Source organism: Panthera onca, chromosome C1 (genome assembly GCF_046562875.1).
Source record: "Panthera onca isolate mPanOnc1 chromosome C1, mPanOnc1 haplotype 2, whole genome shotgun sequence".
NCBI classification, from domain to species: Eukaryota; Metazoa; Chordata; class Mammalia; order Carnivora; family Felidae; genus Panthera; species Panthera onca.
Window position 1 is genome coordinate 74,681,405 of NC_138346.1, and position 69,264 is coordinate 74,750,668.

The following is a 69,264-nucleotide window of genomic DNA, read 5'->3' on the forward strand; positions in this document are numbered from 1 at the left end:
GAAGAACAAAGCTCATCAAGCAACTGAAATTGAATGGTTGGGATATCGGAAACCTAGCCAAGTCGATGTGTTGCATTCTAAACATGAGGAGGAGCAAGAGGTTTGGGATGAAGAAATTAATAACGATGATGATGATGGTTGCAATGATGACGAAGATGAAGTTCGAGTGATAGAATTTCAGAAAAAAAGTGTTGAAGATTCCCAATTAAAAGAGGAAGGAAATGCAAATGAGGACTCCCCACTGAGCAGCCCTAGTTCCCAACCTGTGACACCTGATGAGCAGCCAACCTTTGAGAAGAAGAGTGATATCTCCAGAAATGCTTATTCAAGATACAATACAATATCCTATCGGAAAATCAGGAAGGGGAACACCAAACAAAGAATTGATGAATTCGAGTCAATGATGCATTTATAAACTAAATGGAACTGAGAAGTTCTTGTGCCCACTAAAGCAAAAGCTAATTCTGTTTTCCTGAGATGCGTCTTTGCCTGCCTTATTTGAGTCATCCCCTTTAAAGATGTCAGAGGTTAACCCCTGCTTCACTGTAGAATAATATGGAAATAACCCTAGACAAAATTTAGTCTGGTAACCTCAAATCAAAACGCTTTAGATTCATTCTTGGGCATTTGCTTTTTAAAACTTTACTAATATAGCTTCGTGTGGTAAGCACTAGATAGCAAACAGCAAGCACTCTTGGAGACTGTGGCATGATTCGGCTTTAAAAGTAGCAACACTGGAAAACACAGTCTTCAAATGAAAGAGGACTCTTAGAAATGACCTGTATTTCTTTTGGTATCTTTCTTCCTGTACATTGAGGGTGCTGGAAAGACTGGTTCATTTCTCTTTCTTTTAAATATGCTTTTATAGACTCTGGCAATAAGCTTTCCAAAATACTTTGCCTTTCTTATTATCTTCAGAAAAGATTTTAAGTGGTTTTCCTTGGCATCTACAGAGTGAAAACTCTGTATAGGCCTCCTTCGTAGGTGTTATCATTCACTGAATTTTCTCACTAGAGGGGCTGAGCAATTGTCAGTCAGGACAATTGTGTTGACTAAATGTTGGCTTTATGTTCTCAGGATGAATGAAATTCATTGTAAGGTTGGTACAAGGAGGGGCTAGAAGATGGGTGGGCAATAGATTAAAGAGTCAGATAGTTTATTTCTGTGACGGAAAATAAAATCTCATCTGGCATAGTTAAATTCACAAAAAATGAAAATGACAGCTTCGGTGAAATTTTAAGAGGATATCCTTCTCTATTACTATACTTGCTCTTATTAACAGTATCTCAGAAGAATTTTCTTTCCTTAGAAACCCAAGAGAAGTCTCGTCATAACTGTACTAGTTACTATGAAAATGGAAATAATTATCTTAGGGTATTTTCAAAGTAGAGCGTGAGCCTGTATTTTTAGTGAGAAAGCTCTGATAGTTGGGAATATATAATTTACTGGACCTCAGCCCAAATCAAGATGCTTAAAATTGTACTTATGGAGCTTCACTCAAACCGGTGTGTCAAATAATGTATTGAATATTTATGAAAAGGGAGAGTCTATATTTATACTCTTAGATAGTTTCATAATTTTTCATTTCATGCTTCCATATATATCACTCTGAACTTTCTGTCACCACCGTTAAAGATATTTTTGGCCCTGCAAATAAAAAGACAATTCCTTATTGTCTGAATGTAATACAGTCTTCATTGTACTATTCAACCCTTTGTTTATTTCTTTTTCATTTTGTGAAAAACCCTGGGTTAGCCCTTCTTAGATTATTGCTTATTTATGTGTAACAAATCCTGCACATTCTAATGGAAATTTCTTTAATTCTTCCTGGTCATATATTTCCAGGGTATCATGTACTATTATTTACTGTTTACAAGACTCAATTTTGAATTCAAGATTGAAGTGCTCCTTTTATTCTTTCAAACAGATATTTTGCAACCTGATCACGTAAAAGTTCTGTCACTCTTCATCTGTGGAACTTAAAGATTTCATTCTTGACAATGCAAGTTCTCAGAATAAAGCCAGGGAAATCAGGTCTTTCTTGATAAATTTAGGTAGAAGATTAGTGCACTAGGACAATTTCCTATTTATTTAGATCCTCTAAATCATTCCACCCGGACAACCTATTTTCTTTTCTGGATTACTGATGACCCCTACAATTTTCCACTTAACTTCAAAACACAGTATTGTGTTTTCCATCATGGAATAGGAGCATTTTGTTAACCTACCATCAGCAGAGCCTATATTATGAACTGTTCCAGCAGAAGTGTTGAATCCCTGTGGAATCTGAGTGAGGTGGGTGGTCTACGGCCACCATCTATAGTGTGACACGGCCAAGCACCTAGCTCTTATGGGGATCCAACGCCTAGTAACCGTGGCCTTTTTAGCTTTGTGCTCTTACCAAAAATTAACCAACCACAAAATATTTTGTCAACAAAGACTTTTTCAGGGTAAGCTCAATGAGTAAATGCTTAGTGCTCATGGATGAGGCAGTGTAGTTGCAAAAGAGCACTGAAACTATTCTTTGACATTAATGCCCACTGCCCTGTGCTGCCATCTTACACGAAGGCCACAGACTTGAGTGATTATAAGTAACATGATGGGGTTAGATGACTGTTTGATTCTTCATAACCTAGGAAAGGCAAGGGTATGATTCAGATTGCACGAGGGATATTTGACATATTAGACACTCCTATGGGATAAATTAGAACATAAATTGGTAATTATACTGGAAGATTTACTGCTTTTGTGATTCAAGCTTTGAGGGTGGAAGAAGGACTCTGGTACCTGGTAGGAGGGAAATTGGTTTATTGTGAGAATGTTGATACTCCTTACACGAGTTTTAATTTTTCTTAGTTTTTGGGTGAACAGGAATTAATAAAAAGCTCTGTTTCATAGTCAATATAAAATTCACCTTTCATATAATGCTACATTTAAAGACATGGAATATGTCTGAATCTGTCTATCATCTGTCTACAACTTAAATAAAAAAATTGCTGTGTCTGACTTGCTCTCCATAAAAGTTTGTGTCCTTGTTTTTGGTGTCTAGAATTTATTTTCTTTAGCTGCTTTTTAAAATGTAGAAAGAGCCCTTGCATATCAACAGCTACTAAAGATTATTCATAAATGCTGTTTAGAAATCAACAGAACACCTTATTTAAAATCAAAACAGCATTATTTATTTCAAAAAGGTCTTAAAATGGTTGTGTAGAAAATTGCAAAAAAAAAATTTCTGGTGGATATATATGTAATGTTCATAAAAAAAAAAGCTTTATTATTTTTAAAGGAACTGAGCCCTTGTTTTAGATACATCTTAATTCCAATAACTTGAAAAACATATGTGTGTGTGTATATATATATATATATATATATATATCTTTATAGTCATCAAGGTAATACATTTAAACCATGATGACACTTTTATAGTAATTGTTTCTGCATATTCACATGGGGTAGTACTTTTGGCACATTTTCTAATGAAGAACGGACATTGAAGTTTTTCAAAGTGATAGGAAAAAATATTTAAAATACATAATAATAGAGAATTATGGAAAAAGATGAAGCACTGGGGTATCATAAAGAAGAAATATGTTTGACCATATGAGAAAGGCAACTACTTTTAAAGCCTTAACTTTCATTGCTCTATAAAAACAAGAGGGTTATAAAAAGTAATGTCAAAAGTTACAGCAAACATTTGCCAATATTAAAATATCAGACAGTAACATAATAAATATGAATACCAATATTCATATTTGGTGTGACATATCAGACAGTAACATAATAAATATGAATACCAATGCGTATATAGCTCATGAAGAACACGAGGCGACTAAGCCATACAATCAATGTAAACACAATGACGTGGGCAGTAATCAACAGCAGCGGTCACCGAACAGATAGATACGTGGCAAGTTACAAAATCAAAGGATGATATCTAGTAATTAACTGCCAGTGTGGGAGAGTTTTGGACAGGAATTTGGAAAGTAATTTGCGGTTTCAGTTCGAAACGTAATATTACATATTTGATTCCTTCTTTATAATGACTTCAGTTGGGCAGAGGCAGGAAAAAACGGATACTTCAAAATGTTCAAATTACTCTAAATTCCTTTATGCTCCATAGTTTTAATCTCGTTCTGTTAACAGAATGAACAGATGTTTTCATTAACTCTACCTTTGCCTTCTCTTGTTTCTCTGCCCACTTCTTCTAGATAATATGTATAAAACTTGCAACATTTAGGCAGTTGTCTGAAGGAAGAGAATTAAGGCATGTGCATATTCCTGAGTGAATAACAAGCATCTTGATAATTTAAAGTTTGGTTACTCCCTTCAAGTATAGAAAACAATACCCAGAGTGAAAGTCTACTGGAGACGTTTTTGTCCAGAAGGCCAGATTCAGACAAGGCTGTGCACCTAAAATAATTCAAAATATCTAAACACATTTCATAGTTTTCTTTATTTGTGAGTAGAAACTCTTGGTTTTATTTTCTCTCACTTCAAAACATAAGAGATAGAGCCTCGTATATTTATATATACACATATATATAAATATATACACATATTTATCTATATAAATATACGTTTATTTACAAATATATTTACAAAGATTGATTTTTTTTGGTCAAGTAATCTGTGCTCTCAAAAATTAGTGTTAATATCTTATATATAAGTTATATTTTATATAGATATTTATGACTAATATCCTTGAACTGGCAAATACCAATCAATAATAAAATAGAAATCCTTTGTTATCAAAAAAATTATTTGTTACTTATTTGATGGCAACTATCATCATTAGAAATGCAACATATTAGAAACTTGCTCTATCTACTGAAAAATGAGAACTTTCCTGTATGTTTTTGCAAAGTGATGATTCACATAAGCTTGCAAACAGACCCTAATTGGGATGGTAACTATTAGCTGCCCCATTAGGTTTAAAACAGAGGCATTAAATCTGCTTGTTGTGATGGGGTTCCCCCCCTTTCTTTTAGGTCCTTTCTTTTAGGACCACCAACACCTGAAATATCCATTAAACCTCAGCAGGAGTAGATAATGCTTTACATTGGCTTACTCAAACCTGTCCATGGAATGGCTGTTTGCCAGAAATAAATATTTTGTATACATCAGCTTTGGTTACTGTTCCTTTTCTCATTTCAAGGCATGCAGCTTGTAGCAATGTTTGAATAACCTACACAAAAGTTGTAGAAGCACTATGGTGACAATCTGCACAATGTAGTAAAAGTTACAAGACTTGGTTTGTATTTTAAATTAAAGGACCCTTCAATTTTTTACTTCCCACCTCTGTTCAAACTGGACAATCTTTCAGCTTTGATTAATGGTTGGTAGAAGAAAGGGTTGGCAGTATTATTTACAGAGAAGCAATTTCTCTATGTCTGCTTCTCCTTCTCATATATGTTATAGGAAATGGAAAAGAGTATGTCCTCCACGAAGTCAAGGAGATGGACTATTGCAAAGCATGTGGGGGTAGCTAACCTTAAGCCTACATTTCGGTTGATTAACAGAAAGGATGTAGCCTTTTATCCTATCTATACAACAGCCAAGAAAGACCTAAGAAGCTTGACATCACAGTGAAGGGATTTTAACTGAGTCCACCTGAGTTGACCTCTCTACTTATGTGGATCCTGAGAAACATAACAGAAACCCATGGGGGAGGGGAAGGAAAAAAAAAAAAAAAAAAAAAAAAAAAGAGGTTAGAGTGGGAGAGAGCCAAAGCATAAGAGACTGTTAAAAACTGAGAACAAACTGAGGGTTGATGGGGGGTGGGAGGGAGGGCAGGGTGGGAGGGAGGGCAGGGTGGGTGATGGGTATTGAGGAGGGCACCTTTTGGGATGAGCACTGGGTGTTGTATGGAAACCAATTTGACAGTAAATTTCATATATTAAAAAATAAAAAAAAAATAAAAATAAAAAAAAAACAAACAAATCATAGCAGCATGCTGTAGTCAAAGAGATTCTTTGCTTCCCCTCCTCCTCCTCCTCCTTCTTCTTCTATCTTTTTTTTCTTCCATCTTCTTCTCCTTCTCCTTTTCCTTCTTCTTCCTCTTCTTCTTCTTCTTCTTCTTCTTCTTCTTCTTCTTCTTCAGACAGAATGGAAACTAAATTTTAATCTCTTACTCGTGGGATGATCTTAGACAATCCCTCTCAGCCATCCTCCTTGTCTGCATATTGGGGAGAAAAAGACCTAACTCATGGAGTTGTGCACAACAGTGAGATGGGGGCATAAACAGTGCCTAGCACATCAAAGATATTCAAAGATAATTAGTTCTCATCTCTTTTCCCTTTATTCCCTGTAAATTCCTTGTTTTTTATGGAAGATATTGGGACCCTCACCTGCGGCATATTTCTTTTCTGTGTTTGAATGGGAAGTTAAAGTTGTTAAAACAAGGGGCGCCTGGGTGGCTCGGTCGGTTAAGCGTCTGACTTCGGCTCAGGTCATGATCTCACAGTCCGTGAGTTCGAGCCCCGCATCGGGCTCTGTGCTGACAGCTCAGAGCCTGGAGCCTGTTTCAGATTCTGTGTCTCCCTCTCTCTCTGCTCCTCCCCTGTTCATGCTCTGTCTCTCTCTGTCTCAAAAATAAATAAACGTTAAAAAAAAAAAAATTTAAAAAAAAAAAAAAAAAAAAAAGTTGTTAAAACAAATAAAATGGTACTGGCTGGCTGGCCTCCACCCTACTCTCTTACATGAGAGCCCCTTGAAAACCATTCTAAGCCATTCATAAAATCAAGGTGGACTGGAGAGATTGAATTCCTACGTACAATAGCTGGTATCTTTTTACTCCTCTACAATCCCTAAGGCGATACTATAAGCAAGGTTTTTCATATCGAGAATATTTCCAGATTAGTTGTGGAGAAGCTAACAATACATTGTGATTATGGCATATGGTGGTTTTGGGGCCCTGTGAATGACAGCTGATTGAACGTCAGCAGACAGAAATGAGCAAATCCGATGCTAGTAATGAAACATGGCTGTACCAACAACAGCTCTGTCATCTTTTAGGGAGAAGTTCTGGGTAACTGTTGAAAAAGAGAAAGAAACTGGGCACACTGAAAGGTTCAGAAGTACTTCGATGGTCTGGTAAGTTAGCTTTTGATCAAACAAGTCCTGTGAAATATTACCAAAACTATGCTTGTGTTTAAAGTAACAAAATGTATAGACGCTTTTCTAAGAAAAGGCAATGACTCAAACCAATTCAGGGAAAACTCTGAAGTCCCTGTAACACTGCCTCCTACTGATGGATTTAGGGCTGAAGAGGACCCTAATGTGTCCCATTCAAGGTTTCTCACTAGAAGTACTAGAGACCTAGTAGCATTTACTCCTTTACTATAGTCTTCTAAAAATAGAATTTAGAGGATAATGCTTAAAAAATGTTGGTAGGAGATTTCACAATTAGTCAATACTCTTAAATTTAGGTCTATAAGATTTCTAACGAGTGATTCATTGCTTGAATCTCAGAGTAATAGAAAAATACATGGTAAAAGCTGTTTTTAAAATTCTTTCTAAGAATAAACGTGTCACATATGAAAATAATCCTCTGCGATATTGACAGTATGGATTCAAATATAGCTTCATATTATGAGCATGTCATGGTGAAGTCAGGGAGAGTGTATAGAAGTTTTGTTTTGTTTTGGTTTTTTTGTGAAAAACATTCCAATTTCTTTCATTGGTATGCCCAAAGATAAGTGAATCCAAGCCATAATTCGTCTTTTTCTGAACAGAGTTGATGTTTTTCATGGAAACGTTTTTTGAATAAAAAGAGAGTTTTTACACTGGGGGAAAAAATAAAATAAAACCTTTCAACATTTTTGCAGTCACACAAATAATTGCATGAGGCACTCAGCAGATTCAGTTTGGGTCAGCAATTCAGTTAGTCCTTTGGCAACTGGCTTGTGTTTTATCCGTTTTGAAAAGAATTATCTCATTTTCTAGTCATTCTCTTATCTCATCTGCAATGTCAATTATCAGAACAAAACATCTTAAATACGATGCAAATAGGCAAACCTATTTTCCCTTCTGAGTCATAGTTATAGTTCCGCTTTTGTGTAATTAATCGGGAGATAAAATTAAATTTTAAATAGGAAGTCAGAATGAAGATGCCCAGTTTTACCATCAGCTCGACTGAACAAAGTTTCATTTGTTTTTATATTAACAAGCGTATAGCATGGTTATCCTCCAGAGACCCAACTCCAGCGAAAAGCTTTATGTATCTCTATCTTAAGAATGCTCTAGGTCAGATTTGTTTGGGCCAGTGGCTTGGGGCAGTGGAATGAGCCCTCTCTTTAGAGATCCAAATTCTAATCATCATCTCTCACTAACTGGTGTGGGATTTTTAGACACATAATTCATCTTTTGGGTATCAATTTTCTTACTAAAAAACCAGTATAAAAGATACTAGGATTTCTAAAACCTTCTCTAGTATGCCTAAGTATTGGCATCCCTAAGATTAGGAGCTCAGTTTGGACCAAAGAAAAATTGGACTTTGTCCCCAATTTATCGGTGTTATCACTAGGTCCACATCTATGGCCTTATTCCCCACTCCCACCCCACCCCATAGAGGTGCTATATTCCCTTTCTTTTTGCCAAGTCTAGATCAATTTTTTTCTTAACTCTCTTCCTGAGGGTTGTATATTCTTATTCTCTTCCCCTTTCATTATGTTTACTTCATTTTATTTCTACTTTGGAATCTTTTAGAGCTTTTTAAACATATTTCAACCCTGTGAATGCTATTAAATCTAAAATACTATTTTATATAAATCTTTAATATTTTTCAGTGCTTTATTTCTTTTTTAAAAAAAAAAATGTTTGTTTATTTATTTATTTTGAGAGAGAGAGAGACAGCACAAGCAGGGGAAATGCAGAGAGAGAGGGAGAGAGAATCCCAAGCAGGATGCAGGGCTCTATTCCATCATGGGATCATGACCTGAGCCTAAATCAAGAGTCAGAGGCTTAACTGACAGAGCCACCCAGATGCCCCTCATTGCTCTATTTCTGCTTTATTTATTTCAGCTCCTCTTATCTGATCTTGCATTAGAGCGTGTTCAACGATTAAGTGTATTTTTCGTGACTACTGTGTATTGTGACCCACCCAGTCTTTTTCTTTGCCTTTTTTCTTTCCTTTTTAACATCCACATAGGTCTAGGAGGTTGCTAATAAGACTGTTTTTTTTTTTTTAAGTGTAGCTTTAAAAGCACAAAATGAATTAAAACAATGTCTATGTCTAGAATTGAATCAGCATTTGACTTCCTCACTGAAAATTTTTTTCCATTGACTCATATGGGGAAAAAACAAAACAAAATAACATTATGTAGTCATCTAGATTAAAGCTCTACCATTGGGGAGTATGATATTGATACTCTTCACACTGGTAGGCGAACATGAGTGTAATTGGAAGGGACTTCATCAAGACGGCATCTGTGTGTGTTTCTAAGGTCTTTTCACCATAGGAACTCAAGTCATTGTTTTATTAAAAACAGTAAATAAAGGTCTAGGTTCTCATTGATTATACCAACTTGTGACGCCCAAGGAGCTGGTTATTATCAGATTCAGTCATCATGAATATCACTGTGCTTCCTCCAGTACTTTTGGCTTCATTTCCAGTTACCTGTTTGATCACATAGGGAAGCTTGCAGGCTGAGGTCCAGCACAGGACAGGAAGCAGGCAATTCAAAAGGCCACCTAGATTTGAAGAAGGACTCCAATCCAATGTTAGACTGTTTCCCTGAGCTCACTCTTGGTTTCTTAACTATTGTGGGTGTTTTAATCTCCTATTCAAAGGCTATTAATTTTGAGAATGTAAACTACCATGGAGAAACACAGTCCCCACCTCCACTGTAATTTTCACAGTGTCTAATGGGTTTACTGGATAAAAAATATTAGTTGCTCTTTAGTCTTCATAATATTTTTCAAATTTCCACTTCTGATACTGCTTCACTGGGTCACAAGCAGCAACTTTCAGGGTCTTCTGAGAAACATTTCCTTCTAAGCATAACAACTGATGATAGTTTCCAAAAACAATGTGATTCACCTAGAAAGAAAGAGAATCTGGAATGAGCCACAGAATGAATTTGACAACTGCCATATAAAGAAATACAAACTAATAAAAAAAAGATAATTATATTTTTGATTCCTCAGGAATTCTTCTTGCCTAAATTAACAACATGCACACAGTCTTTAGACTGTATTAAATTTGTCTCTATCTCACTTTGCCAAGCTACAAGGCTGTTAAGACTTTTACGACTTCCTCAGGGAGGAGGCAAAAGATTTATTTTCTGACAACAGGTTTGATAACTCTATTATTTAAAGAAAATAATTCCATACGGCATTTACTATATTTGATAGATGATGGTTCTCTAATTGATGGTGATCATGAAAAAATACCCATTGCAAAAAGTGAGTTAGTTAATGTCTTAATTGAGTTCATACCTTAGAATGCAAACTTGGAATACAAAGTGCTAGAAATGATGTATATATTTATAAGCTTTCCACCATAATCTCTGATAGTACATGATTCCTGATGTTCAGAAAATCCAGAGGTAGTTAGAAAAAAGTCAAAGTTATTTCAGAGAAGTTCTATTATTGGTTAATATTTACTGAATATCCTAGAAATAATGGATAACCAATTTAGAACATGCTTATGGCTTTATATATTTTTTCACCTTTTAATTCTCTCAATTTTCCATGACTATGACAAAGGTAGTCTTAATCATACATACATTGTTTTGAATTATTCAAAAGAATATATCAAACAGGGGTGGCTTCACAATAGTTTGTTTTAAAGGTGTTCCTATAAAAACATTGTCATCCTGTAGGACTCTGGTAAGACGATGTTTGAGTATGCTCAAGGTTCTGTAAAGGAGTTGGCCTTGAGCAAAATCATCCTGGATTATCTACAATGTTCTGCCAGTGGATTATAAAGTGGTAACTGAACAACTTGTCCCCAACCTAAAGACACTTGATGAGGGAACTGGTAGTGGAGGGTCATTCCATGCCCCAGTATTTAGAAGCTACCTATGAAATGATTTCCTTTTAGGTGTCCATAATCCAGAGCATTTGGGTGGGTGGGCTTAGAGAACATCTTTGAAATGCAGGTTGGAAATGTATCATTTTAACAATGCATTGGTATTCAGGGTCAAACTCACTATTACCCTACTTCCTTCCATGAAGCTCTCAACTCCTAATGCTAAAAGAAAAGATATGTTCTTGTTACTCATAGTCGTATTCTCCATTTCTCTTAACATGCTTTGGAGGATTCAGGAGGTTTAGTATAAAAACTACCAAAATACTGAAAAAATAAGGAAGACTATTATTAAGATATTCATCTCCATAACATCTAGCAGCATGGAAATGGGGAACCGAAGGCAGAATGCAGCTATGTGGCATGATACAAAGTCACAGGCACAACCAATGTCGGGAAACAGCTATCCAATTTTTGCTATCTTAATTAAATTACTCTCTTTACAAACTGGTTTACCATTTAGAGGGACCAAAATTAAGCCTGTATAAAAATCAGCTAATGAAGGCTTAAGTTCTCAATGGGGTCAAGCCAGTTTGTAAATAAGACCTATGTGATTTAAGGGCTGCTTACTCCTAAATATTTTCTCACCAGCCTGAATTTTTTTCCCTGGTAACAGATTCACTTCTGGAGATGAAAAATGTGTTCTCATTCTCATCCTTTCTCTCCCCTGCACCCACCACCTCCCCCAACACCTCCTGCTTTGTTTGGCATAAGGTTAAGGAAGCCAAAGAGAATATTCAATAGATGTTTATGCATTTTCCCAACACCATGAAATATAAAATTAGTAACTTGTACACTAGTAATATTTCATTTTTCTGAATAAGTCAACAAGAGCCATTATCACTAACAAGGAAAAAAAAAATGTCCAGAAGGAACTGAAATATAACAGAGAAAATTAAAAGGGAGGAAGATTGGGAAGCATGTTGCTCAGACCCTGGTTTTGATCCTGAGCGGGAAGAAAACTGTCATGAAGGGAGTGGTCACTGGCTGTGACATCAAAAGGAATGGAGGCACTCTAAGGAGAAAAAGAAGTGTGCTGACTTTGGGGACAGGCCTGAGCAAAATGATGGTCTTCATGCACCCAGTACATTTTGTGGATTTGATGGCTACTTGCTAGTGAGATAGTAGAGACTTTAGGAAGGCCCTCCTGAAACTATTCTTGCCACCCCAAGATCTTACACCAAAGCTTACGATTTGATATCTTGTTAAAATAGAATTGGGGAAGGGGTGCCTGGGTGGCTCAGGCAGTTAGGCATCTGACTCTTGGTTTTGGCTCAGGTCATCATCTCATAGTTCATGAGATGGAGCACTGTGTCAGGCTCTGTGCGGACAGCAGGGAGGCTGCTTGGGGTTCTCTCTCTTCCTCTCTCTCTGTCCCTCCATCACACACACACACACACACACACACAGACACTCTCTCTCTCTCTCTCTCAAAAGAAATAAATAAACTTTAAAAAATACCATTGAGGAAAACTTCAGGACTTTGAGAATGAAGAAGTTATAGCAGGGGTGGTCTAGGAAATATTAACAGCTGGACCTCTGGACAAACACCCCCAGATCTGTAGCATGGGTTTATGTAATACTCCCATCATGGCTTGTTTCAAGCTACCAGTGTGATGTCATTGAATGTGAAGTTAGTGCACAATTAGCTCCTACAAGCTGGTGGGAGCTGGTTCCAACACCTGTTGAGAGCCAGGTCTCTGGTAACCAGGGTGGGGGAACAGGAAAAGTCACCCCTTGTGGAAAGGAGGCAGAATGTCAAAAAAACCGGATTCATCCTAAATTGCAGGCCTTGTAGAAAGCACGCTGGTTCTTGTTTTCCCCATATACTCTCCTTATAGGCTTTTCTGGTGACCATTGAGAACCAGTTCTAGCCCATAAGCATTATTTTTGCCGCTGTTAGTTGACTGAGGCAAATGACTTACAGAAACAAAGATGCTGATAGTAATGTAACCAAGGAACCCGGTGACTTATATTTAAAACAACCTACCTGAAATAAATTTTGTAAAAGAAAAAGGACTTGCCAATTTATAAAAAAAAAAAAAAAAATATCTGTTTATCTCTCTGTATGAACTTTTATATTGCCTCGATCAGCACAAACACATTTAAAGGTTCTGAGTGAGGAAGCTGACAATGAGAGTTTTATGTCCCCTTTAATTGGAAGTTGGATTTGTGATAAAGAAGAGGTACAAATATTTTGCTTACCAGTTCCGGATGAAAGACTGATGTTGATTTATGCAGCCATTTTAGCCCTTTGTTTCTGTTATCACAAGGGTGCAGCCTCAGGGCCCCGGTATCAGGGACTGGAGCTAAGCACCACTCTCCATGTTTAATAAGTCTTAGCCAGGTATAATTAAATTGCTGAAGCTGTCGGGAAATGAATAAAGAAAAGGTCACTTTCAGCAGCAAACACAGGTAGGGTCTTTGCTTCACGGTTTTGTTAGCAATGGTTAAGGAGATGGGCACTCTGATCAAATGTTTTGTACCCAAATCCTGGTATTGCCACTTTCAGTTCAGACAGTAAGGGCATACTATTACCATATCGCATTTCATTCTTGTCATTTTTAAGTTGGATAGCAACAGCGTGTATCTCAGAGAGTTGAGGTAATGACTGCTAGGTGTTTATTTACCACACAGTAAGCCCTCAATAAATGTGAGTTGCAATAATAAAAATTATTTAGTGCAGTTAGTACATAGGCGCAAACGGAAGTCATTTCAGGTAACTCAGAACCCCAGATAAGCCTGGTGTTTTGAGGCAGTGAAACATTCAAACCACCTGGAGCCATTAGGGCTACAAGGAGGTCTAAGTCACAGCCCGAAATTACTTTGGTGGAAATGATTATGCTTCTTTAAGAGTATCCAGATTACTGGACTCCTAGAGGCTTTGTAGGAAAGGTCCACAATCTTTCTTAAGGGTAAAAAATGTTTCTAATGTAAGCAATGTCAAAAATCTTTCTTTGCTGATAGCAGAAAGACTCATCGGGCTCTGCTCTGTTAGCATCCCCTGGTTCCCAAGAATTACTCTTGGAGAAGCCCAGTTTGGGAGAGTTGCTGAAGTCTAAAGTAAATACTGATTCAGGTATTGAAACCAGGTTTTAGATTTTTATAAGTCCTTTCTCCAGTTATTTACAACCTAGTACTATCCGTCTGGTCAATTACTTTATGGCTCTTGGTCTGGGGGACGTCTGTTGTTTTGCACCAATATAAACATAAAAAATAGACTTCTGGTAAAATCTATCTAAATGTTTTTATCTAGTGAATCATTTGTAATGTAACTGAGATGTAAGTTAGATTATCACACTTGTCATTGGGTTAGACCTCACCACTCAAAGGGTACTCCCTGGACCAACATCAGTATCACCGGGGAGGTAGTTGAAACGCCTGACTCTCAGCCCCATCATGAACTATTGAATCGGAATCTGTATTGTAACAAACTTTCCAGGTGATTTGTGTGCACATTAAAATTTGAGATGCATGGTCTTATGCCAAGGAAGTGAGGTGGCTACAAAGAGAAACTAGATATTACCTTTAGAAGGGACATCTCAACTGGTTGAAAAGGTAATAGTTAATGAAAAGCTAATAGGGGACTTTTTAGGTAAGGTGAAGCATAGAGGTTGGTGGTTAATCCTAGAAATTTATTCCTTTTGTGCTTTTTTTGGATGAATGTTATTAACTGGCTTGGTATAAAGTTTAGTTAATTCGGCCCCAGATAAGTTAACTTCCTCCAACTTTCCCTTACTTCTTATTACTCAAACAAACTATAAGAAGCAGAAGCTAAAAATGAGTAACAAGACAAAAAGGGAGATGGGTGTTTTTTTTTTTTTTTGAAAGCAGGGGGCTGCATATTCATATTTTCACCTCCTAGTATGTCCTTGAGAGGCTCAGTGGTTATCCAGACTACAATTTGGGTCTTCAGATAAAATACTGGTTTAATCAGGCATGGAAAATCACTAAAATGATGAGTCTTGAAGGACTGACTTAAATAATATTTTGCTTTCATATGATTCGGACTACTTGTGGTTTTATAATTTATGACTTTATTTCCTCTCTGAATGGTTAATATGCAAGTTGTGTATTTCAAATGATTTTTGACACATTTCTCTTCCCTCTACCTCCCTTCTTTCCTAATTAAAAGAGAGTTCCCTTAGCTTCAAGTTTATAATCCTTAGCTGAATTATAGCAACACAGATGACAAAGATGCCTTTCTTCTAGTAGCAGCTTTGAATTAAGAGTGGAGAGGAAATGTGCTCAAAAATATAAGCAATGTCTTGGGGTGCCTGGGTGGCTCAGTCGGTTGAGCGTCTGACTTCGGCTCAGGTCATGATCTTGCAGTCTGTGAGTTCGAGCCCTGCATCGGGCTCTGTGCTGACAGCAAGGAGCCTGGAGCCTGCTTTGGATTCTGTGTCTCCCTCTCTCTCTGCCTCTCCCCCGCTCATGTTCTGTCTCTCTCTCTGTCAAAACTAAATAAACATATATATATAGGCAATGTCTCTAAGTCAAAGTCTGGGCAAGCCTAGATTGTCATCACAAAATGATTTCTCCACCAAAGTGTGATCTACAATTTTAGGAAGCTGCATTGTACTCATGTACTGATGTTCCTATGAGTTTTATTTGGCACCCAAACCAATAATATCCCCACAGAATGAGAATGGGTAGGGAACGCATGTTGAAGAGGGAGGTCCCATCACTCAGAGCTCACCTCCCGCACTGCAGAGTCCTTGCCCTGTGCTCCTGGGCCCTCCTTCCTCCCCTATCCGTTGTGTTCTGAGTTTGTCAGAGATTTGTTGAAGGGTTTTCGATCATGGATCATGGATTATGTAATTTGCATTATGCTCCTTTATATGTATGAGAATGGGGAGGAGGGGACTGAATCAAAACAAAATTTCTCCCTTAGATTATTTAAAAATATGTTCTTCCTTCATTTCCTTTATTATTTTATCTTTATACATAACTTTTTTTAAATTTTTCACATTTTGTGTCTTTATCATTATAACAGTGAACATTTGTGGAGCACTAAGTGTTAAATATCGTTCTACATGCTTCATCGGTATCACATAATTTCATCTTCAAACCTGTTTTAGGGGGAGGGACTGTTATCACGACTATTTACCTAAAGGTTAAAGGGTTTGCAAAGTTAACACACTTTCAAAAGCAGTGGAGCCAGCATTGGGTCCCTGGTGGGTTGACTTCAGTACCCACACTTTTACTCCCTTGCTCGCTGTCTGTACGTTTAGTTGTGGGCTCTCTTATCGCCAAGCGTATGATTATGTAGAAATTTATAAATTAATTATTGTTTGTAAAAGCGAAAATAAATTTCTCAAGCGAGCAGTAAATGTGCCATACCCTGCACTTATCACCTACACCTGGGCCATCTATCCACTGCACCTATGAGAGAGAAAACCCAGCCCAGGTACCTTGCTGCTTCCGTCACAGTCTTCCAAAGTGGCTGTGGTGTTTTCAATGGAAATGCATTTGCCCAAGGCCACATTAATAAGCTAGGAAGCAAAATATAAAATATGCATTAAGAAAAAAATATTTTGAAGTAGAACAAGACATTCAGAAAACACAGGCCATAAAACTATAATAAGGTTAAAAGATAGTTAAGTTGATAGCTTAGCATTACTTAGCACTATACGATTTTATTGGTTGCTATCTCTAACAGAGACATAATGTAATCTTGCTAAAGTACAGCTTCAATCTGTCAATTTAGGCCTATGATTCAGCCACAGAGCCAACAAACAGAAGCTTTTAATTAACCCTTGCCTGGAATGCTGAATAGGGAATGAGCAAAAGGTAGCATGAGAAGTAGTTATTTTCTTGTCTCAAGTTTTTCTGATGCATACATTAAAAGTCAACGCACATACTTGCAATTTAATCAAACCAACAGTTATGGGCTCTGTTCCCTGGCTGACCCCTCCAAGCTATTTCACTGCTTAGGCACTGAATCATAGATAAATGGAGTCCTTCAAAGAACAGCAGAGTCCAGCTGATTCCCTGTCAGAATCTTCCTAATGACTCAGGCAAGCTACAATTCATTATAGGAAAGTCATGAAAGCTAGTACAGAGCCAAGCTTAAAGACACTATCTGGCAGGCCCCCCAGGTTTTTAGTGGATTTACAGGGTCAAATATGGAGGCAGCTTTCTATAAGTCACCATTTAATGCAGAAAAATGTTGATTCTCTCGCCCTCTTTGACATCTTGGGGAAGGCTAATGAGATGGTGAGTTAATAGGGCGATTTAGACTTCTTAGATTTCTAGAAGAGCTGTGTAGAGTCAAATCTACACTCAGGAAAGCCTTCTGAGCTGGGAGTCGGGGGGAAAGTCTTTGTTGGCAGGGACACTATTTGTGCCCTTTCCTGTTCTATCGTGCCTAACACAGAGCTCTAAATCCGGGGTGCTTTATGATGCAACTGTCCAGCTCACAGAGTTGTGAGCCTTCATAACAGCATGCTCACTGGTTGGTCCTCACTTTTACATGCATAGCTTAGGTTGCAAGAAAGTAAGGCAAATATTCAGGGACCACCAAATGCAGAAAACAAAACAAAACAAAACCTTTTAGCAAGTGGAAAAATCGCAAATGCTGGTAAGCAATGGACTGATATTGTAAGGACAGGAGAAAAAACTTGGGCATGGACAAGCCAGAGAGTTGGGATTGCAGTCTTTCACATAAAGGTGGACAACTGTAGACCCTCACTAGAATGGTGTCCCGGGGAAAACAATTTACCCAGTGGCACAGGGAGACAACAGGGAAGCTAGATTCTCCCTTGGGAATCTGAACCTTGCATTGACCTTCATTTGGGTTTGAGATGCAAGGTGAACTACTTGCATTGGATAGGAACTTTGACAGGCATAAAAATAGTGCCAGGGTGGTTACTTCTAGGGTGGCTGGCATGAAAAAGAACTCTAGAAGGACAGAATTTCCATCAGAAATCTTCAAAGAAAGCTCTATTCACAATTTAACGTGACAAATATGGGAAGAGACAATCCACCACTAGTTAATGGAGCGGTCAGGACACACAGAAGGAATCAACTTCAGAGAAGAGATTTAATAGAAATGCACTGAAGGAGGATAATCTTAGAGATTAAAGAAGGGAAATGCGATCCAGTTGTTGTCTGGATTTTCACTGAGATAAATATAAACTTCTGTATTTGTGGATTACTCAGAAAATATCTTCCCACGTGTTTGGAAAACTCTGGCTTCACTACAGCTGAACAGGTTGGACTGCTCCAGAACCTGGCAGAACCCCTAGGATGGTAATGTTTAGTTGTCTGCTACACGAGGGAGTGCAGTGTGTTTGCCAAATATATTTGGCCCTGGGATCCTATTTCTGGCAGCACAACTAACCTTGCCCAGAGCAGTATATGGGAACCCCTGGTTTAACTGATTACTTTGTATTTATTTTGTACAGTCCCTTCTGCCAAACATGGAAAGGCATTGGATGGAAGGAGAAGATTTTTCTTTCCCTTACTTACCACTCCCCCCAGTTCTCTGAAGATTTGTTTCCCTTCCTCCTGATCAGAGGTTTCTGGAGAAACTGCTTTTCTTCACTTATAAACGATTTATGAAGTGCTAAGGGGTTGTTATTCTTTATCGACTTGCGAATGGTTTTAAACATTGACTTGTATTCAGGGGCGCCTGGGTGGCTCAGTAGGTTGAGCCTCTGACTCTTGATTTTGGCTTGGGTCATGATCCCAGGGTAGTGGGATTGAGCTCTGCCTCAGGCTCCATGCTGAGCATGGATCCCTGCTTGAGATTCTCACTCTCTCCCCCTGTGTCTCTCTCCTGCTTATGCTCTCTCTTTGTCTCTCTCAAAATAAATAAATAAACTTAAAAAATTATATTTGTGTTTTTAATGTAAACCATTTCAATCTTTTTTTTTTCACCAGGCAGTATGTAAATTTTTCAATTGTTTTTCAAAATTTATCCATTTTGAATTCTTCCGTTTTCCAATTTAGGAGGTGGAGTTCCCCACAGTTTATCACGGCATTTGCTAAACATTAGGCTATAGGCTGCTTACTAACCATTTAATCCAATGTGTATAAAGACACATTGTTAGTGAGGTTCTTTTATTCATCAAACATTTTTGGTTCAACAATAAATGATCGGTTCTTATAAAAAAGAAAAGAAGACAAACAAAAACCCTTTCACTGGATTTAAATTGTAAAATATTTTCTTGGGATTTTTCAAGACTCTCCACCTAAAATAATGGTTCAGTTAATCTTAAGTCTGAAATGCCTAGTGAAAGATCTTCTTCTTCTTCTTCTTTTTTTTTTTTTTAAGTGGTAATAATGCTCCCTACTAGTTGCTTCAAAGAGAAGCCAATGGCATCTTGATTGTAATTTGTCTGAGGAAGGCAACAAATAGAATTCAAAAAAATAATTTAAAAATACTTTGTGCATTTTAATATATTATAGCTCAGGCATCAGCAGGCTGTTTATAGAAGAGCTCTTCAAAAATTTCATGGGAACTCTTATACACATTAGCCTCACAGAGGAGGCAAAAGGTAGTTTTTTAGTTCCCTCTGGTGGTTAAAGTTCAGTAATGCTCTTGCTGAGATTCTGTGTTAGGACAGAATATGGTGAGAATTTCTTTTTTCCTTACTCAGGAGTTGGAATTAAAAAAAAAAAGTGTCAGTTTATTTTACAGACAAATAATTTGAATAGTGTATAAATCCACGGTGTTCTCCCTAATGAGTTACCTAGAAAAAAAGTATCAGGATAAACCACCTGAAATAGCTGCTATTCTATTTTGACCTATAAAAATGATCATTTTATACTACATTATGTTACAAACAGATCACTTTTACTATTTGTCAATTGAATTTTCAAGTTTCCTCTTTTTTATACTCTTCCAGGATCTTCCCTACACTGGGAGAATGGCTCTACTACGTCCTTGCCATCAGGAATTTTCCTAGACAGAGAGTGATTGGTTTGTGTAATTCACTTTCTAGGGAGAATTGAAAAAAACGTGGCCTAAAATAGCAGGCTTACTGATGGTCAAGTCTGAGAACCTCTTGCATGAAGAAAAAGAAAACTCTGAAAGAAAATAAAATAATGCTGGGAATATTTATAAATAAAAATTAAATGAGAAAGCAGTAACACGGATTAAAAATATGCATGACTGGGAAAAGCTCTAGGTCAAGTCTTGACTAATCACCTCTAAACCCATTTTATGATAAGTATCCTCACATCTTGCCATCCTCTTCGAATTAAGCCCCACTCCTAGAATGGGTTTGGAATGGCTTTCATCTAGTTTCTCTACTTTCTTGCTTTAGTTCATAGATTTTGTACTGTGTCCAACCTGTCTAGCTCAGTTTCTTCCTTTTTGGTACATTATGTTGTGCCCTGGAATTTTCTCTGTCATTGTCTTTTATTTTCAGTTCCCGTTTGAAACCTGTGAAAATCTAATTAAATCATGTCATCCCAATCTTAACCCTACTCAATAGCTCCCTATTACATTCAGGAGAGAGAAGAAAGAGAGAGAGAGAGAGGGAAAGAAAGAAAGAAAGAAAGAAAGAAAGAAAGAAAGAAAGAAAAGGAAAGGAAAGGAAAAGAAAGAAAAGATAGACAGGAGGGAGGGTGGGAAGGAGAGAGGAAGGAAGGAAGGAAGAAAGAGAAGGAAGGGGAAGAAAGAGAAGGAAGGGAAGAAAGAGCAGGAGAGAGAGAGGGAGGGAGGGAGGGAGGGAGGAAAAAGAAAGGAAGTAAGAAACAAGAAAAAGAAAGGGAAAGGGAAAGGAGAATCCTTAGTCTGCCTATAAGGACCCATGGGACCACTCTTCCTTCCTCTCCCTCTTCATCTGTTGCTATTCTTTTCTCCTTCACACCCTGACAACATTCACCTTCTTTCTGGTTCTTGAGTGCCTAGATGGTCATCTAACTTAGAGTTTTTGTACAAGGGGCATCCTCTGCCTAGGGCTCTCTTTTTTGAAGTTTGGCTGACCCTTGTCTTTGAGGGCTAGCATTCAATATCTCCTCAGAGTTGAATATTCTAGCTTAGAAGGACTGGTCACTAGGGACCAGTTCCCTAAATTAGAGTCATTTTACTTTTTATTTAAGCGTTACATATTTGTACATGGTTTCCCTTACTCACCTTTAAGCTCCACAAATAGGCATCAAGTCTACTTTATACATATTTACCCTATAATCCAGTTCTGAAATACTGTGTGGTTTATTGATATCCAGTAGGTACTTGCCGAATTAATCAATGAATGTAGCTGCCTAAAAGTCTCCCTCAAGTTCACCTATATTTAATCCTTAACCATGCTCTGTCTCATCTGCCCTCATATTGGATATTTATTTATAGTGTAATCCTTCATTCTTTTCCACACTTTTTCAAGAGTTTTTAAATTTAATATTTATGGACTCACAATTTAACTTGCTCCTTGAACTTACCACACCATTAGCCCTCACAATGGGAGCCTTCAAATCAGGAAAAACATTCTCCAAATACCATTTGAAACTTTTGCATTTTAGTTTCTTTCGAAGTTTCCGTTGTTCGGTGAGGTTTCCAACATCTAACCCTTGGTCTATGAGGTGGTCCCCGTGGCCATAGAATAGCTCCTTGTACTCATCAAGCCAGACCTCAGCAACCCGCACCAAGTTCCGCTCTACTGTCTTCATCCGGTCCTTGGGGAAGGTATATGGATTGTCATTTCTGAATATGTGGCCTACTCGGGAACAGGGAATGATCTCAATTTCACCACCACACATCCATACCTGTAACAGTTTGATAGGAAGCATCAATTATCACATGACTGCCCACAATTCATGGGCAATTAACAATGACAGGAATCACCTGGTGACCACCCCCCTCCCCCCCCACCCCAGCTTGAAGTACTACTGTCAACGTCTAAAATCTTTTTCAATGGTTTCAAATTAAGCTCAACAAGTTTATTTAGCTTTGTACATTGCTGTGGAGCATTTTAGGATTCGTAAAATATATATTGTTTTCTTCCCTACCCTGCAGTGTACATCTTTTTTAATAAAGAAATTCTCACAGAATCCCAATGTATAAAATATATCGTATGGAGTCCTGCTTTGGTTGGATCAGGGTAAGGAGTATATATTTCCTTTTTTTTTTTCAATTTTCCCTCCTTACATGTTGGGGTGATCCATATAACTTAATGGAACACAACTTGAAAATGAGCTCAAAGTAATACCCCTTTTACTATATACCAACCCACTCCCTAAGAAAACAGTTGCCTTTTGGATTCTCTTCACTCTGGCTACTGCCAAGGATTTCTTAGGTGTTGATCAATGACCATAAATACCCAGAGCTGTCTGAGATGTCCAAAGTTGCTGCAACATCACCTGTTGATGGCCTGCTCTAAAGGCACTTTTTGTACCTCTGTCACTTGCACTAAGATGACCCATTACTGAATGCTTTCATTACTTCTGATATATCAGAAAAATGTCCCTGGAGATATTTTGTATGAAGTATGAATCTCACATCATTTAGGTCAAATGGCAGACAATATTCCCCCTATATTCAGATGTAGAAACAGTGTTATAAAATACTAGGGAACTCTGATAAATTTCATGGGAGCTATTGATTCTTCCAAATTCAATCTGGGATAGAAAAACATTCATCTAGAGACCCTAAAGTTTCTGTGAAATTTCTTCCCAGAGATAGTCCCATAGCTGATTATGTTAGTAAAATGAAACCAAATGATAAACACTTAATTGTAGAAAGAATTTGAGGACCGCTTGGTAATACCTTGAATGAGAGCTCCATATTTTCTCCACCCCAGACATCAAGCCCAGGGTCGTATGTTCCAAGTTCGAAAAAGTAATTTTTATCAATGGAAAATAGTCCACCCGCCATGACGGGACACCTACAAAAAGAAATGTTTGTTTTTTTAAACTTGCATGTCATGCGAATTCAACTTTTTAGAGTGGGTCCCCTGTGCAGTTGTGGTGGAGTTAAGAGACATTTCAAAATGGCTATAGAGGGTGGGGAGGTCTTGGAAAGGAGTCACAAATAGCACTGAAGTGATCAGTTCGTGGTTCATGGTGGCAGAGATTGATTGGGGTCAACAAAGATGGGGTTCGGAAGTACGATTCTTATTGTCTTTACTCTCTCACCCAAACTCTCCAAATACGTTATTTTTAAAAATGCTTATTTAGTGCTAAGGGAGTACCAGGTACTGCTCTAAGTATTATATATATACACACATACATATACGTATGTATGTATGCATATATATGTATGTATATATATATATATGTGAATGTATATATATATGTGTGTATATATATGTGTATGTATGTGTGTATATATATGTATGTGTGTGTGTATATATATATATATACATATATATATATATGTATATATATATATATGTAACCTCAGACTTTACAAAAACCCTGAAACTATATACCATTAAGAAAGGACAACACAGAAAAGGTTAGAAATGTTCCCAAGGCCACAGATTAGTATGATGTACATCTGGGGTTCAATTTAGGTGGTCTGGTTTGATGTTATGATCTCTCACTCCACCACACTGCCTCAACTGTAGACAGACTTTACTGACAGCTTGTTATGTGGCAAACACTTTTTAAAGCATGTTATATAATCAGATTTAATTTTCAGATAATGCAGGTAGCTACTTCTATTAGTCTTAACGCAGAACTGAGGAAACAGAGATTCAAAGAGGTTAAGTAACCTTTTAAAGCTCACGCCATCAGTCAATAGTACAGTTGAGATTTGAATCCAAAGAGTCTGACTCCTGAGCCTTCATTACTGTTATAGATCATGGGGAATAGAAACTACACTTGAATCAGCAGTAATCACTTCCCATGGTGTTAAGATTGAGCCAGCTGAAAGGGGTTTGTGTGGAGAGCTTGCCTTGTGTTTAGGGTATACAACAATCTCAAGGGTAAAATAATTCCTACCCCACACCAACTTCCCTTCCCCTTAGGCACATATTCTGTCTGAATGACAAATGTCCTTTCCCATCTATCCAGAATGCATTCTCTTCCCAACGTTATGTTGGATATAATCTGAGCTCAATCAGTACATTGACCCTCCAAATGGGAGTCTGAAAAAGGCAAAGATGTTCTTTAGGTGTGGGATCAGAGCAAGAGTGTTACATTCAGGCAGATATGGATTTGAATCCCAATTTGTTCTTTTACAAGCTATATATCCCTGGGAAAATTAATTATTTTAAGGCTCAGTGTCCTCATCGCTGTAATGGCAATCCTACCTACCACCTTTTCTAGGGTTATAGAGAGGGCTAAATGCAGACTGCTTAATAAATGATAATAAGCCTACTTGACTTGCTAGGATTATCACTTCTGAAAGCATGGCACCTACAAAGGATAGGAGGTAAGTTCTGAGAGAGAATGCCACAATGCACAGTCTGGGCTGGGCTTTCTCTTTACACTTCTCTAGCAATAAAACCCCACTTTCAGTTCATATCTGCTTCTGTGTATATTTCTCAATTCACTTACAGAATATGGCACCCCTCCCATGGAAGGGGTAGGGTTAGACACCAAAAGAAAATCCTAACAATAGTTATTATTACAATAATACTTTTATTACTATTATTTACTCTTCTAATTTTTACTCATGTTGCCTTTAATGTTATGTGTGCTTATATAGCATTTATGCAGCATATTCAACTAGCTTACACTTCTTAGGTTGTAAATCCCAGGGAGAAGGAATAGTGTTAGCAAATTTCTGTGGATTCAGGGCTGAATAGGGTGTAATTGACCATTTAAAAAATGAGTTTTGGTAGTGGGAAACTAATTTCTTCAGGAAACTTTGCTTGCTTTTGATCATCTATTGGTTAAAACCATAATTCTTGATTGTCTATAGAACGACGGGAAACACTTGTTTCGTGGGATTGCTTCCCATGCCTTTGCAAAAAGATACACGATTGCCTCCTAATCTTAAATCTCACACGCTTACCGTATTATATCAGTTTCTTTAATTCTGTTTTTTGCAACAACATCTGGAGGAATTGTTCTCCAACCAAAGTTCATGGGCCACACGAAGATGCCTCTTTGAAAGTTGTCCACTGTCATGTAACTAATCCAGGAAAAGAACACAAATGTTGCTTGAGATCATACACATATACTTGATCAACCTGACACCATGTCTTGTTAAAATGAATGAAGCAAGTGCTTACACAAATGACTCGAGATTATCACAAACTTTTTATAACATTTCAAGAGAATTTATGAGTACAACTTGCATTAGTGACTAATTGGCCGGATTGCTTGTTTTTAACTTCTACTTTTCTTTTAATAATGTTCTGGATATTGTTGAGGGAAAAAATTAGGAGCATATGTATATTTCCCACAAAAGAGATGAATGAGTCTTAAGGGAGATAAATATTTTGGGGCACAGCTGAATAGAAAGAGGAAAGAACTGGACAATGGGTATTAGGAATTCTTGGTATTAAGGGTTAAGCATTTTGATGATCAAGTAAACAATTGGATTGACGTTCTCTGATCTCGATATATCTATTATGTGTTTCCATTTATGTAATTGGGTTAACTGTGTATTTCTCAGATTTGTAAAAGTGTGCAGCCTAGGAATATGACCAGTACTTTCTGCTGCTGTTAGTTAATGAGTCACTTAGAAGTATCTTGTGGAATATGACAATATTACCTCATATCTTTATCATTGATGACTTCGATTACTGGACAGGCTACCTTCTTTCTACTTAAATAAACTCTTTCCAGAAGAGGTTCCAACCAACCGACGTTACATTCCACGTGAGAATCTAAGAATGTCAACACATCACCTAGAGAGCCAGAAAAAGAAAGTTCATTTGAAAAAAGCAATATACTGAGTGTGTGTTTGTTGTGTTCAAAGGTCTTGGAGATTGCTCCAGAAAGGTGATTGCAAAGGCAGTACATTGTAAAGGCCGGAATTATCACCGAATTCCTGGTCCCTATATTTTCATTCTATCATGAAATAAAAGAAATTTTGTTTCTGGAAGCATCATTTTTGTTTGCAAAAAAAAAAAAAAAAAATTGATAAGCCACTTTGAATGGGTAGCCAAGACTTTGAAGGGAATCCTTAGTATTAAAAAGGTGGCTGCTTTGTCTCTTCTAAGGAGGGTGGGTCCCATTACCCTGGGGTGGGGGTGGGGGCGATCTGTGGAAAACTGAGCTTTGTTTTTCAGAAGACCAGGCAGAGTTTGATAATCCAAGGTGGGCATCAGAAAGGGGAAATACCATTTTGCATAATAGGGGTGCAACCAGGCAAAAGGGGAGGAATCAGCAAGGCTAGAAGGCAGTGTGGAAGGGCTACAGGGGTGGGAGGAAGAATAGGGAATAGGTTAATGGGTAGAGAGTTTTAGTTTTATAAGCTGAAAAGCATTCTAGAGATGGGTTGTACAACCGTGTGAATATACTTCAGAGCACTGGACTGTGCACTGAAGAAATACAACCGAGACGGTAAATTTTATGTCACCCGTATTTTACCACAATAAAAAATATGAGCGTGGCAGGAGAAAGAGAAAAGAAAGAGAAACTTGGAGGCTAAAAAATACTCATTAAAAATCCTTGTTCTCCTATTCGTTGTGTGCAGCAATACTTTCATCTCAATAAAATTCTAAGTAGCATCTACATTGTTCCAAATGATTTATGCAGGTGGATTATGTGTGTGTGTGTGTGTGTATGTGTGTGTGCGTCTAAGATTAATAATAACCTGAGGAATCTGAACTATGACCGAAATCCTATGTATCCTTTCAGGCCTGACCAGAGGCAATCACAGAAGCTTCTCTGGCAGGCCTCGTGGCGGGAGGCCGCCCTCTCACACCAGACATGGTCTGCAGCCAGCGCGCCCCAGCCTCTGAAGGGAATTGCAGTCAAGAGCTCAGGCCCTCCCTCCCACTCAGTGGACATGCCCTCAGCAAAGCTGTGTTTCCGGTCCACATTCTTCCATTTTCCTCCACTCCGAGGACCGCTTCAGGCCAGGAACCCGGCTTCACCATGTGGGAGATGGGTAGATCTCCAGCACATTTGCCTCCACTCTGATTCAGCATTCGGTACTTTCCCACTCCTACCCCTCTCTTTTCTCTCACCCTAGCCCCCAGGGCTATAAAACAGGAGGAGTCTTTTGTTCTGGGCTCCTTTAGGCAGTAAGACGATCCTCACATCTGCTCAATCCATCAGTCCATTTCTCTACAGGGAAGAATGGAACATTGAGGGAGTCAGCACTTTTCTTCTGTTTCAATTCTTACTTACACTTCTTACTTACATTATTGGAGGAAATGATTAAAGACTTGAGCGTTACTTTCATTTTGTCTTGTTTGAACTGACCACTCTAATACCTGGCTGCTCCCCCCCTCCCCCCCCTTAGCTCTTTACTAACCAGTAATAACATCAGTTATTTTCAATTAAGTGTTTTTTCTATCCCAGACAATGGTTCTAAGCATTCTACATGGCGTCTTGTTTAATTCATGCAACAACCCTGAAGTATAAGTCTAATTTTTATTCCCACTTCAGAAATGAGATGGAGGTCTAAGTTTTATTCCTTTTGAAGAGAAACAAAGAACTTAAACTTTTCCAAGTTTGCACAGCCAAGTGGCAGCCTGATATTAGAAAAGAGTTTATTCCATTGCCCGTGTGCCTAAAAAAAGAAAGAAAAAATGGCCAGAGAGAGGAAAAGCTATTAGACCTTGAAGGCTTGAAGTAAAGGCAGAAGACAATAGCAGGCAAAGAACAAGGTGAAATTAGATACCTGGATGATAGATCATGATCCACTAAAAACTGTAACCAACCTCTTAATTAATGGTTCAATATTTTATCAATTAACTGATCAACAATGGAATTTTTGAAAGAGGGTGAAGAAACCGAACTTAGCCAAAATGTTGGTGAGGAATGTTCTTGAGAAGTCTCTTTAGGCAGAAGTGGGTTGTGCTAGACCAAAGTCTCCGTCCCTGCTCATCTTCAATTGTTGGGACACAACGGTTATAACTCCTGATCATGCTGGGGGAGTCTTATTTTCAGAGATTATGGCTCGTTGGATAATGAAAGATCATTATCTCCTAAGGGTCTACCCTTGCACAGCCCGCTCCCTGTGTGTGAAGGTTCACAGGGGCCATCTAGTGTGTAAGGTATGTAAGCATGGTCTGCTAAGGTCCTACTTGGTTGGTATATATAACAGGTGCAGAAGACAGTCCCTTTCTCTTACTACTTATTATTTTTTTTAATTTAAAGTCAAGGTAGTTAACAAACAATGCAGTATTGGTTTTGGGAAAATAAAACCCAGTGGTTCATTACTTACATATAACACCCCAGTGCTTATCCCAACAGCTGCCCTCCTTAATGCCCATCACCCATTTAGCCCATCCCCCCCCCTCCCATCTCTCCTCCAGCAAACCCTTTGTTCTCTGTATTTAAGAGTCTCTTATGGTTTGCCTCCTTCTCTGTTTTTACCTCTTATCACTGCTACTGCTGGTCCATTTAAACCAAAGAGCAGTCTCTACTAGACTGCATGTTCCTATCCTCAGGATACGCTTATAGGGTCAAAGAGTCTGGATTGACTTTCTCAGTCCTTGGTGGTAGCTAGATGGGTCCCCAACCCTACATTCACTTCCCACCTGGCCCAGATCCCCATACAGATTTTCATTCACTTGTTGCCAGGACCCAAAGGAAGCAGCCTCTGCCCAAAACATAGACTGGAATTTTATACTGTTTTATTTTGGGCAAGAAGAGAATCCTCCTATGCATGAATGTCATTGCTCCATTTTCAGACACTTTTTAACTTAAAATAAGATCTCAGGAACTAGACCAGGGATCTGTCTATGTTGCTGACTCTGGTTAGGATTTCCACTTGTGGTGGATATGGTCTGGGGACATTTCACACACTATTCCTATCCTGGAGAGTCACGGTGAAATAGATGTAGGACTGAGGTCACACAGCTCTGCTTTCCTTAGCCACACTGGGTAAGTCACTTAACCTTTCTGAGCTTTACCTAATAGAGCTACTTCTAAGATCTACTTAATACCTAAATTCCTTATAAATGGCTAGTATTGTTACTGTTTGTCAATGAGTATTTAAGCAAGAGCTCAAAATAATCTTATCTTGATGGCCAACTGGCAGGTTTTTCTGTTTCCTAAGAGTAGGTCCCAGCAATGCTGGATTGTTTGCAGATGGATTTGATTGTAACTTACTTATTTATTTACTTTTTGACCAGCCCAGAGATGCTTAATGTGCCTAAAGCTTTGGCTTCTTGTTGAGTATGGGCTCCCATATATGTTTAGCTAACGAGCTTGGGATATTGGTGCCAGCACCAGTTAGTGTTGGTTTGCTGTGTGTAGGGTTCCTTGAGGAATGTGAACCTGTCTGGCTGTTTAAATTTTCATAATAATTTATAAATGATGCTAAGGAAACCATCTGTTTTACCTGCAGCAAAAAACAAGTTGTTAAAATTTACAGAAGGACTGTTGCTTTTCAGGAGACCTCAGGGTTGTCCAGGAATTAGATGCCACTTTAGTCCACATACTTAAAGTTAGCCAACTGATTCTTTGGAATGCTCATAGCAATGTCAAATATTTCCTAAATGCCATTGTTATAAAGGAAATGAGAATCTGATCTCTATTCTGACTCTCTGGAGTGTACTACTGAACCTTCTTGACTGCAGACTCTTCTTGGCAGGGCAGTAACTTGCTTTTTCGTTCAATACTAGCATGAGATCCTGGAGGTTGGCTTATACACTTGCACCTCAATCACTGTGTCTCTTTTTACTTCTGTGGCTTCATATAGAACATTTTCCCTAGAGATCCATTGACTGTGGCATACCCTTCAAGTTTTTAAATCCTGTTTGGCCTCTCTAACTCCTCATTCTCAGGAAATAACTGATTGGACCTGGACCTGATCTTTTTGCCTGAATCAGATCCAGATGAAGGACGTATCGTGCCCTGAAAACCGAATATGTAGTGAACATTGCCAGTTGTCAGAGAGTTACTGTTTTTCCCTTAATATTTTGTACTATGTACTTTCAGAGAGTCTAATAATACCCTGGGACCAAAACAGGGCCACTTGACCAATTTTTGAAGGTCCTTGGATCTTTGATCTCATCCTTCCTTGCCTGTGGTTTCCCCTTCCTTTTCTCTGAATCCTAAAGGGTAAATCTTTAGGAAATCATAGCTATTAAGGTCTGTCAGATTTTGGATTCAGATTCTGGTCCTTCATCTCTTTGTTTGGCTGAGGCAGTCTAGAAACATTTTCTGCCCTGATATCTTTGCTGATCTCTGATTACAAAGACTGTTCAGGTCCAGGGTGTCTCCTACTAATGCTCTATTTGTGATGGCTAGGGAATGCCCAGAGTGGAGTCTGGGAGAACTCACCAGGTTGACCAGCCTTGCTCAGTCCAGACCCTGAATAGTCCTTGAATTATTTCCTCATCTAAAGCTGGTACAGGATTCTGAATCCCCTTGAATTTTTCACAGGACTCAAGTACACTTCAGGGCCCTTGGATATATCCTTGGACAAAGCCATTACTAATCCCATTGAAACATACCTTTCTACTTCTTCTAAGATAGTTTAGAAGCAACTCTTCATTAGACAGTGACAAGCAATTAAGATGCACCTAGCTGGCCTTTCCAAAGTAAATTTGGGACCCCTTAACAAGTCACTACCACAACATAGTGGGATTGGCCAGAATCTAAAAAACAAATAAAACAAAAAGAGAAGATACTAGAATTTGTTGCACATGTTATTTCATGAAATGTCTATTGTAGTTATATGTGTAACATAGGTATGCAGTAGGTTATGATGCAAAATTTATTTCTTAACATGGGTTATGGTCAAAATAGTTTTAAGAGTTACCAGACTAGAATTGAGCTAATGTACTTGAGAGTATTAGGGACAAAGAGCCAAATTTACATTATTACATTTGGATTTACTAAATTCAAAGAATGATTTGATGGCTGTAACCATAAGTACTTGAACAGGCCAAGTAGGCAATTGTTTTGACCAAGTTCATTGCACCCCATCTAAAGAGGCCTCCTGTGTTGTCTAACAGTATGGACTATTGCGGAGATCATCTCCAGCATGTGTCGTGCTCCATGCAAGGCAGAGAGAAGTTTTTATAAGCATTGCATTTCTGGTTCTGCACTTGTCAGCTTTCTCTACATGGATATCTCATTTTCATCTCAAATTTACATGAACAAAATTGGAACTCAACTGCAATCCCAAATCTGTTCCTCTGGTTATGAGGAACATCCACCAAGTTGCTCTGATTCCAGTCTTAGGGTTTTTTTGTTTTTGTTTTGTTTTATTTTTTGACTCGTTTCATTATTACTCTCTTTATATCTTACTTGATGACAAGCCCTGTGGGCTCCTTATCCACAATATATTCTTACTCTGACCACTCCCTTCTTCTGTCCTAGTACCTCCCTGGTGCCTGGACAACTGTAATAGCCTCCTAAATGGTCTCCCTACTTCTTCTCACATTTCCCTAATACCCGTTCTCTACAAGGCAGCCAAAGTGAGCTTTAAATTAAGTCAGACAATTTTATTCACCTGTTTAATGTACTTCATTGGCTTCATATTATACCAAGAATAATGCCTACACTCCTCAGATGACTCATAAAACTTTGCAAAAGCCTGCCTTTGCCTTGCCCCCCAAATGAATCTCATACCACTCTCTTTATGGTCGGCACCCATCAACCATAATAAACTTCCTTCTTTAGCTTAAATAGAACATATTTCTACATCAGGACATTGTACTTCTTGTCCCACTTGCCTGGGGATGTTCCTTATCCGGATCTTAGCCCCAAACTTGTCAGTTTGGACTATTTCCTCACTTCCTAGTTTTGAATCATTTGTGGGTAATTACTTCCCAAAAGAAGTCAAACATGCATTTTTACTTAATTTTTCAAATGCAGCCTATCATTAAGAATCTTATCTGTCCCTGCAATGTTAATTTTAGTGCGATGTGTTTGTAGTTAGTTTAAAATTTCCATTACAGGCCAAAGAAATTTGTTAGCAAACCAGTGGGATATGAAAAGTTCCAGATTTGTGGTCTAGTTACAAGGTGGTGTAACTCAGGTGAGTAGATAATTTACATTAGAACATGCTTAAATACAAGCTGGTGGAAATCTGCAATGCCATGGCTTACAGAGGAGAGTGATATCTAAATGTCTAGAGGCAGCAAAATGTAGTAGGTAAGACTGAGGATTTGGAGTTTTCTGGGTTCCAATCCTGCTGTATCACTTACTAGCTGGGAGAACTTGGGCAAGTCATAACCTCACTGTGCCTTTATATCTTCATCTGTAAAATGAGGAAAGTACTTGTACCTACCTCCTAGAGTTATTGTGAAGATCAAATCAATTAGTCCAGAAAATGTTTAGAATGGAACCTGGTATGTAAGTTCAGCTATTATCATGGTGTACAGGTCTTTCCACAGCAGGATGTGAAAATGAACCTATATGTTTGGCATTAATGTTAAAGTACTCATGAGAGAAAAGATTTGCCTCCTCCCTTTCACTCCCCAACACCCACACACTAAAAAGAGGTGAAGAAAAGAGCATATTGCTCTTGGGAAGGTAGAAATTGCTATCAGAAGAGCAGACACAGGTCAGGGAAGAGAGAAGTAAACAATTCTAAGTCCTCAAATACAGATAGGATCAGGCCAAGACAGCTTAGGCTTGAGGGGGCTCCTAGTGATCAAATTTGGGACAATTTGAGTACCACAAATAAATAAAGGAAAGAAGGAAGGAAGGAAGGAAGGAAGGAAGGAAGGAAGGAAGCTGATAACATACAAATTGAATTTTTGAAAGCATAAATTAATAGTGGGGATTTCCCTATAAGAGGGAAAGAGGAGGGAGGGAGAGAGGGGAAGGGTGGGAGAAAAAGAAGAGGGAGGGAAGGCAGAAGAGATGAACAGCCCTCAGTGCAATAAATGATCCAAGCAATGATCATCAATGGGTGCAAAACCATTGGGTAAAATGTAGGGAAAACAGAGTATTCATGTGGATCAAAGTATTACCCCACAAATTGCTTCTTACTCCCCAAAGAAAAATCTGACTGTCAACATTTTAACTAAGTGCTCAAATTTACCATCACCAACAGTTGGACAACTTGACATCATGTGTCCCTTGATTTGAAGCCATAAGCAGCACGCAAGTCCTACCACCTACAGAGTAGAATTCTATCCAGTATGCACGCCAGAAATGTTTAGCCTGATTGTAACATGAGGAAACAGTGAGGAAATTTCGGAATGTGGTCAGATGTTCAGAACAAATGGCCTGGACACTGAAAAAAACACAAGTCAGTGATAAGTAGGGTGTTTTCTACTCTAGATTGAGAAACCAAGAAGAGTAAATAACCAAATGCAGTGCATGAAACTTAATTAGATCTCAAATTTCGAAAGACAAAAGCAACTATTAAAAACATTTCAGGAGCAATAAGGGAGTCTGAAAAGAGCATAAACCAGACGATATTCAGATATGAAAGTGTGCTTATCTAATAGAATGTCTCTATTTTTTCAGAGATGCCTATTAAGGTACACAGAGTTGTAGGGTCATGATGTCTGTAAATTCAAAAGTTGAGAAAAAAAAATTGTGTGTAAACAAACGTGTGTATGTGTGTGTGTGTGTGTGTGAGAGAGAGAGAGAGAGAGAGAGAGAGAAAGCACATATTGCAAAAAACTAAATATTGGTGGAATGATGATGGCATTATGGTTGTTCCCTGCAGTATTATTTCAAATTTGCTGTATATTTGAAAAAAAAAAAAAAAAGAAACTAAAACAAAAATATAGCCAAAATACAAAATTAACAGCTTCTTACCTGTTGCATTCTGTGCTCCTGCCAGCCTGGCTCTTATTAAGCCGTGTCTCTCTTTGAGGTGAAGAATTCGAACTTTTGGAAACTGAGACATGTATTTATCCAGATTATCTTTTAGGTAGTCTATATCACAGCAAGAATAGATAAGGAAACACTTTGAGTAACTAGATCTGGATAATACTAGCAGTGCCTCCTTAACATCAAATTCTAGAAACTCTGATATTTACTATCGTCGATAAATTTTATTCCTTGGGCCATGATTTTATTTTCTGATGTCATTTTCTTGGATAGGTTTTTGTCTGTATTCAATTCTCTAAGCTATCTGTTTCTTAAATCTCAAATCCTTTTCAGGGTTGCCAAGTTACAGAGGAGGGCTCACCTTCTCTGAGTATTTGTCAGGACAGGGCAAATTTGCCTTGAAATAAAATAAGCTCTGGTTTCTGTACGAACATCCCAGCTTACAAACCAAGCCAAGCCAAGACCCAGGCAGAAGGCTAAATAAACATTGTATGCAAATTGAAAAACTTGTGAAAGAAAGATATTGCAACTGCAATTGGTTAAGTCCACTGTCACTTCCCGACTATGATGCCCTCTCCATCATACCTCTTTTGTCTTGTTGGGTGGCCAAAGAGGAATCCATGTAAAAGAATGCTGTTGGGGTTCTGTGGGGTATATTTATATGACTTGCAATCACTTCTATGTGTAATTAAGCTATTGACAGATATCCTAGGTAGGAATGGCTTCCAAAAGTACTTCTGCTGCTCACTTTCCTACTAATTTTGTGGAACTTTTTCTTCTTTCTTTTTTTTAATGTTTATTTATGTGAGAGAGGGAGAGAGCAAGCAGGGGACGGGCAGAGAGAGAGGGAGACACAGAATCCTAAGCAGGCTTCAGGCTGTAAGCTGTTAGCACAGAGCTTACGCAGGGCTCGAATTCATGAACCACGAGATCATGACCTGAGCCGGATTCTTAACTGACTGAGCCATCCAGGCACCCTTATGGGATTTTTTTCTTAAAGAGGACCCTGAAACCATCTAAGCTTTAGGTCCCTCCAAATCTGGACCTGCCATTCATACAGAAGACTATCATTTGCTTGGTGACTAGATACTATTTCTTTGTATGTTCTCAAGGCCCCTTCTCAAAGTTTTCAACCAGTTTTTTCTCATGGATTTTCCCTGCTCCTGGACCTCAGTGTGATTCTGGTAGGCACTCTGAGGCTGATGAAACCGGCCCATGTCATTGTGGTCATGATCAAAGCTACGTTGTTCTATTAGGGTTGTCCTCTCTTTGCTATTCGCTGAAGTTTTCTGAAGTGGGTCGCATTTTGGAAATTTGTGGTGTGGTGGGAAGGGGACCTCAGGTGGAAAAGGGCCACTTACGTACACAAATTATGTGATAACCCCAATAGAGAGATTCTTCACTTCTTCTGCACCATGGTGGATTCTGCCTTTGCACTCTGTTGAAGCTTCATCTGTTTGGTCCTATAGACAATTTGTCTTCTCAACACTTAACATGTAATGTGCTTTGCTCTTGAGGAAGAAACCACAGACCGTCCATATCTTTGTTTTCCACGGAGTCTAACTCTGACTTGTTACATATATACGAAAGTTTAATTTTCAGGAGTGTTTTTCTTACCTTTGGTGCTGAAGTCATCCACCAGAAGAATCTCCTTGATGAGGTGCGGAGGAGAGCGATTAAGTACACTATGAACAGACCTCAGCAGAGTGGACCACACTTCATCCACAAAGCACATGATGACACTGGTGGTCGGGAGGTTATTGTGAACTAGCTGCTCTGCACACCTGGGCCAGGACACAAGCAGGGCACAGTGATGTGCTAACAAGAGCCATGAGATGGTTTTAAAAGTCACAGAGTACAATTGTATGTATGTACACATAGACTCGCATGCTCTGTTTATCTGTGGGTATGTCTATCTGTTTTTCTATATATCTGTTCATCCATCCATCCGTCATCTACTACATATATCAGTGATAATTTTCTCATGTATCTTTCTTGAGGAAGGGTATAAATAAAATAAACAAGCAGAGGAAGAATAACCAGTAACAGTGGTTGCTATAAAAGCAACGCAAGCCATGAGAAGTTCCTGTGGAGGCATCTCGTTGTAGTGGACAGGACATAGGCTGTATTGGTTAGACACTATTTTGAATCTCAGCACCAATATTTCTCAGATCTTTATCCTTTGATACCGTACTTAATATCTCTATATCTCAGTTCCTTCATCTTTAAAATTAGGTGAAAGTTCTTATTCAATAGAGTTTTACGGTCTAGAAAGAATGCACATAAATTGTCTAGCACATTTCCTGGCACAGGAATTCACCAAATGGTAGCCACCGCTATGCTAATTAGACCATATACCACAAGAGAACACTCCGACATAATTAATGTTACCAAGTAGCTTATGATTGCCCTTCCAACTGGCCTCCTGCCAAGTGCCAAAGGAAATATTCTTTTTCTCACTCTGCACGTGAATGCATGTATGGAGGTATATGGATATATATAATTAAACTCTTCATCTTCCCTATCTACTTAGGGGTTGCTTGCTGAGACTCTCTGTGCTACAGAGTAACCACAGTTGAAATAATTTTGCTGGCATAGAGAGGAGGATAAGGCTCCAGTGGGCGTTGGTATTCAGGTAGGTTGTAATTAGTCTTGGTTTTTTACCTTGCCCTGCAGTGCCCACTGCCTCACTGCTGGTTTCTTCCATCCCCTGCCTGTGCTACACTTCTCAGGAGGGTGCCCAGCAGAACCTCACAAAGAATATTCACCATCCTTCTAACACGGCTACTGTTAGTAATGTCATAATTAAATTATGATGATCATAAATAAATATTATGGGCTCTCTGTATCATTTCAATTTAAACCAACAGGATCTCTTCCCCCTTTTACGGGTGAATAATTGAAATCATGGCGAGGCTAGTTCACGATTGGACTGTTAGTGAATGACACAGTTGGGACTCAAACTCTGCTGCAGTCTGGCTCTAGAAATAGCCATTCAGGAAGCCTTCATTTCTCGAGAATAAAAGAAGCTGGCAGTCTATGTATCATTTTGTGGGAGTAGACACTTCTGCCAGATAATATAACTACACTTTGCTTAGTCTGTAAAGAAGAAATAGATAAGAGTAAAAACCATAGTAAAACCATATTTGCATGCATCCACCATTTACCCATCATACTTAATAAAGTACTATTATGCAGATAATTGTAACAACTGGTTGTGATCCATATTATTAACCTCTTCTTTAAATACAGCAAACTGACGCTTGAGAAGTTAGATTACTTACTCAGCATGATTCACCTGGAAAAGATATATAAGGAAATGCGAACGAATGGTCTTCATTTCACTGCGTTATGCTGATTTTTCTGTACTACGAGCATGGGTTTTGGCAGCAGATAGATAAGTGGTCAAATATCAGTTCCCCTAATTACTGGCTTAGATAAATTGTACAACTTCTTCAAACCTCAGTTTGCCAGAGATTAAGAACCTCCAAGCAGAGATTAAGAATCCACTTATTGTAGGATTCATTGCAAATATTATATAAAACTCTCCTAGTATATACCTGACACGCAGCAGATACTTAAGAAAAGGTAGGCAAATCCAGCTTTGGTCTGTAATTCCAATGGTTCCCTAAAGTGGATGGTTATTATAGTGACCTACAAGAGCCTCATGAAAACATAAATATCCAATCTCCATATCCCCAAAATCAATTCAGCGGTAGGCTCTGAGAATATATGTCTTAAAAAACAATCAGTATAAATAAAAATCTACAAACAAAAGGACAACTCACGAGTTGTTAATTAATAGGCCAGTTTGGGAACTTGAGTTCTAAGAGAAAGTGGATTTATTTTACTTATTTTTGGTGGATAATCTTTAAAAAAAAATCAACTGAGTGCTGATAGGAGCATGACCTGAATGTTGAAGTGACATAAAATAAAACAAACAAACACGTTTTGATCAGGTATCGTGATCTAGTGATCAGGTATTTAATGTTAACATTAATTAACAGGCAGCCTAAACTAATCTTATCCTACACTAAAGATCCACAGATTGGCATTTCTGAATAATATGAGATATTCTTGACTTCACTAAGGGCTATATTAGTTTCCTGTGGCTGCTGTAACAAATTACAAGAAAAAAAATCTGCTTCTCAGTTTCTTCCTCAATTTATCTTTCTTCTCACATTTTACTATGAACAGAAACACCAGGCCACACCTTCAACGCTTGGCTTGGAATTTTCCTCAGCTAAATATCCAAGTTCATGACTTACACATTCTTCTTTCCACACAGCTGTAGGACACAATTTAGCCAAGGTTTCTGCCACTATCTTGCAAAGATCATCTTCCCTCCAGTTCACACTAATGTGTTCTGCATTTCCTTCTGAACCCTCACAAAAGGCACTTAGAAAGGTCATCTTTTTACCAACATTCTGTTCAAGACAATATATGTATTCTTAAAGCATTTTTAAAATGTTTATTTATTTTGAGAGAGACAGAGAGACAGAGTGTGAGCAGGGGAGGAGCAGAGAGAGAGGGAGACACAGAATTCAAAGCAGGCTCCAGGCTCTGAGCTGTCAGCACAGAGCCTGACGTGGGGCTCGAACCCACGAACCGCGAGATCATGACCTGAGCCAAAGTTGGACTCGCAACCAACTGAGCCACCCAGGCCTCCCAAATGTATGTATTCTTAAAGAGGACAGAAACTTTCTTTTCTGTGCTCCTCACTTCCTTCTAAGCCCTCACCTGCAGCATCGCTGACGTCTGTGTTTCTGTCAGCAATTTTCTTCAAAGTAAATGGATGACACTTTCACAGTTTTAGGTATTTATTATAGCAGCAACCCACGTTTTGATTCCGAACTCTTAGTTTCCTGTGACTGCCCATGATGAACCTTCTGGCTTAAAACAACAGAAACATGTGGTTTCACAGGTTTGGAGGCCACAGCATTAATTTATTGATTTTATTTCATATCTTCTGCATCTAGAATTTCCTGCTTACTACAACGCCACAAGCTTGTAGCATAGTTGCACGTAATTAATATTTGATAAATATACATTAAATGGATGGATGGAAAAAAACGGAGATGGCATGGAGCTTAAATCAAAAGATTAATGGTGGAAGAAGAGGTATTTTTCTCTGAGATAGGAAGAAAAAACGTGGTAATGTATATAGATGAGTTTATGCACATGGGATGAGAAGTTGAAAGAATTTGTAGCTCATGTTGGAGAAAGGGTTATTTGTTAATGTAATAGGGTAGGGTGTTGAGAAGAAGAGAGAATATTGAGACACTATGAATAAAGGGAAGGAGTCCTGGCTAACTACACCTAAAAGGATTTTTGAGGAGCGTTGAGTATACTCCTGAATTGGGAGATTTCAAACCTCTAGTGAAAATACCCGGTGCGATTTGCTCCACCAGGGTCGGTCAGCCCCCGGGGTAGGAGAAGATAAAAGCAAATTGCTGAATTAATCCAAATCCAGAGGTCATCAGAGAAAATGAGGTAGAAAAGTGGTAGCGGATTTTGAGGATACTGGTATAAAATAGATAGATGTGCCATTGTGGGCTCTAGGCTGGGAGAGAGGAAGTAAAGCTAAGAGGAGTGTAATAGCCTGAGCGAAAGGAAGCCTACAGAAGACGTCGGTGACTTCCTGTGACTTCCTCATTTCTAATTTTATAACACAAGTGGATGTAAAATGCGTTTCACACTTAAACGTTCCTTATAACATTTGGTGCTGAGAAAAAAAAAATTCTAAAAAGGAAGGGTCAGCTGCCCAAGTTCTGCCTGGGCCATCTGAACCAATAAGCCTCCACTGGGAAGTCCTGAGAGTTTCTTCATTGTTAAAATTTGGGTGACATTAGAAAATCTAGCTACAAATGAGAATACATTGGGGAGGTAAACAAGCAGGCTAACGGATGAATCTTCTTGGATAATAAATCAGTAGATTTTTTTATGTCTCTTTTAGAAGGAAGTTCTAAGATGTGTCATAATGCTAGACAGTTTGAAACTGGAGGTAGAAACAGCTCTCAGAGATTTGGAAGATTCAGGGAAAGCGCCTCCGCTGGCCAAATATCTGAGCTTCCATTTACCCTATCCTATCATGGTTCCTTAGTTTCACCATTAGGCATCCACATGGGTGGGTCCTGAAGGATTCTACTAGATGCCAGTTTCCTAAGAAATAAGTAGGACCTGTGCCAATTATTGACAGATACATATTCCAGATGCATGGACGGAATCCATTCAAAGAAGGTAATATTGCACAGGCCATACTGGTGCCTGGAAAAAGGGGGAGCATGAAAGGATGGGGAAAAGGGGCACAGAAGGAGGTGAAAGAGGTTTGAAGTACAAAGTTGCAGAGCGTGCCTTGCTTCAGGTGGCTGGGATATCAGGGCACTCTAGCATTTATAGGTACCTGGTTTCCTGCACAACTCAGCAGGTTAAACGTGTTTCCAGGTGTCCAGAAAAACCAGCAGGCTCCCTTTCTTATGTACAGTCATCTAGTTTCTGCAGTCTGTAAAAACTATTTCAAAACTGACCCAACTAAAACAAATTTCCTTTCTTCCAGTGTGCCTGTTGGAAACCTTTCTGCTGTACTGAAGGGAGGCGCTGAAGCCCAAGTCAAGCCTTATTTAAATGCAAGATATTTCTGGGTTGGTAATGTTTTTTGAGGTTAGGGAGTCACATCTTTCTTCCGTATGCTCATCCGTTACACAAATTAGGTGTTTAGAGTCCACAGATTTCATGCTGCACCTAAAAATGAACCCAATCTGTATTGTTTGGGGGAAGCCTAGACTCACATTATGGCAGCCAATCTAAGTACTTAGTACAAATGGGGAGTACTGTCGTGGGACAGCTTTCTGGACTTTGTCTAGACTTGGGAAAGATGACGAGGGACCGAGTTTTGATTCCTTTCTGACACTTATTGACTGCGTGACCATCAGTAAGTAGTGTAACTGTGCGGACCCTCAGTTTCTTCACTTTTAGGGTGAAGATCACAGTGCCTGCATCACAGAATGTCTGAGAAGATTTGATGTGATAATGGATATAAAAATACCGTGTAAGTTCCATAGTCAAAACCCGCGTGAGGACCTGTGATTACCTACAATGCAAACACACCCATTTTGACTGGGTATATTGACCTTTTCTCAGGCCAACCTTTAATTCAGCTCTATCAAGGGCTCATCGTTTATCAAGAGACTCAGAACAGTGATGCGTTTTGCCTTCTTGGCTTGTGAGGCTGAATGCTCAGCCACTCACCTGATTTGAATGTAGTCTCTCCAATAAAGAAGGTTTCAAATCATAAGATGGGGGGAACGATAACATTCTCTTATTTTTATGAATTTTTCATTTTATTCCAAAACCATCAAAATGCACTATGTGGGTCAAGTCTCAGTCTTCTCAGGTTTGAACAGAAGGTCGAGGAGAATGTTTCTCAACTTTGATTTGCAATTCAACTAGTGCCTGGAGGTGAGCCTTCAGGGGCCTTCACTCCCCAAGCTCTGCTATCTTCGGGAGGATCAGAAGGAGAATCGGGCATTCAGCTGAGGAGCTCTGTCCAGTATTCTATTCTTTTCTATGAGAACTTAGCTGTATTGGGGCTTCTTTTCCTCTCCCTGACCACAGGGCATAGTTACATAAAAAGTTTACTTTTATATGTTTTGTTCTTTCTAGGGTAGACTACCTTGGCATTCGGTCAGAATTGCCCAACTAATTTATAAGATTTCAGTCATGCTCACCACCTCTACTCCAAAGGCTTTCGCCAGCTGAGGCTGTGGCTCCTGAAGTAACCGTATATCCATCAAAGCCACTGGACTCAGGATCCACATGCACCACTTTAACAATAGTCTATTTTGAGCAGGCAGCTGTCAGAGTGAGACTGGGATGAAAGGGCGAAGAGCGGGGGTGGGGTAATGTGGCAGAAACAGTTCTGGGTGGAGGTCAGGGCACCTTGGGGGTAGGTAGCTCTGTCTCTCCTACCGTGTGTGACCTTGAGCAAGTCACTTCCCTTCTCAGACTTCTCTGTCACATAAGGGACTGGATTAGATGGACTTCCAAGCTTCATCCAGTACTCACGTTCTGTGATTCTCTATACCGCGTTAGCCTCATTCACCCATAAGTGATTCCTTCTGGGTCATGAGACCCTTCAGAAAAGGGAAATTAAATTCCTATTACTATGGCTTTAACCCCTCCCACCTTTTCTTGCTGGCCCTTAGAAGAACCTTAACAAGATCCTGAGTGATCTGGATTTGGCTGATCTTCTGTGGTCTCATTTCCACTGCCCTCTCCCACCCCATGTCAGATTTCCCTCAGTTTCTTAATGGATCATTTTTTAAAAATATCTTTCCCCCACTTCTCCAACTTCCTACCCCTTCAGGTCGCATTTCAAACACCTCTGTCCTCTCTCAGGCCGGGTTTGGCCTCTCTCTTCCTTACTCCAGGACTACCCAGTGCTCCCACATAACGTTTTGCTGTATGCACCTTGGAGGCAGGGGCCATGTTCAGATGTCAGATCACATAGCGGGAGCCTAGGGATGTTCACTGCTGAGGCTGTTGGCAGTGTTGGACTCACCTTTGCTTAGTGCTGTGCAGAAAATAATTTCCTACAAGTTTTCTCTCTGAAGAGGTACCTGACATGCAAAACTAATTCCTTTCCTACACCTCTGACCCACGTGTAAGGAAGAGAAATAGAGATGTCTTTATTTCTGTCAAAGTTATAGGATTATAAGGAAGCAAAAGAAGGAGGAGCTGTATCTTTATGGAAAGACCACTAGAATTAGCTGTCAGGAAATTTTCTTTTGAATCTCAGCTCGGCTGTTGGCTTGCAGGGACAGGAGATATATCATTTGTTCCTTTAGAGCCTCAGCCTCATTTTTCTCATCTGTAAATCATACGAGAGGGAGGATATCTTTCGTAGCGCTGCTGTGAGGATTGGTTAGAATAAAAGCATGCACACACATACATTTAGAAAATCTACACACACACACACACACACACACACACACACGCACGCACATCACTGCCCAGAACATAAAGGAAAGGGACTGCCCCCGGGGAATTATCTGCTGCCGTCTCAGATCTCAGGTGCCTCTTCTAGGTCCTGTTTCTCCATCGGCAGAGCTGGGACGATGATAGCACCTGCCTTGGAGAATGGTCTTAAGGATCAGATAAGAGGAGGCAAGTCAGAAAGGCCCTCGTAAATACTGCTCCTTCTCACACGTGTCCACACATAACATTTTAGAAGTGGAGCCCATTTGGAAGATACTTTCATTTGGAATAACAGAGATTTTTTTTAAACATAGAGGGGACTCTGCAAAGCCTCTTTCACTTTGAGAGCAAACAACAAAATAGAGCTTCTAAACACTGTCATTTTCCCCCAACTTTCTGACCCTCGAGTGAACAACGTTTCATTCTTGAGAGGCTCTGCTCTGAATGGATCTCCCAGAACAGCCCAACAGGCACTTATTTACTGAGACAAGAGCAGCAAGAGTTTGATAAAATTAGGTTATATTAGGCACATGGATTAGATGTGTAAAAGAGACATGTAAATAGTTTCGGATTCCTGCATTTACTAATTATTCTCTCCCAGAAATATTTCTAAGTCTCTGGCAGTGTTTGGGAGAAAAAGTCCCCGATCTGCTGCAACAGTTTTCTCAGTTTTACATTAATGAGGCATGGTTTAGCTGTTTCCTTCTCTCTGAGCTAGTAGCAGAAATGTGTTTTAGGTCCTCTGATCATCTTTCTCCTTATTACTCTTGCGTGATGGGGAGGGTGTGATAAAGGAGAGTATGGAAATGTTCTGTGTCATCTTTTGGCCCCATTTAACCTTTGTCACGCTATGGTCTAGTCTGTACCTTTTAAGCAATTTTTGCTTTTTGTTTCCTGCTCTCCGCATGAAATAGCACATACAAACACGCAAAGGCACACAAATGAGCACACACGCACACACACACACACACACACACACTCCAAAGCACCAGAAATAACCCTTTTAAATCACCTTGTCAGATTTTTCTTTCCCACTCCTGTTTCATTTTCCAGGGAGATCCTACAGCATCACCAGTCAATTCTAGATAATATTCCCTGATCACTGTTCGTCACAAGAGTGGTATCATTTCATCAATTAAAATATCTATCCTATGTAAAAATAAAGCATTTGAACTTTATTTAACTTTAAAGTTTCTCTTTTTTTCCCAGCCTGATGAACTTGTAGGAGCCCAATCCTTGGAAAGATGTGTGGTCAGTTTTTATTTTTTTTCCCTCCCGATCGTTCCTCTTCCTCCAGTAATTTATTAGTTACGGTTTTTGACCTCAGTAGGATTGAGAGGGGAGGAAGGGGTGGAAATTAGGGTTCTAGAAAGGTTTTTCTTTCCCCTCAGTAATTTAGACTGGTTTGTGGCAAACGCCTGGTGCTATCATTTGCTTTTCGTATGAGCCAAAAGAAAACTCTCCGTAGCTGTGTAGGAAGGAATCAAATTATTGGTTGACAATCCCAGGACTGGGCTAAGAGAGTAAAGACTGGTTTTAATTGCTTTATAGAGGGGCTTGCCAGAGTTCTGTAGGAAAAGCAAAGCATTAAATTAAGCAATCGAGTAACCTCATGACGACGCAGCAGTCGTAGAACAGCATGCTATAATTCTTATTGTACTTTAAAAACCAAATGCTGGCAGCAAAAACCTTCTTGAGTCATTTTCCTCTAAAACAGATTCCGGAAGTGCACTCTGAAAATAAGTTCATTTTTGGACTTTCATCCTAACTATATAGCTGCAGGCCAGAAGACAGACTTCTCTCTGTAGCATGGCCCTACACTTTCCATGGACAGAGCCACATTTTAGCAAAATCTGTGTGTATTGATTGTTGCTGACTGAAACAAACTTCAGTAACTAAGAGCAAGAACCGTAAGGATTAGCTTTTTATAAAGAAGAAAAAGTTACATGTGGAACTTTAAAATGACTATCAACAATTTTTTATTTGAAGAGTATTTTACAGGCAAAACTTCTGGGCAAAAAATGAAATTGTACTTTACTTACTGACATAAAGCATCATTGTCAATAAAATAAGGAGATTTTTTTTCCTCCCTTGAAAGTCAAAACACTGAAATGAGAAACCAAACAACGAAACTATGAACTAAAGAATAATGAATAGATAAAATAGATCAACGGATAGATCATAGTGTTAGAACAAGATGTATTTACCTTAAACCAGATACTAACATAGTCTATATATTCAAAATGAAAAATTAGGTAGTCATTGTTAATTTATAAAAAGATGTCTTGCATGCCGTAGTTGAATAGCTACCTCTCATGTACGGTTTTAAGATAGGACCAATTTTCAAAAATCGTTTCTGAGAAACATACCTTTTAAAACCATGTTGCTCGATGCTAAGGGGGTAGAAAATGAAGGAAGAGACAGAGTCTCCTTCAGAAGCTTACACTTTCAGTGAGAAGACAAAACGGATTCTCGAGGCTCCAGTGAAGAAAGAGCACACAACAAGGAGTGGTTCAGTAAATGTGAGCACATTAACGGTCATTGGAATTTAGAGGTCGGAGTCGATTTATGGTCTAGGAGGAAATAAACTACAGTCGGATTTTGAGCGATGTCAGACTAAGGTGTGCAGGAGAAAAGTGATGTCAGACTAAGGTCCGCAAGGTGGGGGTCTGGGAGAAGGCGCCAGTGAAAAGGAACATCAGTAGATGGTACGAGCATCATAGGCAGGCAAGGGTAATGAGATACTTTCTTAATGCTAAGGGCCCACAGAAGAGACAATGTCACATGCAGAAAGCTATAGCCACACTGCAAGGGATAGAGACTTGGGTGGCACTGAAAAGGAGAGTGAGAACAATGCTGATGACAGACAGGAGCCCTTGGGCTTTTGGAAAAAGCCACGACTGCATCTCAACAGCTTAGAAATGGTTCTCTGGGACTCAGGAGAAAAGGAGGGCAGGGCAGTTTTGGAGAAGAGAGTTTGATTTTGGAACTAGAGCAGGTGAAAGCGTCCTGGGCATCCTGCCTGTCTCCTGTCTTTGTCAGGGCCAATGTCGTCCCTCCTAGCATATCAGTTAAATATCCTGAAGAAGTTATTAGCTGGTAACTGGTTAATATCTTTACTCAGGGGAATTGAATCCAAATGAATATACTAGCAAATCTATGGTCTTTACCCCTTTCTCTTGGTTCAGTGTGCATTCAGTAGGCAGTTATGATATGCCAGTTATTGTGTTAATCATTCCATAGCAGTGGATTTTTGGAAATATCAAGAACAGTGGGGGAGATATCCCCCAGAATTCTTAACATTGAAGGGTTTTAGTGGGGGGCTACTGTAGCTACTTTTAAGGCAAGCCCTCCTGTCCACCTGTGTTCTTAACAGATCTCTCTCTGTGTCTGTCTCTGTCTCTCTCATACACACACACATATTTTCTTGCTATATTCTATAACAATTTCCCCCTCGCACTGACTTTAAAATGCATTAGCTCCAAAACTCTTCTTGTGTGCATTCTTGTAAACCATTTCACAAACTTTTTGAGCAAGGCTGAAAATAAATAAATTCGAAGTCAGAAGGCCACAGATCACGGCAGCCTGATGAGTCAAATGGTTTTCATTTGTATTTTCTTCCAACTGTATTCATATGAATACATAATTTGCATATATTTGTAGGCAGGGTGTATGGGTAAAAGAAAAGCAAAATAATGTATCCTCTTTCAAGGAAGAGCGGCACACAAGGGCTGTAAATAGTCCGGTGGGCCCTATACCTAGGATCCCTTGTGGCTACACCGTCCCCTCCACCCTGCTGGCATAGAGCACGAGGGAGGCAGCTGGCCGAGAGCGCCTATGTTTAGCCAAGGTGGGTTGTGTGACAAGAGGGAGGGGGCCTGGCCACATGCTGCCTGACTCATCCTGTCAAGCCTACGTGTCAGTTCCTCCCCAGTTGGGACAGCCTCCTTCAGAAGACAGAGCCTGACTATGACGTTTCCACGAACTTCATCTGCCACAGACCAATTTGCAGAAGCTACGAGGTGCTGGGCACCACTGAGCCCTCAATAAACCGCATGGCTGATAACATCATTATTACTTGCTGTTGGCCCTCACACGATTGCCCTTTCTCTGGTTGGGAACTGGGGTCCGTGCTCCTGGGCGCTGCCTGACTCTTCCCCATGCTCCATAGCAGTCTGCCAGACCACGGTAGGGAGGTAAAACTGAAGCCGCTTTGCCTACTGCTTCCCTCTCTGGCATTTCGTGTTCAAAGCTGGCAAATTTATGTGTGCATACATAAAATAAATGTGTGATATGTGATATCCAGGATTTCAGATCAGAGCTGGTCCAACATAATTTTTAGGATCCTTTTGGGCGGGGGGGGGGGAGTGGGGGGGTGGTAATCGGCAAGAGATAAGCGATAAAGAGCACAGCATAATTTCGGGAACGGATTTTAATAACTTCTTTAAATTTACTGCTCTCTGCCCACGGACAATATAACTTCCCAGGGCTTCACTTTTACCATGTTTAGTTTGGGCATGTTTGTGTTCTCCTCCAGGTTGTGAGCCCCCCAGGGTGAGGGACGTGGGGGGGGGGGGGCACAGTGCTTGGTCTCAGCAGGCGTTGGTGCTTGGCTGAAAGCTACTTGCCAGTTGCTCAGAGAGCTGACAAGGGCTTCCCTTAGCTGAAGAGGCTCCTCTTACTAACATGACAGGCACATCTCTGTCTGCCTTCCTCCTAGGAACGCTGACTATCTCGGTCATAAACAAGAGTTTTCCACCGAGGATAAACAAGGCCACTGTTTACATACCACTGGTGCTAAGTCTGATTCTTGACGTTCCCTAATTCCGACCTTTAGGCAAACATTGTGTGGCTCAGGGATTGCATATCCAGGCATTCATGGATCTGTAGTATCAGTTAACTGTATTAACAGTATTGATGGAGAGCGAACATACGCCTACAACGTACTTTCATTTATGAATGGGCCAAAAGGGACCAGGAACCAAAATGCGTTTGAATCAGAGGAGATATTTTGTGATTTGATCCACCTTCCGTTGATGTAGTTAGAGGAATTTAGTTCATTGAAGAATTGGTTGGCGAAGCCTCATCGGGAAGCTTCAGAGTTGTGCTATCCTGGGAAAGTGCTATGATTTCTGAGTGTCCTCTATTACCTTGAACCCATAACAACTGCCGGCTCCTTTCTAGGTCTCTTATGAAGTTCACATGATGGGTATGCCGGCTCTTTGTAAATGGTGAAATTCTAAACATTTAAGTGGTTGGGAATAGGCACTCGTACACCCTGCAGGTGTTGTAAGTTATTGACCAATTGACTTTTTCCGACATTATTTTTCCTGTAGAAATGAACTCCCAAAATGTCTATCATCCCACCTACAAAGGATATTAAGTTTTAGGGAGTAAAGTCATTTCTTCACTTGCTATTCTGGTGATCATTAGTCACGGTTAGGCAGAATTCTCCTGGTTAAGATATAATTCCAGGGAGGCCTGGAAGGCACCTTCTCTATGCTCATTTCCCAAATACATTCCTGACAAACCCGCTAATCATGTATAAGTTTTGAAATTGGGAATTCACTTCGTTGTCACTATTTTAATGGAATTGCATTTTAAGCTCTATCATTCATAGATACCTTATTAGGAATTAAGTTCATCTAATAAGTTTAATAGGTTTTCAGTAGCAGGAAGGAATGGAACATGAGCTAACAGAGGTGGGAGCCAAAGTCTCAGAGAAGTTAAGTGTAGAGAGAGGACACCGCGGGTGTGGTATATCAGAATTATTCTCTCTGTGGATGGTAGACTATTTGGACTGTGTCTAATGATTCATGTTGCTTTAATTCTCTAGGTGACCAAGACTCATGCAAAATTGTCTAGAAATATATATTCTCTACATAAGAGCCAAAATACTTTGGGTCGAGGAAAGAGAAGAGAAACGGATCTTACCCAGCAGGTCTTGTGTCTTCGATGGCTCTGTCCACTGGAATCAAATCACTGAGGTAGACATTGAAGTTTCCTTCCTTCCATCGTCTTTCTGCCTCCTTCTCTTTGCCCCGGGGGACAACTACAGGACGTCCAAATTGGCCTGGAGCTTTCGGGTCCCTTGGAGAAAGTGTCAGGTCAATTCTTAACACATGGTGCATTCCATGTTCTTCAGGTAAAAAGGCTTTTGTATGGTTTTGGTCGACTTCTGCAGGTTGGGCCTTGGCAGTCAAGTTGACTCTTGCTCGCTCTGGCCCCTCAGCTAAGGCTTGATGGGTTTGAGATACTGTCGCTCTCTGTAGAGCAAGTGGAGAGAGAGATGCCTCACTTCTATTCCTGGAAATGTGTTTCCCTTGGCTTTCACCCAATACAAGAGGGAGTACAGTTTTGCTTTTAGGATTGGGGGCCTCCTTGGAGTCTGTCCTTAGCTCCTCCTCCTTGGTTATAATCACAACGTGGCTTTCAGAGAAATTGAATTTCTTCCCACCAGCCACTTTGGCTCGATCGTCCTTTGGCAAGCCCCCCAACTGTGTTTCATTAATATATTGCTTCTTTGAGCGATTTGAATTGGCAACCAACTTGGAAAAGGGAAGTTTCTTGTTGGCTTTGTGTTTATTTGAGTCTAGTTCTTTGCTCTGAGTCTCAGTTTTATTTAAGGCTACGGCTTCCCTGGGTTTTGGCACGAGTGGGCCGGCAGGGTGTGCCCTCTCATTTGCTACTGCCTGTGATTGCTGCTTTGATCTGTCAGTATTAGGCCCGATGGTCACATTTGGGTTTCTCTCGGCTGCTTGTTTTGATGTGTCACTGCTGAGACTATGACTCTTCAGGGTCTCCTGGTTTATACTGACAGGTTGTGCATGTACAGATATTTCTACCAATTGAGTTTCTCTTGCTGCTGTGAACGGGGTTTTCTGAGCCCCCGGAGTGCCCCCTTGCTTTGCCATGTGGCGAGAGTAGGCTTCAGGCTCGAGGTCCTGCTTCTCTGTCTTCTGCTTGGTGAAAGTCACTGGAAGGCTCTGGAAATACGCAGGATGCCACAAAGGGCCAACCTTGCCCCTTCCCAGGGCGTTCGGCGTTTTTCTTTCCCTCTGGTTTTGGTCCAACTCATCCTCAACCTTGACCATACTCTTCTCAGTTTTTCTAAAGTTCTCTTTGCCCCACACGCCCTTCCCATGTCCCCTCAGTGGGGGCTTCATTTCTTTCATGCTACTGTAAAGGATCTTCATCTGGTCTGGCTGAACTCTGAATCCCATCCTCTCCCTCCTGACGATGTCTTCCTTGAGGACCCGAGTGTTGATCTCGCTGAATGACAGGCGGAGAGCTGCCATGTCAAAGAGCAGCCAGATGACAGAAGCAACAAATATAAATGCCAGGACTCGCCCACTTCCTCGGAAAAACTTTCGAATCTTGTTCATGGTGCAAAGGCTCCCCTTGCAGCCTACCCTCCCTTTGAGCCTGCTTACCTTGAGTGGAGAGAGAGCTCAAGTAGCAGCAGCGTGGCCAGAAAGCGCACCCTCCCCTGAAAACAGCAGGAAACAGCAGTCCAAGGGGGAAAGCTCAGCTCCTAGTGCTTGTCAGTCTCTGCCTGCGTGGCATTTCACAGCAGAGCATCGCTGCCTGCTTGGCTGGCCCCTGGTTACACTGTGCTAAACACTGCCCTCAGGTCACCCTGGGAACAGTTGACTGCAGCCACCAGACAATTCAACATATCACTTGTCTCCCTGAGCCCACATCCACCTTCGTATAAGCCCGAGAAAAGGTGGGGGCCGGGCTGGGACGGCCACTCCTCTCCTCCCAGCTCGCCCGTCTGCACGCTGTAACTCAACACCACTTCTCATAAGGAAAACATTTCAAGCCGCTACCCAGAAAACTTCATTCAGCTCGCACCTTCCGTGTTCAGTGAGTGTGTGTGTGTGTGTGTGTGTGTGTGTGTGTTTTCAGGGCAATTAAAGGGAAAGAAAACTTGGAGGGCATGTGTTCCTGGTTTGTAACCCCACCTACCCCATGCCTGCTCATTAACCCTGTTGTCCCCAGGTCTCTGAATGATTTGCCCCAGCAAATAATCACTGACCTTAGTGGTTCAGCTTTGAGACGTTAACAGCTTAAAGAAGGTGCCATAAACTCCGTGCCAGAGGTGGATGTTTAATTATTCAGAAGTTTTTCTCAAGTGGGTCTCAGAATGTTTCTTTATAAGTCAATGGATCTTTAAATTGGCTCCATTGATTTTTATTATTAAGTTCACCAGACATAAAGGTGACTTGTCGCATTGCTGTAAAAGCTGCTAAACGCATACTTACTCTGGGTTTCAGTACTCATCTTGTCACGGATCAGGATCGAGCGCTTTGCAGATTGGACCAGCGGTGGGATCGGAGTTGGAATAGCCCTGGTAGACCCCAGGCTTTGCATAAGAATCATTCTAAAGGGGCGCTTGGGTGGCTCATTCGGTTGAGCGCCCGACTTCGGCTCAGGTCATGATCTCACGGTTGGTGGGTTTGAGCCCCACATTGGGCTCTGTGCTCACAGCTCAGAGCCTGGAGCCTGCTTCGGATTCTGTGTCTCCCTGTCTCTCTGCCCCTTCCCCGCTCATGTTCTGTCTCTCTCTCTCTCTCAAAAATGAATAAACGTTAAAAAAATTTTTTTAAAGAATCATTCTAAAGATGTCCCCCCAGATTTTGATGGACTGATGGGGGTGGTGACAACAATGGCAGCTGGTCTGGTCTTGTGTTTTTAAGAAGCTTCCCAGGTCTTTATAATGTACAGCCAAAGCTGAGACACGCTGGTCTAGAATAAAATACCTCTTATTTTTGTGGTTCTGGAACGCTGCTCATAGTTTTTGGGAAATTCCCTCCCAAACAGAGTAAAACTGCGTTTTAACACCACCTGCTATAAACATTGTCCATAAAGTTTGAGAAGAATTTCCCAGAAGCACTGTTCTCCCATGAGCTTTGAGTGATCGGTGGCTGGTGTTACCACTTACTACTCTAGTGTCAGGAGGGGTATAGACTCTTTGCTTTGAGATAAATTTAGGCTCCCAAAGACTTGGAAATGGAAGAAGGACAAATTATTATTTTTTAAGGTTTTAAAAATTTATTTATTGAGACGGGGGGGGGGGGGGAGACTGGGAGGGAGGGGCAGAGAGAGAGGGAGAGAGAATCCCAAGCAGACTCTGTGCTGTCAACACAGAGCCCAACACAGAGCTCAATCTCATGAACTGTGAAATCATGACCTGATCTGAAATCGAGTTGGACACTTAACCCACTGAGTCATCCAGGCACCCCAAGAAGGACAAATTCTGAATTCTCCATACTTAACGCATTGCTGTAGCATTTGGTCTTTAAATTAGCACCTTGCCCCAAAGCAGAGAACTAGATAAGTGCAACTACAGTAATATGTTTCTTGAATCCCCAATTCTCCTTTTTATTCAGCAGCTGCTCACTCAGATTTGGGATGTCCACATGGATGACAGCCTTGGTACCTCAGCCATTTCCTCCCTGCTGTGATTCATCCACCTTTCCAATATTTATTATGTTTTATGACTCAGGGCCTGTGTTGGGTGTTGAGGGATATTAAGTAAAGGGCATAGTGCTTGTCTGGGATCTCACACTCTATTGGTGGACGTGGACAGGTAGGCACATCTATAGTACATAATAAATAATATAAGAGAATAATATACTGGATTCTATGGGGACCTCGCTTAGTTTGGGGCTGCATGATAATTTTTGAAGAAATTTTCCTTAACGTTGAGAGATGAATGACAATATAGTTATTTTTGGCTCATATTGTGGTCTGAGAAAAGAAATATTAGTTGGATGGTGAAAGGCAGATAAATTAACAGAATCACAGGGGCGCCTGGGTGGCTCAGTCGGTTGAGCGGCCGACTTCGGCTCAGGTTGTGATCTCGCGGTCTGTGGGTTCGAGCCCCACGTCGGGCTCCGTGCTGACAGCTCAGAGCCTGGAGCCTGTTTCGGATTCTGTGTCTCCCTCTCTCTGACCCTCCCCCGTTCATGCTTTGTCTCTCTTTGTCTCAAAAATAAATAATAATTAAAAAAACGTTAAAAAAATTAACAGAATCACAGGAGTGAAGAGACGTATAATACCTGATGGGAAATAAATTTCTGAGAACAAGCATGATTGGAAACACAGGCTTTGGCTTGAGCGTGCCTGAGTGCATGCGTGTGTACCCAATATGTTCCAAACACTTTACTAGTCTCTTTCCATTGAGCATCTCACTTAATTTCCAAACAACGCAGTCGGGAAGATACAGTTAGAACTATCACTTTGTTGGGGTGCCTGGGTGAGTCATTCCGTTAAGCATCCAACTCTGGCTCAGGTCATGATCTCATGGTTTGTGAGTCCGAGCTTTGCATTGGGCTCTGTGCTGATAGCTCAGAGCTTGGAGCCTGCTTTGGTTTCTGTGCCTCCCTCTCTCTGCTCCTCCCCTGATTGCACTCTGTCTCTCCTCTTTCAAAAATGAATAAACATTAAAAACATTAATAAAGAAAGAACTATCACTTTTTTTTTTTATCACAGAAACACAGCTTAGAGAGGTCAAAGAACTTGAAGTGGAAAAGGAGGATTGGGATCTCGAATAAATGACTGTGTGGCACGACAGTCCACGTGGCTAAATGCCACAGAGCACTGCTTCTCTCACTGTATAATCTTGTAAGTTAGTTAATTTTGTGTGTTTACTCTTCCATTAAAGAAGAAGAAGAAGAAGAAGAAGAAGAAGAAGAAGAAGAAGAAGAAAACGAGTTTTGCCTTGCAGGTGAATGTAAAGATTAGAGAAAACATTTAAAATTCTTTTTCTATTGAATGATAGTCACTGTCTCTAATCTGGTTGCTGATCTTTTGTGTGATAGCAGTGGGGGGGTGCATGTGGGAGACTGAACGCACCCTCTCCTTGAAAATCAGATAAGAAGTCTGATGACTAACATGATTTTGGCAATAGGACAAGAAGTATAGTTGAGTATTTTATTTTTCCTTGCTATTCTTATTTCCTTTATTTTGGGTTCAGTGAACCATTGCTCACCGAGAACTCACTACAGACCCAAAACTTTGAAGTTGGTAACATTGTTTCTGCCCCTAATGGCTTTAAAACTCCACTGAAATAGAATACCTTCAACATAAAACATAGTGCAACTAATTGGGATCCAAGTTCCAAAATAAAGTGAGAAATTATTTCTCATATTGTGGATATGTGGTTTATGTTACAATATTGCTTTAAATATGAAAATAGGAGTCTTTGAAATATTTTAATATCCAAGATGTAAGTCTTGTCCAACAACATCTCCACCTCAAACAGCATCTGGAATTAATCACACTCATGGTAGAAAAGTCAACACTTATTACATCCTTACTTCATCTTGACAGTTGTAAAACACTGCTCGAAAAATATCCTGAGTCTTCGATATTCATTTGCTCAAAGAACAATGATTTCTTTCTCCCTCTGTCTCTCTGTCTCTGGTTTGTCCATACAAATCAAAACATAAAGCACTTGCAACAGGAGAGAAAATTGTTAAGAAAATTAAAGGAGAGTGTTGGCTTATCTACTTAAAGTTCTGTATTAACTCTGCCTTAGTCTTGAGTTCCAGCTGATATAAAGTACAGAATAAAATGTGAAGAGTACATAAGAAAGGAAGGAAGCATTGACCCAGTCCCCTGTAATAGAAAGAGTGGATTGATAGACTTGGTTTAAAGTACTGACTTGATTATTTTTTTTTTAATTTTTTTTAACGTTTATTTATTTTTGAGACAGAGAGAGAGCGAGCATGAATGGGGGAGGGTCAGAGAGAGGGAGACACAGAATCTGAAACAGGCTCCAGGCTCTGAGCTGTCAGCACAGAGCCCGACGCGGGGCTCGAACTCACGGACCGCGAGATCATGACCTGAGCCGAAGTTGGACGCTTAACCGACCGAGCCACCCAGGCGCCCCAGACTTGATTATTAATAGACATAATTATGGGTACATCACACATGAAAAAGGCTCCTCTACAGGCCTCTTTCAGCCTCTTCCCCATCCCCCCCCCCCCCCCACCAGTGAGTCTATAAGAATCTGTTAGGATGACAGAAGTTGGTTTTAAACTACATTACAAACCCAACACTATGGATCTTCAGGAACCTAGCAATAATTTCTGTGACCCCCGACAGCTATACATCTCTCCTCTTTTTCCTCTCTTGTGTGGACACCTGATGTTCATATGAATGACAAAAGTGTAAAGACAAAGAAATAGAAAATAAAGAAATTAAGAAATTCTACACTTAATAGAAGTGAATACACACACTATCCAACAGATGACCTTTCAAATAGGTAAAAGGTGCTATTTGTTTGTTTGTTCGTTTGTTTTTGTTTCTTGTTTTAGCTGTTAATGTCCATATTACCAGCAGAAAACATATATGGGTGGGTTGGCTATGTAAGATACTTCTAGCTGTCATCCCAAATGGTAGCTTTAACTGATCAAATTTCTCAAGAATCTGCACACACTTTGTTGGAGGGGATATCGGTCTATAAACCTTGAGTTATCAAGTAGTCCTTGGGAGGCTTTTGGAGGCACTGTTCTAATTTTCATTCTGACTCCGCCTGTGTAGTAAAAAAAAATAATAATTTTTTTCTTCTGTGAAATGGGTATACCGGTAGGAAGAGGGTTGTCCTTTACTTGGTTGCTGTCAAAATAATTATATTAACAGCAACCAAATTTGAAAATTTACTGAGTTCCTGCCACTAGGTTCTCCCAGACGAGTTCATGGACTGTTCAGCAGGACAGCGCTGTGTATAGTGTGGGACCTGAAACTTTATTCTACTTCCATGGCAAATATCTTTGAATCATCTTCATTGTTAATCGGTAGAGATTAATAAACATGCTTTTTATTTCTGTCCTTAAACTTCTCCAGTGGAAATATAGAATCTGAGAAGCACGAGTTCTAGTTCTCTGGCTTTGCAGTAAAATTACTTTCTCAGGGTATTTGAATAGCTCTTGACTATATAAGTAAATTCCAATTACTTAGCATCTACTTTCTTTTATGATTTTTACTCAACTGCTTACCTCTAATTACAACGGCTTTAAAAAAATATATTTAGACATATATTTTACAGAGAATAATGATAATCTATGGATGCATCACTGAATTTGAAGTTAGATATAAATTTATGGATTCTACTTAAAGACAATATGGGATGAAATTATTATTCATTTGGGAAATTCAAGTAAGAATGCCAAGTATATGTTACAAATCATTTTGCTTTCTTGTTTTAATATGGTTATGTTTTTTCCTTCAAAATTCTTTTTTTTTTCTTTTTTTTGGAGATAAAGAGAAATTGCGTTTAACAGGATATCACCATCCTGTGAACAAAATCCACACACAAAAAAAGAGAGTAGATTGAATTATAATTTAAGGCTGGAGTTATTGCAAAATCCATGGGTAGACTGAAAATACAAATCAGAATCTCATTCCATTTGGACCAGTTCCTCCAAAGAAGACAATTGACTATAAATTCTGGCAGCCATTTAAGCATTGGTATATGTCTCCTTCTTTAGAGTGTTTGAAAGCTGGTTAAGAAATGGCCTCAGTGTCTAAGGCCCAGAGAAGGAGAGCTGTTGTAATATTCCATTAGACATTTGTTCTTGAAAAGGGTCTGGGGCGCCTGGGTGGCACAATCAGTTGAGCGTCCGACTTTGGCTCAGGTCATGATCTCACAGTTGGTGGGTTCGAACCCCACAGCAGGCTCTGTGCTGACCGCTTGCTCAGAACCTGGAGCCTGCTTCGGATTCTGTGTCTCCTTTTCTCTCTGCCCCTCCCCCGCTCACACTTTGTCTCACTCTGTTTCTCAAAAATAAATAAATGTAAAAAAATAATAAAAAAAAGAAAAGCGTTTCCTATGTTAATGGTGGTAAATCACAACCAGTTAAGCCTGTGTTTAAAGAAAGCAAGACCTTCCTCAAAAGAGATTATACCGTGCTTGGACCTCAGTTTTCACTGATCATTGAAGAGTAGAACCAAGTCAACATTTGTGCTTCTATTGTAGGCCCCTGGCCAATTTTAATTCTGGATTATTTTATTTTGATTAGGAAAAATTTAATAAATTTAAATGGAAGACATTAATGGAGTATCTCCTGTGGATAAAAAAAAAAAATGCACTAATAATCAGAAAAAAGAAAATGAAAATGCCCTAAAAGTCAAGTTGTCAATGAGCCCAAGACTTGTAACTCAAATATGAAGCTAATAGAGCTGTTGGTATTGTTAATTATGAATTTGGGGATAAAAAAAGAAAATACTACAGGGTGACTCTTACAAGGGCTTCACTAACTCAGACAGGTAAGGCAGGGAGAACAAGGATAATTTGAGAGAAAAGAGAAGTTTAGACTTAAGCATGCTGGGTTTGAGATATATATGGAGATTAACACCAAAAAGAAATCAAATAAGTTAAAAAATGGGCAAAGGACTTGAATAGACATTTTTCTAAAGAAGACAGATGGCTAACAGACATGAAAAAAATGCTCAACATCACTAATCATCAGGGAAATTCAAATTAAAATCACAATGAGACATCACTTTACACCTGTGAGAATGGCTAAAATAAAAACACACAAGAAATAATACGTGTTGGCTAGGATATAAAGAAAAAAGAACCTTTGTGGACTATTGGTGAGCATTCAAACTGTTGCAGCCACTGTGGAAAACAGTATGTGAATCCCTCAAAAAATCAACAATAGAATTACCTTATGATCCAATAATTCTACAATATATGCACCCCTATGTTTATAGCAGCATTATTTATAATAGCCGAAATATAGAAGCAGCCCAACTGTCCATTGGTAGATGAATGGGTAACAATAATGTGATACACACACACACACACACACACACACACACACACGACTATTACTCATCCATAAAAAAATGAAATCTTGCCGTTTGCAAAACATTGATGGACCTAGGAAGTATAATGCTACATGAAATAGGTCTGTCAGAGGAAGACAAATACTATATCATTTCCTTCATATGTGGAATTCAAGAAACAAAATGAACAAAGAAAAAAAAAGAGAAACAAAAAAGACTTTTAAAAACGGAGAACAAACTGATGGTTGCCAAAACAGAGAGGGTGGGGGATGGGTGAAAGATAAAGGGATTAAGAGCACACTTATCTTTATGAGTACTGAGAAATGTATAGAATTGTTAATGATTATATTCTACATTGTACACATGAAACCAATATAACATAATATGTTAATTATACTTGAATTGAAAATACAAAATATATATGCTAATTATATAAGTGTGTGTGTGTGTGTGTGTGTGTGTGTGTGTGTATCACATTATTGTTACCAAATATTTATTGAGTACCAATCTTGTACTAGGCTTTGGGAAAACAAAAAAAACTGACGCTCATAGTTTAGTATAGTTGTTCCCAATTTTGTTGTATATGAAAAAGCTCATGGGGAGGGATTGTTAAATTATAGATTGCCATGTTTTACCCTCAGAGATTTTGAGGTCAGAATCTAGGAATCTAGATTTTTAATTAGATTATTGGATGACTCTGATACAGGTGAACCAAGAATCATACTTTGAGGCTCCATGGTTCAATAGAGGCAGCAAATATATTAATATTAAAATTAAAGAAAGTGAAACAAGCCACTGATTTATTGGGGGGGGGGTGGCTGAGAAGGCTTCTGCTGGTGATGATTGTGTATGAATTCACCTTATGGATAGGAAGGGATTCCAGACCCAGACCGAAGATGGAAATTGTGCCAGGGCTCATTTCCAAGAGTGATGGTGAGGGCTTTAGAAGTATAGAAAGAGGGTGAAAGTGGGTGGGGGTGCAAGAGGTGGGAGAACAGAACTCAATGGTTAGGAGGGTTTAGTAATCAATTATAATTTCTCAGTGAGTGAGACAAGAAATATGGAATAACCCCAGGGAGTATAGAAGAAACTCAAGATTTTTACTTGGGTGACTGGGTAGCTATTATATTTTTATCCAGTGGTTTCCAAACTTTAGCCTGAACCAGAATCACCTAGGGGTCTAGTGGCCTTAAAGCCAAAGTTTCCGATTGAGTGAGTCTGCAATGAATCCTGGAACTTACTAGTAATTTATAACAAATTCCCTAATGAGGCTAATTGCTAAGAATGAGGAGCGTAGAGGAGAAAGAAGTCTGTGGAGGATGATGATAATTTTGATTGGTCATGCTGAGTTTCATATGCCAGTGGATATTTGATTAGAGATGCTTTGTAAAAAAAAAATGGTTTGGATTTTTGTAAAGAAGCCAAGGCTCAAGGCCTTTGTAGAGTCATAAGCATATATTTAGTATTGTATGCATAAGATTACTATAAGATTACTCTAACATGGCAGAGAGAACAAGACCTGAAATAGCTGGGAAAATCATACAAGGAAGGTAGAAGTGTATAGTAAAAAAGAGAATGAGAAAGAATAGAGAACAGGAAGTCTGGAAAAAAGTAGTCAAGAAATCCCAGGGAGGAGGGAACAGAAGACAGTCAACAGGGTCAGAGGCTTCTAAGAAATTAAGCCAAATGTATTCTAAAAATAATCCTTTAGATTTGCCAGTTAAGAGATCTTTGGTCATTTTCAAGTGAATCTGTTTTTACTGAGGTGAAATTCATATTACATAAAATTATTTTAAAGTGAATAAGTCAGTGCCATCCAATACATTCACAATGTTGTACAGGCAACAAAAAATGTTCATTACCTCAAAAGGACACCCCGACTCATTAAGCCTTCACTCCCCACACTTCCCCTCTCCCAGTCCCTGGCAGTCTGATCTGCTTTCTGTGCCTATGGATTTACCTATTCTGGATATTTCATGTAAATGGAATCATGCAATATGCAACCTTTTCACAACGTTCTGGGCACTGAGACTACAAGAATCACTAAACCAGAGAAGGGTCCATGCTTCTATAGTTCCACTCTCGTGGGGGGTACACAACTAAATAACCTGAGGAAAAATACAGTGTCAGGTACTGATGCATGCTAGAAAGAGAAAAGGGAAGAGAAAGGGATGAATAAGAATATAAATCAGGGATGCCTCTTTAAAGAGATAGTATCTAAGCATAAACCGGAACCAAGTGAGGGAGTGACCCATGAGAACATCCAGGGGAAGCGATTCCAGGTGGAGAAATAGAACGAGCCAAGACAGAAATTGAGCCCAAGCGTGGAGTGCGGGGGATTGGTGGAAATGCACATGTAGCTGGAAAAGAAGGGGTGAGACCTGGAATGGAAGGAGATGAATTTGGAGAGGTAGGCAGGGGCCAGATATCATAGCTAATTTATTGTATACATGATTGAATTGGCTAAAAGAGCGGGCTTGCATTCCTGGCATTACGTACATTACCTCAGGTAGTCTTTTTAAAAAATCAACGGTATAGGTGGAATTTAAGAGGCAAAACAGATGAACATAAGGGAAGGGAAGGAAAAATAAGATAAAAACAGGGAGGCAAACCATAAGAGACTCTTAAGAACAAAGAACAGACTACGGGTTGCTGGAGGAGAGGTCAGTGGGGGGAAGGACTAAATGAGTGATGGGCATTAAGGAGGGCATTTGTTGGGATGAGCACTGGGTGTCATACGTAAATGATGAATCACTAAATTCTACTCCTGAACCCATTATTACACTATATACTAACCAACTTGGATTTAAGTAAAATTTAAAAAATAAAAAAAGGGGAAAAAATCAACTATGTGTGCTAATATCCCTATTTTACAGATAAGAAAACTGAGGCATAGTGAGGTTAAGTAACCTGCCAAAGCTCACACAACCAGTTGAGTATTGGTGGGTCCAGGATGTGAACTCAGGTAGTCTGGATCCACACCAGTATTTCTCAATCTCCTTTTTATTATTGGACCCCACTCCTTGGGAGAAAAAATTAAATTAAAACTCCCTAAAGAGAGATAAATTAATTACTCAGAATTACTATTTTGTTGAGTAGAGTTGAGCTTTGGAGGGCCAGAAACAATTGTAATATTTTAGAATTTTTTGCCCCAAAGTCCAATTATTGCCCCCTTAAAGCAACATCTCTTCATTGAGAAAAATGTATGCACTACATTGCAATGCCTCTCATAAGCATAATTTATGGTAAAATTTCTTGTAAATAAATCTTATAAGTAAGTGAATGCCTTTTCTTATAAATAAGTAAGATCTTTTAATAAGTGCTTTTATTTAAATTTTCTTACAAATAGGGGAACAATAGGGATAAGTCAGTAACTTGATGAGACTGTCTTTTATTGGAGGTTAGAGAAGAGCTGGATGTTTTCCAGACTAAGGCGGGGAGATGGTAAGATTAAAGATGGAGAGTAGATAAGGTCTTATCAGATAAAAGTGAAGTCCCAGAGGAGACAGATAATAGGCTTACAAACCCAGGTGGATTCTTTAATTCATTAGAAAGGACTAGGGGCAAGTCTCATTTTGAAATTGTACCTGTTCCAGGGCAGATAAGGATGAGTGGATAGGAAGCAAGGGAAGTTGAGAGAATTTGTGCATGAAGCCTTCAGATTGTTTTAAATAAGTACAGGGCAGACATGACAAATTGGGAGCCAATGACATTTAAGCCAATGTCTCTAATCCAGGGGAAAACACACTGAGTGACAACAGAACAGAGTGGGGATCTGGAGAGTCGCATAACATTCATGAGGCCGAGTGACAGAGGGTGAGGGGGAAACAGATATGGAGTGTGATTTCTGACCACCTTGGTGGGAAGCAGGATGTCACGAAACACTTCTTACCTCTTGGAGGAAGTGGAATGGTTGGATCTTGAAGCATTCATAGAACTCACACAGGTTAGAATAGGAGGTAGGTACTAGGGTTTTTTGCTGTTGTTGCTGTTTGCTTTTTTTGGTGGAAGGAGGCGTACTTAATGACCACAGGTGTGTAGGGGCTTTACCTTTGAAAATCTATTACCAATGATAGAAAAAATTCTGCCTCTGTCTCTTTTGGAAGAAACTGGATTAATCTTCAGCTGCTCTCTGACATCACTCCCTTAAAAGTTTCAGTGACTTATATGCAGAGTTTGAGTTAAAAGAACAAAGACGTGGCCAGGTCTCTTTAGGGCTTGGCCAGAGCAAAATTGCCTGGTGAAGTGAAAAGAGTGCTTGGTCCCCAGTCCTCTGTCCTGACCCCCAGGGAGCTCCACATGCCCAGTTTGGGCCACCTCTGGGTTCTCCAGGAGCCTATACAAATAATACTCTCAGAACATGTCCTGACACTTCTCTTCTCATCCTTCCTACCCTGGTACCTTTCTGTTCTCTTTATGACCTCCATTTTAACAAAGAAGAGTAGAAAAAGAAGTGTCATGGGAGGGGCAGATAGCAAGAGCTATGGAGGGCATTTGAGGGCACTTTTCATGTGCTATGAAGAAGTGGGATGAAATTAAAGCCTTTCAAATACAGCAAGTTGCTGTCCCCCCCGCCCCCACCAACTCAACTCCTGCCCCCAGGAGAAAGATCAAAATAACTGTCTGTGGGCTGAAATGATGACAATGACTTTGGATCCAATTACGTTATCATAACCTTGAAACAACCCTCTCATTTGAGGCTTGTTAAAGTACTGAACTGTGAAACTCAAAAACAGTGTGAGAAATAAAAGAGATTTGAACTCAGGGCCCTTTGGACATTTCCCGCAATATCAAAGTAGATTTTTAAAATCTGAAAACAGCCTAAGAAATGGACAAGTGATATATGAACTGAGGTATGGAGGAAGCAATACCTAACTGGAAATGAAGCTCAGAATAGAAAAGAAGAATAGATTTAGATTAATGTCAGGCTTGTATTTTATCACAGAATCTGAATTTTGTTTACATTATCACATAGCTTCAGAGTTACTCTGCTCTTCTGACATGGAGTGTCTAAGTGTTTTCTTTCCCTTTGGAAGCTGAGGATTAACTAATTACGCAAGGCTGGAAACACAGGAGACAGAAGCGTGCACACATCCATTCACAATTGACTTGAGAGAGGGGAAGACAGCTCTAAAGCCCCCCTGCCCCTGATATTTCTGGAGGGATCAAATCAGTCTGGAATTAGGGGAACTCCCCCCCACACACATATTGGGGCTGAACTGGACCCACGCAAAGAAGAAACATTTGAGAGCGAAGGAAAGATGAGCAACATGTAGATTTGACACGTGTGCACACATCTATGTCTATATATTTACATGCAAACACACAAACTCCACGTGCCGTTTATGTTTGTGTGCACATATCCATCGTTACATGCATATGCATGTATGGAGTGCAAAAGCACACCCAAACAAACACACACCGGATGTGCTGATTTGGAGCTCTGGAAGAGAAAGAGTACTATTGAGAAAGAAATGAGACAGGCCTTTTGAAGACATGCTCCTACTACCAGGTATCCTGTTTTTGGAGGACATGTCGTATGTTTTGCATATGTTGATTTTGGGTAAAAGAAGACTCGGGGCAACATAACAACTGCTTCAAATTTTTGGAGCAGTAGCATGTGGAAGAAGGATGCAACTTATTCCATATGGTTGCAGAGAGTCGAAATGGGGCTGAGGCGTAGCCGTTTTCTATTCTAAGTGAGAAAGACTTTCTAACAATTAGTACCACACAAAAGAGACATGGATTCCTTCTAAAAGTAGATAATGATCTGCCTTGCTCTTGGAAATGACATGCGGCAGAGGCTGCATGGCCATCTGTCGCAAAAGTTGTCAGGGGCCTTCTTCCATTTGGTGGGCGTTTGGACCACAGTCATTTGCTGGGTCTGAAATTCACCATTCTGAAATTCAATGGTTCTCGAAAATATATAAACATATTTTGAGACAAGTCACATCAGCTGATGGATTTGGCTTTGTGACTGCTTTTATCTTGTTCAGTGACTTGTGAGCAGTTAGTTCCTATCTCAATAGGTTGTAGAGATAACATTTTTTTGTCTTCTATTTGATTTCTGTTCTTCCCACTTCTTTTCTTCACCTTTACTTTTTATATTTTCTGTTCTTTTAAAAATTTTTTTGTATCTTTCCTCTCCTTCGTCCTGCCTGGGCCATCTAGACATGGGGGATGGAGTAAAGGCAATGTTTGTTGAGAAAGTAAAATGAGGAAGAAAAATGTTTGACTCAATTGACTTTTATTTCCCCTTCAAATTCTGGCTGTGTATGAGTACGTGAATATGTATATGTATACGTGGTGTGTGTGTGTGTGTGTGCGTGTGTGTGCATGTGTAAATGCTCAGAGAGCTGTGCTATTGCTTGGAAAATAAGGCTTGTAGTGTTTTTAACCTAGACAATTCCTCTCCCAAGTGCGTGTTTGGAAAAACTGGGAATTGGGAACCACTTTTAACCGTCATAACGTATGAGGGCTATGAGTTGTTGCATTTAATGGGAGAAGGGAAGGAATGTTTAATGTCCTAAAATGTGTGGGGCAGTCTCATCTAATCAAGTATTATGCCTCCACAAATGAAACTAGAACCCCATTCATCCTGTAAGCGAAGGCTTTGGTGATAGACAACTTGGGTTTGAATCTCGGTTCTGACTTTTTTCCCTTTGTGATGCTGGCCAAGTACTTTAACTTTCCTGGGCTTTTGTTTTTCTCATCTGTAACATGGGGAGTGATAAGAGCATCCACCTCATGAGGCTGTTGCGAAGAAGAAATGAACTAACAAGCCAAGTGATCAAAGGAGCACAGACAAAGAAAACACACACAACAAGTGTCAGCTCTGAGTTTCATGGTTCTGAAATGGCCAGGAATAAGCTACTTGGATTCATTGTAAAATTGAGTTTATGTGAGTTTTTACACGATTTAACCAGTTTTTAGGGCACTAGGACATGATGGACCAGTATTTGCAGAGGTGTGCCTCACGGACCATTTCAAGTTGTGAAGCGGTATGATACCACCACGGACACTTCTGTGCAGTGAGCATTGGCAAGATAAAATGAGTCTTTCTTTTTCTTCTCTCACATATGCAAAACATCCCTAACCATTTCCCTAGCACGCACACACACACACACACACGCGCACAGCTGTAATTAATAAAATGTGAATGCACTAAAAGTCCTAGGAGTTTTGTCACTATGCATTTGCTCAATAAGTGGATACAAAAACAACATGTAGGGACTACAGAATTTTGAAAAAGATTTTTCTTTAATTCCTTATGCTTAGACAGGTTACAATTCATACCACAGACCATTTTTAACCATACCCCGATAATGAAGATTCTTTTTTTTTTGTTTTTAAATTTATTTATTTATTTGAGAGATAGCATGAGTCGGCGAAGGGCAGAGAGAGAGGGAGAGACAGAGAATCCCAAGCAGGCTCCACACTTAGCATGGAGCCTGACTCAGGGCTCAAACTCATGAATCTTGAAATCATGACCAAGCCCAAGTCAAGAGCTGGATACTTAACTGCCAGGCATTGCAGATTATTTTCTTTCTAAAGAATGACTCAGAAGGTATTTCAAGATTTGCCATATCCCAAGGTCATAATCATGGACTTTAATGATAATTCTGTCATAAGCCAGCTCTGGAAGACACATTTCATTAAGAAAATCTGTTATACAATCCCTGGCATTAGCTTGTTTACTTTTCATTTTTAATCTATTTTATGCAGAGTCAAGATTCTTCATAATAATGTATATTTTAGTACGATGAACAATATCTCCAACGGATTTTGTCCTATTTGTTTAAATAATTTCTCTTTCCATTTTATGTGGCCATTTGGAAGGAAACACAAGTACACATGATAATATGTGGTATGAACTGTATTATTCCCCCAAGATATGACTATTGTATTTTTCTATAAGTCTAGATTGATTTCCTGCCTTTCCTGGATGCATTAGCTGATCTACCTCTGGCATATGTAGCTTGCATATGTGGATGCCACAAATTCCATGGAGAGAATGGAGACATTTATAGTTGATTAAAATATGTATACTCACCCACTTTTCACTATTTGTTAGGAGAATTAAATGACTTCTTAGAACTCAAGGGCTAGAAAAGCACAGACAAATGAAACATTCAGCAACTGTCAGCTACAATTCTGATATTTCTGAAATGGCTGGAGATGAGCTATTTGGATTCATCTTACATGTTGATTATATGAGAATTTCTGTATGCCTTAACTGGTTTTCAGGGAGTTGGAACATGATGAACCAGCACTCAACAAATTCTATGGAAAGGATGGAAATACTGTATAACTTATTAAAATATGAGTACTCTATGTACCACTCTGGTCCATGTTCTTGATAGTGGGGGTGGCTATGAATGTTGGCGGACAGGAAGAGTATGGGAACTCTATGTACTTTCTGCTCAGTTTTGCTGGAAAATAAAATCGCTCTAAAAAATAAACTCTATTGGGGCACCTGGCTGGCTCAGTCCGTAGAGCATGCAACTGTTGATCTTGGGGTCGTGAGTCCAACATGCCATGTTGATTTGGCATAGAGTTTACTTAAAAAAGTCTACTAAATGCTCAAACATACTACTGGGACTAAGATTCAGATTGTAAAATAATAATAATGAATAGTTGAGGGTTTATAAAACCAATCTTTATTTAACTTATTTCTTTTCTCTCATGTATACCTTCACCGGTAACTCCCTTGGGGGTGTCACCAGAATTTGACTCTATAAAGAATTTTTATTTACTGATTTCTGTTTGTCTGCCGGTGAGGAAGCCCAGCCTAGGAAGGAAAGCACACAACACCGGTCTTCATAGATGTATGGTTGGCCAGCTCAGGGTACAGCTGGTCTGTCTAAAGTGCTCTGGGTTCATTAGTGTACATGGCTATGAGCTGGCTATAATTTGCATTGTTTTCTTTTGTCTTTACTGTTCTGTTTGTTGGTGTTTTTGTGCATTAAAGGTCTAGTTGCATTGACAAATGAGTATTTACCCATAATTTATTTTTCGTAAAAAACCAAAACATTGAGTAGAGAACCACATGTACAAAATTCTCTTAGGGAGACAGCCGGGTATAGTGAAGAGCTGACAGAGTTTGAGGTCACTGAGTCTCAAAGTTATATCTTAGCTTTGCTGTTTTTTTCTTTTTGTGTGTGTTGGGGCTTAGGTACCCTGGTGTCCTCAGGTACAAGCTGTGGATTTTGATGCATATTTGATGCATATTTTGATGCATATTTGTGAGAACTGCAAAACACCTAGCTCTGTGTCTGGTTTTGATAGATGCACGTGGTAGATGCTTATCAAATGCTAAGGTGGCAATTAATGGCAGTTGCCATGATTCTCTGCATGTACATTTTTTTGATAAATGGTTTTGTTAAATATTGTCACTTTTTTTTCAGTTATGACACTATAGAGTAGTGCTTGCAGCAGTAATAACAACAACAAAAAGGTTGGAAACTAAACCCAAGAACTCGCTATATCGTAAGAAAGCAGAAGCCCACAGTTCCCAGACCACATTGGCCACAGACCTTAGGGACAAGGTATATAAACACTACCCTATGCGCCTGAAATGTGTATATGATGAACCTACATCGACACATTGTCATCACTCCAAGTCCATAGTTCACATTACAGTTCATTCTTGGGGTTATTTATTCTGAGGATTTGGACAGACGGATAATGACATGTATCCATCGTTATAGAATACAGACTTACGGTACCACAGTACCATATTTTCACTGTCCTAAAAGTCGTCTGTGCTCTACCTATTCATCCTTCCTCCTATCTACCTCCTGGCAATCACTGATCTTTTTACGGTCTCCACAGTTTTGCCTTTTCCGGAATGTCAAATGGTTTGGATAACAGAGAATGTAGCCCTTTCAGATTGGCTTCTTTCACTTAGTAATGCCAGTTAAACCTCTTTCATGTCACCTTATGGTTTGATAGCTCATGTTTTTAGTGCTGAATAATATTCCACTGTCCGGATCTGTCACAGTTTATTATCTACTCACCTACTGAATGACATCTTGGCTGTTTCCAAGTTTTGGCAATTATGAATAAAGCTGCTATAAACATCTATGTGCAGGTTCTTGTGTAAATGTAAGTCATTCTCAAACTCTTTTCTTTCTTTCTTTCTTTTTTCTTTCTTTCTTTCTTTCTTTCCTTCTTTCTTCTTTCTTTTTGAAAAAAGACCACTGAGATAAATAAAGAATGGAGAGAAAGAAATACCTGTACTACCCCCAAATCCTTTAATGTTGAAACTGAAAATAGGCCTCCATGAGTGGACTGGCATCATAGTAGACTGACCTGGGGGACATTCTGAGAAGAGGGGTCTTTGGCTTTTCCTTAAATCACTCAACCCAAAGAGGTCACTGATTTTGCTGCACTGAGGAATTTCTTTGCTAAGTTCAGTGGTTCTCATTCTTTTCGATTTCAGAGTTTGCTACAAATTTTAGTGGTCTACTTAAAAGAATTACAAGACCCACAATTGCACTGGACAAACCAGCAATCGCTATTGCAGTCTGACAATATTCCGGTCTGTCTTGAACAGAACGTATAATTATTAAACTCTTGACTTTTTCACTAATCAAATCCTTTCTCTTATCAGATGCAACACTTACAGCCTTGATCATATCATATATCCTCACCAGGCAAGTTCTTAGAGGAAATGCCATTGCATGATTCTGGCAAGCACCACCACTTTGTTCTTCGAAAGTGGTGCCCTTGGAGTTGTGCGATACTGTAGCTTTGCATGGTCTGTAATTACACAATATTTATCTGCTTTCGGCTTGACTGTTAGTCAATTCTTCCTTAACCTGTGCTTTTCACTACCTTTTCATACACCTGATTCAGCACAGTGTTCTATCTGACAAACTACAATAACTTGCCCATATTAATTAAAATAAAATGGGATCTTCTTGTTCTTGACTTACGACTAGTCTCAGCACTGAGTCCTAGGGGGTCCAATGGAGTGGGTGGAAAGTGCCATGATTATTTGTTCTCTGATAATTTTGTCCTTATTACATGCTTCCACGTGAATGGGAATTCACATGTAGATTAAATTCAATTAAATTGAAATTAAATTCAAATGTAAATTTTACATGTAGATTAAAAATTACCCACAATACCTTTTAAATATTTTGAACACAGTGGCCTACCTTGCAGTCACAGAGTTTATATATAGACATTTATATGGATAATTTATCAGCATAACCACCAAAGATCATAAACTCCTCAAATCCACACACTTGGTTTCCCTTTTTGTTTTTTCCTTTACCTTATATAATATTGGGTCCTCATTTTTTCTTTCCTTTTAATCATTAGCTGAAGTAGCTTTCTACGTCACACAGAATATTTATCTTGTTCTGCTATTGTCACTACTTTGAAAAGTATCTCATTACTTAAGTAAGAAACTCCTCATCTTTGAGTGTTGAAACATAGCTCTTCATGCTATTTTAAAATTGGACCAGTATGGGCTTAACTAATCAATTTATCCATACAAAGATGACTGTTTTCTCAAGGGAGGAAGTGCTGTTCAAATAGACAGGAATATGTGTTGTATTTGTGGAGAAACTCTGTCTATAATACTTGCAGTGGGAATGTTTGGCCAGGCTAATAGAAATGTTTTTCAGAGTTCAGGTCAAGAGCACAAAGTTGAAAAGTATAGAGGGTTGGGG

At 39.5% G+C, this 69,264-nt stretch overlaps 2 protein-coding genes across 2 annotated transcripts in view; one reads left to right on the forward strand and one right to left on the reverse strand.

Annotated features, from left to right (window-relative positions):
* ERMN (ermin) overlaps positions 1-3,037 on the forward strand; it is a 7,351-nt gene extending 4,314 nt beyond the window's left edge. The window contains exon 3 of the mRNA XM_060627438.3: positions 1-3,037. This exon is cut by the window's left edge and continues 103 nt beyond it. Coding sequence (XP_060483421.1) covers positions 1-415 — 415 coding nt within the window. The 3' untranslated portion in view covers positions 416-3,037.
* A 5,779-nt stretch (positions 3,038-8,816) lies between these two features.
* On the reverse strand, positions 8,817-50,640 carry GALNT5 (polypeptide N-acetylgalactosaminyltransferase 5). Its single transcript, XM_060626749.3, has 10 exons — positions 48,710-50,640; positions 35,417-35,583; positions 33,785-33,904; positions 25,647-25,782; positions 24,942-25,061; positions 22,746-22,863; positions 21,422-21,745; positions 16,444-16,524; positions 13,235-13,396; positions 8,817-10,039 (listed from the first exon to the last, which is right to left on the reverse strand). The coding sequence occupies exons 1-10, from the start codon at positions 50,158-50,160 to the stop codon at positions 9,899-9,901; spliced, it is 2,820 nt and encodes a 939-aa protein (XP_060482732.2). The 5' UTR covers positions 50,161-50,640; the 3' UTR covers positions 8,817-9,898.
* Between the last annotated feature and the right edge of the window lie 18,624 nt (positions 50,641-69,264).

Coding starts and splice junctions, on each gene's coding strand:
- GALNT5 (XM_060626749.3), bottom strand. CDS start 50,160: ATGAACAAGATTCGAAAGTTTTTCCGAGGAAGTGGGCGAGTCCTGGCA. Junction 22,864..24,941: donor AAAGAAACTGATATAATACG/GTAAGCGTGTGA, acceptor TTCTTTTTGTAG/GTGTCCCGTCATGGCGGGTG. Junction 10,040..13,234: donor CAGTCTTTCATCCGGAACTG/GTAAGCAAAATA, acceptor CTTTCTTTCTAG/GTGAATCACATTGTTTTTGG.